Raw genomic sequence first — 72,089 nt, forward strand, 5'->3', positions numbered from 1 at the left:
GTCCTTAACTTGTATACTGGCACTGTAACTAGTTACCAGAGACAGAGGAGGTTTGGGGCATCTGGTGTGGGCACAATATCTCCCAAATAAATAGCCTCTCCCAGCATGACAGAGCTTCTGTTTTCCTGCTAAGCAGTCGTGTAACTGGTTTTAGTAAGAGATATCCATTGCAGAGATTGTTGAGTGAAAATAGACCTAAAGTAGAGAAAAGAGCAATAGCAAAGAGAAAAATATTTTGCAGTTATTTCAGCAAGTACTTCCAACACAAGGAGTAAACTCTAAGCTAATTGTAACAGCTACTGCTTACTGGGCCCTCACTCTGTGCTAGGCACTTTCCATTTATTATCACACTCATGTTTAATTCTCGGAATGAATTGATGAGATTGGAAGTAGGATTGTTCTCATTTTAGAGATGAGGAATTTATGACTCAGAGACACTAAAAGACTTGTAGAGGGCCTTACAGCTCATAAATGAAGCAGTCAAGTTTTAAACATACCTTGGCCTGACAGGGAGCCCTGGTGGTGCAGTGGTTAAGGGCTTGGCTGCAGACTGAAAGGTCAGAGGTTTGAATCCACCGGCCACTTCGTGGGAGAAAGATGTGACAGTCTGCTTCTGTAAAGATTTACAGCCTTGAAAACGTTACAGGGTGGTTCTACTCTGTCCTATAGAGTCGCTATGAGTTGGAGTTGACATGATGGCAATGGTTTTGGCCTGACTACTAGGCCAAAAGCCCTTAACCAAGGTATTTTACTGCCTCTCAAAAGTGGAGAGGAAAGCTCAGCTTTACTGCAGAAGAAAGGGCTGAGCCAGCAAGGACAGTTTGGGACTTAAGAACATTGTAGACACTACTGGAGGAGACAATGCAGAAGCAAAGACAGGCAATACAGAAGCAGGTGGTGGCTCCAAGCAATTATCTGAGAATAAAAAGATACTACCCAGAAAAGAAGAGTGGATGATCAAAATCAGACCGTATTTTTAGTTAAATGCATATGCTCTGATAAAATCTTTATGTGTACTTACTGATGTGATGATCTGTCATTTTCAAATACACTCCCTATTTTTTTTCTGAAGTCCCAATTAGAGAGTGTTCTTACAAAAAAAAAAAAAACTTGAGTTTACTAACCCCTACTAATCATAATTATTAAACTTTTCCTGGGACTCGTTTTCCCCTCTGTCACACTTGCTACACCCAGTTAGTTTCATTTAGAGTAATTTCTATAATTTATACTCATATAAAGCATTTATTTATCTAATTACTTATATATTGTTTCTCTCTCACCCAGTAGAGTATAGATGACAGAAAATGCCTTGTAGAGGACATGGCACGTAGTAGGGGCTTAGAAGTATTTTTATTGATTGAATGAGTGCTCAGTCAAGGATTCTATTTCTTATTGATTAGTAAATACTCTTTATATTTTGTAAACTTTGTCTAGAAAATGCCTAGAATTTATTTTTAATATCTGGTGGAATTTGGAATTTAAATGATATTATTTTTCCAAATAATCTATTTTCTCTACTCTTAATCTCAAACAATATATATATATCTTCTCTATTTCTTTATTGTTTTCCATTTATAAGGTTAATTTTATTTATTCAATCTAGGTACTTCTTTACATATTAATAACATCTGTTCCATTTATCTACCTGTCAATCCTTTTGTTAGTACTTCCCTGTTTTAATTATTATTGTTTTATTAAAATCTCACTTTCTATTGTGTCTGAGTATCCGCTAAGGTAAAGTGTGTTGGTCATTTTTCTTTTTCCAGAATTTCTTACCATTCTGGCCTGCCTGATTTTTATGTCAGTGGAATATTTTATTAGTTATAAATACACTGTGATCCATAGCAGGTTAAGCAGTCTTCCTCTACACCCCTCAGTGATTTTCTGACACTCTGAACCCACCACATTGCCTTTTGATGATTCCTGTCTTCCTCCAACTCTGCACTTGACTTATTGGGGTTATACTCCATGAGTGCATAGCAACATCGCCATTCCCCATCCACACTTTCTGCCCTATGTTTTTGGAAATTGCATCAAGAATACACTCATTCAGGGGAATGAGAATTACCAGTACTATTTAAATTCTTATTTTCTGCCTCCCTCTCCTGATCCTGTGTATTTTAATTTACATAAATTTAATGCATTAATAAGTTTAATGCACCAGTCTATCTGCGTAGCTTCTTGGGCTATTCTGTTTCTAGGTCTGATTTAGTAGGCAAACAATGTGAATTTTAAAACAAAACAAAACAAAAAGCTTTAAACCGCCTTTCAGGTTATGCATGGATCTGGTCATTTACAAACAGCAAACCACATGTCGGACAGAGCTTTTGATTCTCAATTTGGTTCCATGGGTCTTCTTTAATTTTGTTCCAGATTTTGGCAAACCAGTTACTATCAGCTTTGAATTTTAGTGTTATAAGTTTTTATATCTTTGTGTGTGTGTGTGTGTGTGTGTTTGCCTTTATCATTATATGGAGAGAAATTGGGAGATGCTGCTAGATAAATGATATTTAACTAGATGTCTCTAAACCACTATTTAAGTAAATATTTGTTTGAAGAATCAGGCCCTTTAAGTCTGTGAACGGACTGACTTCAACATCTGCAATTCCTCAATAGAGTTGTTTTTAGGGACTGGTGTGAGTCTATGGATTAATCATTATCCATTAGCAGAATCCACATTTCACACCCATGTCTCTCTCTTGTGTCAAATACATTTGTTCCTCTGTCTGGTGCTAAATGCTTAATCTGAGTAGCTTAATTTCAGTCCTCTGTTCAGGAAGTAGAGAACATTCCCACCCCTGCCTTCATTACAGCTTGTTTCTCACACGCTGATTTAGTGAGTCCCTCTGGAGGTAGTTGTTGGATGGGTCTTTGTGCCAACTGAGGGTACACTATGTGTCTTAAAGCTCTGCTAGAAATGGCTTTCTTCCCAGTCTTTGAGTTTACTTACAAGACTTGTGGTAAGCAAAAGAGAAATCCAACTTGACAAATACTATCTCCGGTTAGCTATGAACTGCACTAAAGAGATGGTTGAGATATGTCCTTGTCCTAAGGAAGTTTCCAGTCTAGTGTGGAAGATAAACACTTAACCAAATAGTTACACTGTAGTGTGGAGTTCTTTAATAGACGGATGAACAAAGTGCCACCATGACACAGATAAGAGACGATGAATTCTGCCTGGTCAGCACTCAGAGGAACTAAATGCAGTAAACAAAAATCCAGTTCACCATTGTGGGAAATCAACAGGGCAAAAATGTTTCGAGAAAAGGAAAAGATCAGCAGCAGAAACATTAGTAAACACTACAAAAAAAAAAAGTTTCTGGAAATTTGCATAAGAAAGCTGAGTTTTGAAGCTCTTGAATATGAATGCAGGCAAATCCTTTCCCTCATGCAGAGTGATCAGCATAGTCAGACTAGTCAGATTTGTCTAGGTGTGAAAAGGTGTGCCTCTAATATGGGAAAGAGCCCTGGTGGCACAGTGGTTAAGAGCTCGGCTGCTAACTAAAAGGTCAGCAGTTCGAATCCACCAGCTGCTCCTTGGAAGTCTTATGGGGCAGTTCTACTCTGTCCTGTAGAGTCACTGTGAGTTGGAATCGACTTGATGGCAATGGGTTTGTTTTTTTTGGTTTTAATATGGGAAAAACAAATTATTCAGTGTGACTTGTCTTGGTGTGTTTGGAAGTGCTGGAGGTGAATCTGGAAACTAGGAATGGCTTTCTAAACCATACTATTGATTTTGAGATTTGTCCTATTGGTGATTCAGAGGTTATGGTACAGAAGAATGACAGTCATATTTGTGTTTTAGAAAGAAAACTGGCAGCAGAATAGGGAGCTGAGGCCAAGAAAACAGTTGGGAATAATTTGTTCCTTCCAGCTAAATGTATAGCTTGCCTTACATTGCTCTTTGCTTTGGGAAGCGGGTTAAGGCAGAGACGGAAATAAAAAGGAAGGAGGAAAGGAAGGAAGCTAAAAGAGGAAGACAGAAGGAACTTTCTGGAACAAATTATGTAAATCAAAAGTAGGAGCAAGGAAGTGAAGCCACCAAACCTCTCACCTAAAGAGCTTATCTGGAAACCAGGAGCTACTTCCTGGCGACTGTCTCCTGGCTTTTGACCCCTCCCTCTCTTTTGCCTCCCACATTCAATCTTGTCACTAAATCTTTTTTAATTAAAAAAAAAAAAAAAAGATTTTGAGCTTTCAGCTCAAACCCTTAGCCCCTAATCTAGATACTAAAAGGCTTTTTTCCCTCTCCCTGATGAATGCTGCCCACAGATAATCCTCTAAAATCCCTGCTAAAAAGCTTAATTTGGAAGGACAGTAGTCAAACTCTCAGAATAAAGTTTTAGACTCTGTCTTACGGACCACCATAATTGCTCTCGTTTCCTGTCTTTGACCATAGTTTCCCTCCTGTAAACCCCCTTGGAATGCTCATTCCTTGTTCTCATATCAAAACCCTTTCAATCCTTCAAAAGAGTTCAAAGCTCAGCTCAAATCCTATCTCTTGCTACGCATTTTTTGGGGGTAGGGAGAGTCCACTCTCCATTCCTTTTGTACAAGGACATTAAACCTGACTTTGAAAGGCCTCTCTCTTTATTTACACATATTATCCACCTAAATGCTGGGTGAATTCTCACAAACGGCCTAATGGAAAAATTTTTAGTTCAATTTAATCAATATTTATTGTGCATCTAAGATATGTAAGGCATTGTGCTAAACATTCTCAGGATGCTCATGTTATAAATGAATATATTAAAGGTGTGCCCTCAGGGAGAAAAATTAAATTTATTTTATTTAAAGGCTATTTCCACTTCACCTATATGATGAATAATTGTGACTTTTCAAATAAGATACTTTTCCTTCGTTGAGCTGGTGAGTCCCATAAGTAGATGAAATTGTAATGGAAGTTTCATAAATGTATTCAAATGGCACACTTTTCACAGCAAGAATTCAATCTGAGTAGATACAGATACATAATTGAGCCATCGGTATGGGACTAAACACTAACCTTGATTTATATATTGCTAATTATCCCAAGAAAGTGTCTAAAAGAGCCTTCCTTAAGGGGCTAAAAGAGGTTTAGGAAACCATACATCCATTTTCTGTATTGTCCTTACACAAGCACCTGCACTCTGTTAAGATGCCTCTGAGGCTAATTTTGAAAGAAAGCAAAAGTAATTTCTTTCAATTATTCCATCTGAGAGTAAAGCTTAACAAATAAGCTAACAACAGTGATTTAAGAAATGAGGTGCATAAAGGGGTCTGTGAGGAAGTAGACAAGCTTGATAAAAATCTAAGACCAAATGTATGATTGTGTCATCCCAGACATTTATATCAAGAACCGTCTGCCTTCTAGTACTCTGAGCAGAAACTACCAGGGAATCAGTTATAAGGACTCAGCAGTCCCATCAGACAAGGAGAATGGTTTTCTCAATGATGGGAATTTGTATACTGCAGGGAAAAAAAAAAAAGTTAAGTTGTGTAAGAAATAAAAAATGCCCTCTGTTAATAGTCTTTGGCCAATGCTTTCTAATTCTTCTTTTTCATATCTTTAAACACAGAATCCCCTTCACCTACAACTGAGTTTAGAAAATTCATTAAGTTCTGATGCTGATGTCACTGTCTCAATCCTGACCATGAACAACTGGTACAATTTTAGCTTGTTGCTGTGCCAGGAAGACTGGAACATCACCGACTTCCTCCTCCTTACCCAGAATAATTCCAAGTTTCACCTTGGCTCTGTCATCACCATCACCGCCAACCTCTCCTCCACCGAGGACCTCTTGAGCTTCCTGCAGGTGCAGCTTGAAAGCATTAAGAACAGCACACCCACAATGGTGATGTTTGGCTGCCACATGGAAAGTATCCGGCGGATTTTCCAAATCACCACCCACTTTGGGGTAACACTCCCTGAGCTCCACTGGGTGCTGGGGGATTCCCAGAATGTGGAGGAACTGAGGACAGAAGGTCTGCCCGTAGGACTCATTGCTCATGGAAGAACAACACAGTTTGTCTTTGAGTACTACGTACAGGATGCCATGGAGCTGGTTGCAAGAGCTGTAGCCACAGCCACAATGATCCAGCCAGAGCTTGCTCTCATTCCCAGCACGATGAACTGCATGGACGTGGAAACTGCAAATCTCACGTCAGGACAATATTTATCAAGGTAGGATGCCAGACCTAGTCTGCCTTCCTATTTATAGGGCCGTGACAGAAAGTAAAATTGGTGCTTGAGGCGGTATAGTGTTTAAAGGCATGGACTCTTGACCATCTGACCTTGAATTTCAGCTGTACCACTTACTACTTGTGTGACTTGGTCAAGGTACTTAACTTTTCGGAGTCTTAGTTTCCTTTATATAAAACGGGTATAACAGTAGATCCTATTGCTCATGGAGTTGTTGTGCTAGATTAGATGTATAGATAGGTAGGTAGGTGGGTAGATAGACAAACAGATAATGTACTAAGAATACCACAAGAGATATTATTATTGTTATTATTATCACCATCATGATCATCATTACTATTTTGAATTAAGTCTCTTTCTTCTCCAGTTCTTCAAACTGTCTCAGAGCTAGAATGAAAAAAAACCCATTTAAATTAAAGAATAACTTATTGTGTGGAAATGATTTTCATGATCTCTGGGAAAAAAGGAATATTCTTAAAGGATATTTTATAGGGGCCTAGACTTTCTTCTGGAAAGGGCCACTTCTGGCTAGAGAGGCTGAGTCAGAGAATTATTGCTCTCTCAGAAGTGAAGGCTTAGTTCTGGGCTGTGCCTCATTTTTAGGCAGTCCTCCCAAATCAGGGCCAGCTGACTGTATTGAATGAAGGAGCCCAAGGCAGCCTCACAGTGTCCAGCCTTTAGGGAAGACATGACCGTTTCCCAAGGATTCAGGATGCCCTAAGCATTTTCCATTTAATTATATATATGTATGGATATATATTTACATATACCATGTGCAAGGAAAGACTTATAAACTCCCTAAGAATTTTTAATAAAACAAAATCAAAATTTATTTATTAGGGATCTGTTAATGATAAAATTAGATGTTCTCTCATCATCTGAACTTTCAGTTATTCCCCTTATTATATTTAAATTTCCACAAAATTAAAATCTATCCTTTTATTTTATAGCAACTATCCAGACTTAATCCACTATTTCCTTAGTAGCACATAATTGAGGCTCAGAATTTTATATAGGATAAGAAACATTCTCCTTCTCCACAAACATATGGACGAACCTTGATTTATAATTTCTTGTCATTATTTTGGAAAGGACAGTTAGAAACAGCAGACATAGGAAAAATTTCCTTGAAAACTACATTTAGCTACTTAGCTTCTTTCTGTCTCATGTGAAATGGAGACTATAAGAAAAATAGTTCTCTTTGGATCCTGGTAATGTTTAGAAACTACAGAGAGGAGTATCTGTTGACTTAGGTTGCATACCATGGCCATACCACCCTGAACGCACCTGATCTCATCTGATCTCGGAAGCTTAGCAGGGTCAGGCCTGGTTAGTACTTGGATGGGAGACCGCCTGGGAATACCGGGTGCTGTAGGTTGCATACACCTTAAAAAAAAAAATACCAAACCCTCTGCCATCAGTTGGATTTTGACTCATAGTGGCCGTATTGCACAGAGTAGAGCTGCCGCATGGGGTCTCCAAGGAGTGGCTGATGGATTCGAACTGCTTACCTTTTGGTTAACCACTGCACCCCCAGGGCTCCATATACACTTTAAACCAAAAAAAAAAAAAAAAAAACCCATTGCCGTCGAGTCAATTCCTACTCATAGCGACTCTAAAGGACAGATTAGAACTGCCCTCATAGAGCTTCCAAGAAGTGCCTGGTGATTTGAACTGCCAGCCTTTTGGTTAGCAGAAGTAGTTCTTAACCACTGTGCCACCAGGGTTTCCATAATACACCTTAGGGGGGTTCATTTTATAAAGATCAAACTGTTCAGTCTGGCACCTCAAGATATAATTTATATAGAATGATATGCCTCCTTCCACAAGGTCCCATGGCACTTTGCACTTGAAATTATATGATGATACTCAGCCCTTTTCATCATCATTATGTGTCTGACTCCTCAGCTAGAATATAGACTCCATTAAGCAGAAAAAAAAAATTTTAGTTATTCAGCCTAGTCTGATAAAAAAAAAAAATTTTTTTTTTCAGGCACTTAATAGACTGTTAATTAAAATTGGCTTAGGAAGGAAAGGAAGTTTTATATTTTACTGACACCCCGCATCATCTGTCGCTGTAGAAAAAAAATGGGAGGTTGATAGATAAATAAAATATTGTCTAAATTTTAAAATACTATATTTAGATGTTATAAGTGGTTTTTTTTTGGGGGGGTCTGGTTTTCTTCTTTTTTTTTTTTTTTCTTTTGGTGGGATGTTAGGTTAATGAGTAACCTCTGCCCTTGGTGCTGTTTTTGAATGTTATTTATACTACAGACTTTGGAAGTTTTAAAGAAGAAAATGTAAGGGTTGGAGCCTGGCAGCAGTTCACAATATATAAGGGTCAGTGACAATATTTTAGTCCCCTTGGACATGTTTGAGAACTGAACTCAAAGAACTTCAGAAAATATGATTAGAACTTCTCAAACTCCCTGAGGAATAGAGTCAAAGAGAAAGTTTCAGCAAGGGTCAAAGGAAGGGGGCAAAACCCTAGAAGGAATCTTTATAGTGAATAACTGAAAAGCTGCCTTAAGCCATAAAACACTTGTGGGTTTTTCACCATCCTTATTTATTTTGTTTAATGCAATCTTCTAGACAGTTACTCTTAGCACTTAAGTCATATCTGCATACAGTAATTTTCTTAATTATTCCTCAATTTTGTGAGACTGACCTTACGTCTTCACTGCATAATGAAATCCATGAGGAGAATCAGCAGTGAATAGCCGATGTCAGAGTTATGCAAGCTTTCATTTCTCACGCAGTCCTTTTCAGTTTGGGCTGACAGCATTGTTAACATTTTAAAATGTTAACGAAATCACCAAAAACGCAGCATTTTCAGTATAGGCTTTTAGACTACAAAAATCATTTCTCATGACAGGCTACATAGACATAATTACAGGTATAAGGGATTTTATTCTTCCCAGATCCCCATGTGCCAGAGCGAATGTCCGTCGTAACTAAATGGAGACAAAACCAAGTTCATACTGTTATCTGGAACAAGTTATTTGCAAGTGTTTTATTAAATGTTAATGATTTGAGTTTGGAGCAATTATGTTTGGTATTGTTTTGATAGTATCACTGCGTACACATGTGTATAGATATTTTTGCGCAGCCAATGGCCATTTGTTGAACAAGGGCAAGTAGACAAAAATGAACACTTGAATTCTGACATTTAGAAGCTGACGGTCTAGTGCATGAGGCCAAAAAATGACTAAATATGTATAAAACAATGGATAAGTGATTTTTAAGAATAGAGATATGTTCAGATACAAAGAGGAGGAAATTATTAACTCTTCTCAAAGACTCATGATGAGGGTGAAATACTGAAATTGGATTTTGGTGAATGAATAGGAGTTTTCTGGTTTGCAGCAAGGTTGAAAAGTACAGGAAACGGCATATGCAGATTCACCAAGATCTGAAAGAGAAGTTTAGTCCAGTTGGAGCATAAGTTGCACGTAGAGAGGATTTGAGATAATTCTGGAAAGGTAGTTAATTTGCTAGCACAGCACTCAGGGCTTTATGTCAGGCTAAGGAGTTTGCATTTTATATGGATAGTGGATATCAGCTGAATGGCAGAACATTAGCCATGACATTAATAAAATCAAAATCCTGTAACGAATTAACCAAATAAAAGAATGCGGCATAAAAGCCTTGCAAGTAATTAAAACACACACACACCTTCACCAACACACCTTAGGATACAAAAAATGATTTTTGTTTCTCAAATTAGGTGTTAGCTTTGCCCACAGTGACTCTCTTGCTACATTCTGAACACCAGACTCTGGTGAGAGTGAGCAGGAGTTTGAGGACTTAGGGTTAGGATTTGCCCATGCTTTTCTGTTAAAGACCCCAGGCGCTGATGAATCCATTGTTCCTGGAGAATGAACTTCCTGGATTAGTCATAGCCTGGTCAAGGGCAGTTGTCCCATCTTTAAGCATTCCAAGAGTCTAGACTCTGAGAGACACTTTCTGTTCTTTGATCTAATCAATCATAGTCCTGACAGATATTCTTGTTTTCAAGTAGGCTGCAAACCCTGCCTTTTTTGTTTGAACAGTTTCTGTAGTTAGTTCTGTATACTTTGGGAATTGTATCAAGTAGGCAGTGATTAATTCATAGAAAAAATTTGTTGAAGCTTACTAATATTAAGCCGGGCCACTGGCTAAGTGCTAGAGATACAGAGAAGAGAAAACAGTAGCCCTGCCCTTTGGGAACTTATAACCCCCACTAGAAAAGGCTGTGCTGTTTAACTCCCCATTTGCCTTGGCCAGGCGCTTTGGTTATTCATTTTCCTTTGGACAACACCCATTCCACCCATGGTTATCCTCTGGCATTAGCCAGCATTGCTTGATGCCCTCCTGAGTTGCCCCTGAAGCATGATCCAACATGCTAGAGACTCTTTCCCCTCCAAGTCTTGTTCATCTTTGTGTATACATAGCATAGCAATAACCAAGATTCACTAGCCTTTCATTGGTAGTAAATGTTGTTTTTATTCATTCTGGCAGTGCAGTGGTAAAGAGCTCGGCTGCTAACCAAAAGGCTGCAGTTCAAATCCACCAACTACTCCTTGGAAACCCTACGGGGGAGTTTTACTCTGTCCTACAGGGTCACAATGAGTTGGAATCAACTCAACAGCAATGGGTTTTATTATGTGCCACATACTGTGAGGCACTAGGAAAGCTTCAGGGGGAAAAAAAAAAACTGAAGCAAATGTCCGTTCAGATAACTCATGATATAAAATGATGATGGTCCCTGATTCATTCCTGGACATTAGATGAGTTCCAGAAGAACTTGAAGGCTCCATGATATAGTTGTGTTGGATACCCCTGCCCACCACTACTACAGCTTACCGGCTTTGAGATCCTGAAAGAGCTATTTAAACTCTTTGAACTTTAATTTCCTCATTTACAGGTATTACTACCTCAAAAAGTTAAATGCCATACCTAAGGTCATTCAGCTATTACCTTGAAGGAAAAGATTTAAACCAGTTCATCTAAATTCAAGTCCCAGGTTCTTTCAGGATTAATATAAGCCTTCCATAATTGGAGCCCTATTACTCTGTAATTTATATTCTTTGAGCCAAGAGTTATATAAATTAGGAGGCATGATTATTCAAGTATGAGTTTTCGTGTCCTAAGGCCGTCTACTGAGCCTTTGTGTTTCTACACATACTTTAAAAAATGTTGCATTTTTTAAAGTTGCATTGAACGTGGAAGCCAGGATGCTGGTGACACTGGCTCTCTGGAGCCCCAAGGTGAACCTGTTACTTGTGGAATGACCTAGCGTGTTGAGCTATTACTGGTAAGTAGCATTCTCTGCTTGAGTTACTGATAAGTTGGTACTTGCAGAAAACACATGCCTTGATTAAGCTCAAGGATCAATACTTAAGGTACGTGTTTCTAGATGTTCCAACAGGAAACCCTGTCGCTTGACTAATTTGGCTGGTATCCTTTGAGCTTCCTCCTCCTTCTATGTCACTCATAATGACAAGAGCTGAGTCCAAAACTTTCAGTAAGTCATGGGGGCCTCAAATAAGAGATGCTGGAAAATGTATATTCCCTCAGGATCTTATTTTGATGAACACAGCTCAGAGTGACTTAATCTAGGATCCCAGACACATCAGATTTTACACTGGAACCTTTCCAAATTAGGAAAGTCTCCAAGCTTTCATCTGCCTGAGAGGAAATTGTGTTCTTTGTTGACTTTTGTACTTTGTATGCATCTACTGTAAAATTTGGAAATGTCTCAAAAAGGTATGGGGCAATAGAGGGCAATCTGGCAGGTCTACTCTGAATTCTAGATCTGTCTCTCAAGGCCACTTCAGTGTCCAAGCCCTCAACCCTTCAGAGGGATGCCTGACTAACAAATACTGCATAATGCTCCCATTGCCAGGGTTACGCCAAAGTAACACTGTAAAGGATATCAGCCACCTGGGCCAGTAGTGGGACTGGATTCAGAGAGCTAGGGTGAATTAAGTTGGAGCATTACACAGAGTGGAGTCCCTGAGTGGTGGAAAAAATAAATATGCTTAACTGCTAACAAAAAGTTGGAGGTTCAAGTTCACCTACAGGTGCCTCAGAAGAAAGGCCTCGTGGTCTACATCCAAAACACCCACTGAAAACCCCATGGAGCACAACTCTACTCTGAGGCATACGGGGTCAGCATGAGTGAGAGTGAGTTGGAGTCGACTCAACCAGGAGCGGTCCGAGGGATGGGCACAGACCGTAATTGTGGAGAAGAGTCCAAGTCCATAGCAAACAACCAAGGATAAGGATAAGAAGTATGAAACAGAATGACCATGTGGGAGAAGAAAGTGCAGAGAAAAAAAGTACTAGCTTCTTGCCATTTGTGCCACATAGAAACAGGAAGAAGAGGGCGCCATATCTGAGTACATCAATAGAAACACAGCCCAGAATATGTATTAAAATATGACCCAGTCACATAGATTAGTATTTTTCTCCTTTTGAGGAAAGGTTAAGCAGGGCAGAATCTCTCCCTCTGCCCTACAGTTTTACTTGTAAGTAACTAAATATGGCAGATATTGGCAAAACATGGATCCCAGTGATTTATGTGTGTGTACATATATATATGTATTAAATTGCGGTTGTCCATTAACTGATAGAAATCTTTTTAAAAGGTGAGCTGTGTATGTTGTTTTAAAAGGTGATACAATCAGTGATTGAAATGTGTGGGGTCCTCTGCCCTGAGGACTAGAATTCAGCAGTTACCAATTCCTCTTCAATTCTTCATCATCAGAGAGGCTCCCCATTGGATTAATTTCTACTTTTGAAACTCTCCATTTTTCTGGGGAAAGTGTATCGGAATGTTAATACTTCAAACAATCTGTAAATTGCAGGTGCAAACGCTTCCTGGCTGATTGCGCTGCATCCTTCTAGCAGAGTGACGAAGAGCTCTTTAGGAGATACGTGTGGGATCGGAGGAGAAGACGTGTATTTAATTGCATTTACCATACAGTTACTGGGCAGTTACTCTGGCCAAGCACTGTGCTGTGCCTGAGAGTCAGAAGTCCCTTAGTGTGATAGGTGCTTAGATAAATGCTGAAGTCTCTTTCAGCTTGACAGTCTGCAATGTTATGAAGCAGGGCAATGGGGAAGGGACGATTAGCTCATTCCTAATGGTAAAACTTCAGAAGATACGGCACTTAGAATGTGGAGAGAAATGTCAAAACCTATGCCCTGAATGATCTTATCATCTAAAAAGTGAAAGATCGGGTTAACAGCCAAAAACTTACACTTCAGGGTTGTTGTCATTAGATGCCATCGAATTAATGTCAACTTATAATGACCCCTAGTGACAAAGTAGAACTGCCCCATAAGGTTTTCTAGGCTGTAATCTTTACACGAACAGATCACCAGGTCTTTCACCTGCAGAGCTCTGGGTGGATTTGAACTGCCAACCTTTTGGTTAGCAGATGAGTGCTTCACTGTTGCACCACCAGGGCTTCTTAAACTTCAGGGTACTAAAGAGGATTGGAGAGGACAGCCAAGGAGTTGTTTTACACATAGTTCAAGAAAGCATCTACATTTAATGCTTAATTTGTAGAACTGCCCCATGTGTGGAGAATAAAATCAAAGCAATGTTCTACAGACTTGCACCATAGATGGACTCTATGGCTAAGATAAATTCATGTTAACATTAAAGGAAGGCAGATACCACAGGGGTCTGCTTCAGGGAAACAGGCTACAAAGTGAAAGCCAAACTAATAACAACTGGCCAGACTAACAGAGAAAGGTCCCCAGGACTGTAAGAGAAGGGCAAGATGGTAAAAGAGACATTGAAAAAATTAGAAGGAAGTAAGCAAGATGGATTTCAGAAGGTGATGGGATGGGAGCTGAAGCAGCAACAAAATAATAGTTAAATAGGGATAGTCGAGAGCTAACTTAAGATCCTTTACTGACGGGAGAGAATATTAGCACTTCTTTTGTACAAAGTCCACCAAAAGGAAAAGAGGAAGGAAGAAGAATAGAGGAAAGGAGAAAAGCCAGAATAAAAAAATAAGAGAAAAAGTTAAAGGAATAGTGAGATAACTATAGACTAACCCACATGCCAGAAGCTGTGAGAATGCTGGGGAGAGGGGAAATAACTTAGAGTTTGAAGAAAATAAGAAGACACAAAAAGAAAATAATTTAGGAGTAAGAGGGACTGGAAAAAAGCCTTGAAGAATAGGAAAATCACACGTGGATCAAAATACAAACAGAAAATATAAATATGTAATAATTCAGACAGCTGGAGAAGAAGTCTTCTGAGGCTATAAAATACCAGAATTGGGTATAAGATTTCTAAAAGACATTAATGCTATCCAAAAAGAAAATATGTATGAGGGAATCGTTCAGGGGTCTTCAATAATAAAGAGCAGAAGAAAACAACACAAGCGTGAGCATGTGATTATTGCAAAATTGTAGAACTTTGGATGATGTGAGATTTTGATTCAAAGATTCATTACAATTGCAGATATGAATCATACGAAAAAGGGATGGGATTTTGAACTTCTATGGACCTCTTCCCAACTCTTTTCCTTTCCCACTCCTGCCAAAAAGAAAAAAAAACAGCAAGGAAAACTTTTAAGATTATTACTTCATCTCATACTAAAAGGGCTTTAAAAAAATTTTTATTTTATTGTTGTTGAGAATATACAGAGCAAAACATACACCAATTCAACAGTTCCTACATGTACAATTCAGTGACATTGACTACCTTCTTCCAGTTTTGCAACCATTCTCACCCTCCTTTTCCGAGTTGTTCCTCCTGCATTAACTTGCTGCCCCCTAAGGTTCCAACCTAATCTTTCCAGTTGCTGTTGTCAATTTGATCCCATATAGATAGTTCTTAAAAGAGCGTCATGCTTAAGGCAGATATTTTTACAAGCTAAATTATTGCTTGGTTTTAAGAAGACTTCATGGAATATTTTTGGTTTAAGGTTTACAGATTATGTAGGGCAATAATTTCAGGGGTCCGTTCAGCCCCCATGGTTCCAGAAAGTCTGGAGTCCATGAGAATTTGAAATTTTATTCTGCAATTTTCTCTTTTCATCAGGATTCCTCTCTAGAACCCTTGATCAAAATGTCTAAAAGGGCTTTATTGAGATACATGTCCTGATATATATCAATAGTTGATAGATCTGGAGCTAAATTTAAAGTGATCAATAAGCAAATATTTAGATTCAATGCATAAAAGCAAGTAACCCTTAACGGCGAGTCCAGTAAACTGGACAAGAATTAGTTGGTGGTAGGGGGGCAGGGGAGTTTAGAAGAATGTCTCTGCAATTAATATAACCAGAGATTTCTAATAAGGCAAAGGCAAAAACGCCAAGTTAAGTTTTCACAGAATAAAAACTTTGATCGAGCTTTATGGAGGATGAATACATTACTCATTCCTCAGGGGCAAATATTAATATCATAAGAGATGATCATGGGAAAAGAAATTCAGCTCATTTTTCAAGATATAAGAAAATATGGACATAGATTTCTTTTTTTTTTTTAATGATAAAAAGAAAATCCTCAAAGGGGAAAATAAGTTTTAAGGCTTTACACAGCAAGTTAGATATCCCCATCTACAGATATGATCTATGGAAGGCAACAAAAAGGGGGAGGGGAAGCAAAGATAATAGGGCAATTTAAAAAGATGAGAAAAGTAAGATGTACAAAGAAATAAGCTGATGAGTGGAAAAAGATCAAAGTAGAAATAAATGCACAACCTATAAACAGCTGGAGCGTGAAAGAAGAAGACTCATGAGGATGGTGGCGCCATTTAAACAACACAAAGGTAGATTAATATGTTGCAAAATGAAGACTGGGAACAATGGGATTCTTACAAACTGGAAAAGATACAGATTTGTCACAAACATAAACACATAATATTAGTAAAACTTGATATGCTGAATAAAATAGAAGAAAAATCAGGAGGCAACAGGTTTGAAAAAACTTTACGGAAATGTCAGTATTTCCAGTAGATTTGAACTTAACTTTAGTAAATTTTAGAGCAAGTTAACAAAAAGTAAAGATAGTACATGAACAATGTAAATAATCAGATAAGTTTAAGATGAACATTGCAGTTAACATTCCACAGATAATATATACTCACCTCAACTAGTCAATGCAATATTTACCCAAATGACAGTATTTTAACACATAAAACAGGCTATGAGCTTAACAGTCAATTTTAATGTCAAGGTGCAATAAACCCAAGCTCAAACCATTTGAAATTTTCAGAAAACAACCTCCTCTATCACCTTTGGATCAGGTCTAACTCAAAAACACAATTATTAACTATTTAGAAAGCAACCAACACAAACGTCCAACATGGTACTTGGTACCTGGAACAAGTAGCATTAAAATCATTTAATCATATGATCAAAGCAGTAGTCATGGTTAAATTAATAGATGTCAGTGATTAAATTCTGGAAAGAGGAAAATAAACCGATCAGTGAAAAAGATAAAAAACATGAGTAATAGGAGGAAACAAGTTTTATGATCAGGAAAGAAAGAAAAACATCAAAACAATGAAATCGATACATTCAAGGGCTGCTTGTTTTACAGAAATAATTAAAACAGACAATTCTCTTTAAAACCTTATGAAAAATAAAAGCTAAATTGCAAATAAGAAAGTGAACATGGCATATAAAATAGATTTTTGAATTATACGAAAATGGTACCTGTAATTATAGTGAATTTGGAAATGTCAATAAAGTAAGTGATTTTCTACTAAAACACAAGATACTAACATTGACAAGTAGAAAATTTGAATAATCCAAAAAAGTACCTGAAACAGATATGAACAAACTGCCTACCATTGTCACTATGCATAGAGCACACGCACAACAACGTATATCATGAGAATACACCTGAACTGGATGATTCACTGGCGTTGTTTTTCAAATCTTTAAGAAACGGACAATTCCGTAATATATACCCTGACTGGTAGGAAGAAAAAAGATGCTAAGCTACCTGATTGGTTCTATGCCAAAGAGTATTTATTTCATAATTTAAAGGTAGCTATTTAAAAAATAATTTTTGCCACCATTGATTAAATGTTTGCTGTAAACACTGTGCCAAGAAATTTTGTAAATATCATCACAATGAATTTAAGTAATATGACCATCTAAAACAGAGGTCACAAATTAAAATACCAGACATGTAATATTAATGAATGAAACACTACCTGGCACAGGGCATATGCACAGGTTATGTGAGGAAGAGGCAGTCAAAGAGGCAGTCATTACTCAGCTCCAGCTGATGGTTTTCTCTCAGGAATATAGGTCCATTGTCACCAGATTTACTTTTTTTTTTTTTAATTTTTTCAAGAAGTTCTGATTCCGCGATCCTCCAATTTTTAAATAATTGTGTTAGAAAATTATTGACGATCTTGTCATAGACTATAAAAAACACATGGTTGAAATACTGTAGGCTGCCAGTTTTACTGATCTAAAAAACAATAAAGGGGCATTTCTGAAGCTACAGCATCTGTTTATATTAAAATACATCCCAAGAGGAGGAATAGAACAGTATTAATTCAATAAAGACTGAACTAAATATGTGTGCACCAAACAATATGGCAACTAAGATAAAAAGACAAAACAGAACACGGAAATATAGAATATAAACACAAATACACACTCACACAAAGTGAGAGATTTGTATATGCCGTTTGTCAGATCTACAAAAACATAGAAGATCAAGAAAACGAAAAGCAAAAGCAAGACCATCAATAAGCTTCATTTGATGTGTACAACCAAAATAAATTGTTTGCTTTTGTCCATTGAACACTTACAAAAAGTCATTATGGGCTTGGTCACAAAGGAAATCACAGCACATTTTAAAATAAAAAAAGTAAATATTTTATGGGCCACTTCCTCTAGTCATAGCCTAATGCATTTAGAAATAATGAAAAAGATGATAATAATTCTTAATTATTTAGAAATTAAGAATAACTCCAAGATCAAAAAGAAACAGGCTGAAATGATAAACTATCTGAGTATAAATAAAAGCAGAAATCTATTTCTGCTGTATTCAATGTAATATTCATAGCTTTAAATGTGTTTATTCCTAAAGAAGAAACTATGAACATAAATATATTCTCATCCCCAAAAAACTTGGAAGGGAACTAGGAGAAAGAGAGGCTTGAAAGAAGGAATTCATAAAGTATGAACCAAAATCGAAGAGAAACCCTTAAATTGGTGTAAATGACGTGCAGGTCTAAAGCAACAAATTCCTAGAAAAATACTATTTGCAAAATTGACCCAAAGAAGTGGAGAGTTTAATAGAAGAGATTGAAAAAGCCATTAAAGAATTACAATTTTATAAAAATATCAGTTCCAGAGAGTTTTAACTTTGACTCCTGCACATTCAAGTTGGAAGGAAAAAAAAAAAATAAACATTTCAACTGAAAATGACCTGAAACATTTCTTATGAAAGTTTTTGCTTTCTGTACTTTCAAGAATAGCTTCTGCTTCATTTTGAAAATAATACAGAACCTCTCTCATGTGAGTTAGAGCGGGAAAGTATAGTGAGACCTATAATTTACTTTAAAAATGCCCTAAGCATTTTGAAGCACTCTGAAGGGTTCTTCCACAAACTCTCTTGTTCACATCCACTCACCTTCCTTCCTCTGGGCTCCATACTCTCTGCCTTTGTCTTGTGTACACTGTTATCATAGCAAAGAGCATCACCTCCACTTGCGCCTTAGATCACAACCTTTCTTGCCCTTTTAAGGCTGTTCCGGGAATTCTGCCCCGACTCTTCTGCATCATCAATTTTTCTGTCTCTACCAAATCATTCCCATGAGCGTAAAATCCTGTGATTATTATCTCTCCCATCTCACACACACACAACATATGTATATGTGTGTGGGGAGTGGGGTGCTGGCTTAGTTCTCTAGTGCTGCTATAACAAAAATACCACAAGCAGATGACTTTAACAAACAGAAATTTATTTTCTTTCAGTTTGGGAGGCTAGAAGTTCAAATTCAGGGTGCTGGCTCTAGGGGAAGGCTTTATCTCTCTATAGGCTCTGAAGGAAGGTCCTTGTTTCTTCTGAGCTTTTGCTCCTGGGTGACCTTGGCATGGCTTGGCATCTCTCTTCCCCGTCTGCTGCTTTTCACTTGCTTGTTTAATCTCATTTCTGTTTCAAGAGATTGACTCAAGATACACCCTACGCTAATCCTGTCTCATTAACACAACAAAGATAGCGACCTGATAGGACAGAGTAGAACCGCCCTATAGAGTTTCCAAGGAGCACCTGGCAGATTCGAACTGCCGACCCTTTGGTTAGCAGCCGTAGCACTTAACCGCTACGCAGCCAGGGTTTTCTACAACAAAGATAACCATTCCCAAATGCAATTATAACCACGGGCATAGAGGTTAGGATTTACAATACATATTTTGAGGGGACACAATTCATTCCATAACAGGGGTGTATATTTTACTTGTTTTTTTCCCCTCCAGCCACTATTCTAGTTTTCTTCTCTTTACCAAAAAACCCTTTGCCATCAAGCTGATTCCAGTTCACAATGACCCTATAGACAGGGTGGAACTGCCACCATAGGGTTTCCAAGGACTGGCTGATGTATTTGAACTGCCAACCTTTTGGTTAGCGGCTGAGCTCTTAACCACTGCACCACCAGGGCTCTTTACAGCATAAAACTCTAAAGAATTATCTCTCTTTTCTCTCTTCCCCTTCTCCCTTGAATTGCTGCAATCAGGCATTAGGCTCTAACACTTCACAGAATTTACTCTTTTGAAGTCACTAGCAACTTACAAGTTTCTAAGGCCAGTGGTGAGTTCGAAGTCCTCATCTTCTTTGACCTATCAGAAGCACTTGACACAGTTGATCTGCCATCTCCTTGAAGCATATTTTTAACTTGGCCTGTATAGCACAACACAGCCTGCTTTTCTCCTACCTTTCTAGTTACTCCTCTATTTCTTTTGCTATTCCTTCCTCACTTGTGCCACCTCTAAATGTTGGAGGGCCCTACAATTATTCTTCTTATCTACAGTTATTACACTATAATCTTATTTGGTCTCCTTATACCATTTTTTGGAAACCCTGGTGGCATAGTGATTAAGTGCTATGGCTGCTAACCAAAAGGTCAGCAGTTCAAATCCACCAGGCACTCCTTGGAAACTCTATGGGGCAGTTCTACCCTGTTCTGTAGGGTCACTACGAGTTGGAATCGACTCGACGGCAACAGGTTTGGTTTTGTCTTCTGGTCCAGATGTCATTTCTGAACATTAGACAATCCAGCTACCTACTTGACATCTCCATTTGGGTGACTATAAATTATCTCAAGCTTAATATTAGCAGAACTGAATTTTTGGTATTTCTCCTCCACCCTCAACCTGATTCTTCTACAGCTTTCTTTATCTCCACAAATGGCCACTCCATTCTTTCAGTTGCTCAGGCATATACCTCAGTAGTATCCTTTATTCTTCTTTTCCTGGCAACCATATATGAGCCATGAGCAAATTCTGTCAGTTCCAGATTCAAAGTATATTTAGAACCCAACTACTTCATGCTACCACCTGCCCAAACCACGATCACATCTTAGCTGAGTGTTTGAAACCACCTTCTAACTGGTTTTTCTGCTTCTGTCCTTGTCTTGCTTTACTCCATTCTCAACACAGTAGTGTGATGATCCTGTTAATATGTTGTTAGTTGATGACCTCATTCATAATGGAATGAAATGCTGCCCAGTCCTGCAGCATCTTCATGAGTGCCTTCCAACCTAAGGGGCTCATCTTTCAGCACTATATCAGACAATACTCTGTTGTGACCCACAAAATTTTCATTTGCTAATTTTAGGGGTAGATCACCAGTCCTTTCTTCCTAGTCTGTCTTAGCCTGGCCACTGTGGGTGACCCTGCTGGAATTTAACATACCAGTGGCATAGGTTCCAGCATCATAGCACAGTATGACAAACTGGCAGACAGGTGGTGGGTTAAAACATAAGCATGTCATATCATTTCTCTGCTCAAAACCCCCAATGGCATTCCATCTCAGAGAGAAAACGAAGTCCTTACAGTAACCTACAAAATCCTGTTTCCTCAACTCCACTTCCCCTTAAGTTTTTTCTGACCTCATCTTCAACTCTCCCGTCTGGGTATCCCTCCAACACACCAGAAACAATTCCAGTTCAAGGACGTTGGATAAGCTGTTCCCCCTACATGGAATGTTCTTTCCCCAGATACCTTCATGGCTAGCTCCTTTCCTTTCTTCAGCTCTTTACTCAAATATCGCCTCTTCAGAGAGGTATTTCTTGGCCTCTTTAAAATTTCACCCCACTGCCACCAACCCTGACACTTCTTACCCCTTTACCTTGCTTTATTTTTCCTCCTTTGCACTTAGCACTATCGAACATCTCATAAAAACCAAAACCAAACCCATTGCCATCAAGTTGATTCCTACTCATAGTGACCCTATAGGGCAGAGTAGAATTGCCCTATGGGATTTCCAAGGAGTGGCTGGTAGATTCAAACTGCCAACACACATTCCATATTTATCACACTTATTCTGTCTCCTTCAATAGAGTATAAGCTGCATACAAGCTGCAAAGATTTTTGTCTGTTTTGTTCACTTGCTATATGGTTAGCACCTAGAACAGTGCCTGACACATAATGCATATTGTTGAATAAATAAATGATTGAATAGGTGATGTGTTGTTGTCCTGACATCTTTGTTCCTTTGTTTTAATGAATAAGAAAATCCTTTAGTAGTATGTCAAGATTTTGTGTGCAAATACGGATTTTAAAATACACCGTAAATATATTAAACATTGGTCTTGCTTATACTGTGAACTGTCTCAAAAGCATTTTTTGCATAATTTACAAAGTACAAATTTTTTGTCAGCTCCTATACAGATCAACACATATTCTTAGTTAGTGGCATAATTGGGAGCTTTTGCTGAAGTGATAAGATACCTCAATGCAAGTGAACTAATGAGCCTCATCCTTTTGAGCATAGTGGTAACTTGGGAGATTTGCTGATTTAGAAAAAACAGGATGAATACCTGAACTGCTTTGTTAAACACTCACTCTGCAAGGTACAGTACTAAGTGGTACAGTACTAAGTAGGTTCTCCCTCATTGAGTGAAATTGAGACTCTGGACATACCGTGATACAGTGATTGTAATATTCTTCCAAGTGGTCCCCTGGTCCCTATCTTTTCCTTCCTATATCCATATTTTATTTGCTTCCAAATCAATATTATTAATGAAGATCTCTGTTTATATCATTGCTCAGAAATCTTCATGGTTCCTCATTTCCTATTAAATAAAACCCAGTCTTATAAAACAAACGTGTAAGGTCTCTGTAGTCTGGCTCCAACCTGCTTTTCCTACATTATTGTTATTATTATTTTTACTCGGCTCCCCCATCAGATTGTTGTGCTTGCCACCTCCTGATGTAGTTTCCACCTTTTTCATAACATTCCTGAATCTGGAAGATGTATTTAGAGTTCATATCTAGATCAGAGCATTAGTCTGATCAGCACAGAGTATGACAGTACTATTGGAGTCTCTGGGTGAGGCAAAATCTTAAGCATTTGACTACTAACAGAAAGGCTGGTGGTTCACATCCACTCAGAGGCACCTCAGAACAATGGCCTGGTATCTGCTTCCAAAATGTCACTGCCAAGAAAACCCCATGGAGCTTAGTTCTACTTACTCTGCAACACATGGGTCACCATAAGTTGGAAACAACTCCATGGCAACTGTTTTATTTATTGGGGGGGGGGGGGGCGGTTATCATTCCCTATGATCCACGTTCCAAATTTCTATTAAAGAAACTTTTCTTTCTTCTTTCTTATAGCCACATTGCTCTGTGGGCTTACACTGAGCTTATACTCAAGTAATAACTCCAGCAGATCTTGTTTGTATGACCTTTCATAACCCAAGTTTCACACACTCTTAGTAAGATATATAAACTAAATGCAATCCTGTGCATTTGGCCCATTTAAAGTCACTTCTTTTCTCTTTGAAGATTAAATATCTCTTGATTATACCATCTCCTCTCCATTCCTATTGCTATTACCTTAGCCCTTGCCACCTTAAACCTCTTACAAAACAAGCAGAGAGAGGGAAAGAAAAAGAAAGAAAGGGAGAGAAGGAAAGAAGCATTATCCCTCACCTGTGAAACTAGGTTTAGCCTCCCTCCTTCTTCCAAACCATATCCTAAAATCAAATCTGATGAACGTTTCCCTCCCTAGATAGAATCTCCTCAGTGGCTCCACATTGCTTTCATCGTAGCTTCAGACCTTTTGTCATCCATCCCCCACCCTCATCTCCAGCCTTATTTCTCACTACTTTGTATGTAGTGGTTAAGAGCTATGGCTGCTAACCAAAAGGTCAGCAGTTCAAATCTACCAGGTGCTCGTTGGAAACTGTATGCAGCAGTTCTACTCTGTTCTGCAGGGTCGTTATGAGTTGGAATCAACTTGACGGCAACGGGTTTGGTTTTCGTTTTGTTAACCTTCAGGTAGCTGTACTCTGTTGCCTCCAGCTTTTACACATGTATCTTCTTAGGTTTGCAGCATGGTTCTCCAGCTTCTGTTTCCAGCTGACTGTAACTGCTCCCTCAAGACTCAGCTGTGGCGCCTCCTTTTCTAAGAAGCCTTCCTTGGCACCCCTACCATAGACTGGCAGATGCCCTTTATCTCCTTTCCGGTGGCACCTGGGTTGACCTCTATCATGACTCCCATTACACTGGTTTTGAATCATCTGTTCACTTTTCTTTCTCCCCATAACTAGATTTTGAGCTCTGTGAGAGCTCTAAGTGTGTCTTTCATCTCTGTAACCTTAGTGCTAAGAGCAGTGTCCAGTACTTGTATCAGTTTATCTTACCAATAAAATGATTTCAAATTTTTCTTTTTCTTGCTCATCCAAGAAGAGTCCAGAGCAAGAGAAAAGGGAACATGATAGAATTCAATTAGAGCAAAAGCAGCATCTCAATCATTTAGTCTTTTATCTAGTATACTGAGAATTTAAGTGTTGTTACCCATTGTCATTACAAAAAGTAAATAGTTAAAGAGACTATGAATAAAAGCTATCAATGATATTTTGATTTGCCCTCACTGTGAGACTAAAGAAAAAAATAGGTACAAATTATCCATCATAAATGGGGATTCTCTGGGACCCAGTTTTTGTGTGTGTGTCAGTTACATAGTAAAATAAGCACTGGGTTTTCTGGTCTGGGAAAATTGAAGAATTTAGATCCCGATTGATTTGCCTTCCCATGACAGATGACCACCACAGAGACCACTGAGCATTGTCCTTCAGTCACGGCCACCTTAAATGTTATTTACCGCCTTTAATGAGAAATGCGGCAGCTGGATGGCAGAAACAGTTAAGAATGTATGAAACCCTTCTACTCTGCATGCAAGAAGGGTCACCAGAATCAACTCAACAGCAACTAACAACATAATGAGGAGTGGGTTCTACTGGAATGAGGGAGTTTTATAGTCTTTGAAAGATTTCTGAAGACTTCTACTGCCTTCTTCCCTAAGTTGGTTTAAGTATATAGTTAGTCAGATAATCTCTCAGGAGTCCTTCCAGTTAAAGAATCCATGATCATTAAGCCCCAAAGATTCTTAAAATAATGAAGGTTCCTTTTTCTACAAATTTCACTTTACTTTCCTGATCACTAAATCGACCAAATGAAATTAAGCTATTTACTACTAACCATTTTGTTCCCTAGGCTATGTCAGCAAGTGTGGTGTATGTGTGTTTTAACAGATCTAAAAGTAGGGTGCTCATTAGAAACACAATTGCAGCCACCCTTCCCTTAGAGTACCTAGGTGATTATCATTTGATTCATCTGTATACTTTAATGATTTGGCTCCCTGCTTTTTTAGAGAAGAAGAAATTTGTTTTCAAATCTAAGATAACTGAGACTTCATTACTTTTTGCAAAACAAAACTCTTTTTAAGCAGTGGAGTCCCATTGGGGAGTGCTAGCATGAATAATTATCATTATGTCTAGGTTCTAGTCTACCAAAATGAACAGTTTCCCTGCATTTAGTGATAGTAGAATCTTCAGGTGTGATTTACATTTATATCTCTAATGAAAATTAGTACATTCTTTACACTTCCTGATTTTTCTATGTCTCTTCTGTGGCAACACAACTTCTTACTGTTTTTATTTGCATTTGTAAATTACAGTGTAATGTTTTCGACAGGCAATGATGAATGTTTTCTGCTGAGAGCTTAGACTTGTACCCTCTGATTCCTAAAAAAAAGCCTTCTATGTTACATTCTGCATTTCAACGTAGTTTCTTTTCATTTGAAATGTGCCTTGAGTAGCCTTTATGGCTTTATCATAATGCAGTATTTTGTATCTCCAACCAGAAAAGTCCCATAAAAATACTTGGCAGTGTGACCTGGGGATACTTGAATGACATGAAATAATAGCTGCCATAGCTGGAACATTTGCTTCATGTCAGAGGATGTTGCATGTGCTTTACATGCATAATTTCCAACCCTTGTAACAGAGAAAGTATTATTTCCATCGTTTTCCTGATGAAGAAACTGAAGCTTGTTGTTAGTTGCCATCAAGTTGGCTCTGACTCATGGTGACTGTGTATAAGAGAATTAAACATTGTCTGGTCCTGCGCCATCTTCCTGATTATCGGCATGTTTGAGTCTTCATGGATGAAAACAGAACTGAAGCTTCAAGCTAAGTAAATTGTCCAAGGGGCAATGCTGGAAGGTGACTGGGCCAATATTCAAATGCAAGTGTGTCTGATGCCAAAGCCTGGACCTTTGATACAGGCCATAATTAAGGACACACAGGTGCCACAAGCTTACAGGCCACCTTATCTTCCCAGACTCAGAACAGACAGAGGCCATAACCAAGTGTTTTCCTGTTTAGTCCAGATCAAACATACTGCTGGTGCCGTGGTTCACAGGGTTAACACAGGGTTAGGGATGACTATATCATTCAGTCGGTAATTTTTCTTTAGTTGACTTCTGGCAGATGCATTCTCTCAAGCCAGAGCCAATTGTTTTTGTCTAATGACTTAGAGGGCAGATAGCCTAAGGCTATCCTGAGAACTGCGAGTCTATTTATTGCCTTTTTCTTTGCTCCCTGCACAAGCTCCAACAGGCAGGTTTGACTGGCCACACAGTGACAGATTAGTGATTGTTTCCCCTCTACAAGGAGCAATATTTGAAAGAAGATTTTGGCTATTTTCTACTGCTATGAATGCAATTTTTAAGCAATTATAAAAGTTTACATGTATTTATTAAAACTCATTCCCCACAACAAAAATATTTATTGAGCAGATCTAGTTGCAATCAAATGTAGTGAAGGGTAGAAATTAACATGTTAAAGATGCCAAGAATCTCCATAACTCGGGAAATTGTGGGAATAGATAATTGACAGTTCACAACAGAAAACAACGCATCTCTTAACTAGAAATGAGGAGATTTGAAATAAGACCAAGAGTCAAATACCTGGCTCAGGTATTAGAACATGAGGGTGATATCATTCAATCACTCAGTGGAATAGAACTTATCTCCTGGAAGGAGTCCAGCTTATTAATTCCTTAAGAAATTATAGGCAATGCTAGAGTTTCTTTTTATTAATACAAAGAAGCAAGGAATAGCATTTCTTTCTGTCTCTTGCCTCACTTCTCTTCCTGACTTTTTGCCTTTGCTCCTCTTTGCCAGGTTTCTAGCCAACACCACTTTCAGAGGCCTCAGTGGTTCCATCAAAGTAAAAGGTTCCACCATCATCAGCTCAGAAAACAACTTTTTCATCTGGAATCTGCAACATGACCCCATGGGAAAGCCTATGTGGACTCGCTTGGGCAGCTGGCAGGGGGGGAAGATTGTCATGGACTATGGGATATGGCCAGAGCAGGCCAAGAGGCACAAAACCCACTTACAACACCCAAGTAAGCTACACCTGAGAGTGGTTACCCTGATTGAGCACCCATTTGTCTTCACACGGGAGGTAGATGATGAAGGCTTGTGCCCTGCTGGACAACTCTGTCTAAACCCAATGACTAATGACTCATTCGTATTAGACAGCCTTTTTAGTAGCCTCCATAGCAGTAATGATACAGTGCCCACCAGATTCAAGAAGTGCTGTTATGGATATTGCATTGATCTACTGGAAAAGCTAGCAGAAGACATGAACTTTGACTTTGACCTCTATATTGTTGGGGATGGAAAGTATGGAGCCTGGAAAAATGGGCACTGGACTGGGCTGGTGGGTGACCTTCTGAGTGGAACAGCCCACATGGCAGTCACTTCCTTCAGCATCAATACTGCACGAAGCCAGGTGATAGATTTCACCAGCCCTTTCTTCTCCACCAGCTTGGGCATCTTAGTGAGGACCCGAGACACAACAGCTCCCATTGGAGCCTTCATGTGGCCACTACACTGGACAATGTGGCTGGGGATTTTTGTGGCTCTGCACATCACTGCCATCTTCCTCACTCTATATGAATGGAAGAGCCCTTTTGGTATGACTCCCAAGGGACGGAATAGAAGTAAAGTTTTCTCCTTCTCTTCAGCCTTGAATGTCTGTTATGCTCTCTTGTTTGGCAGAACAGTGGCCATCAAACCTCCAAAATGCTGGACTGGAAGGTTTCTAATGAACCTCTGGGCCATTTTCTGTATGTTTTGCCTTTCCACATACACGGCAAACTTGGCTGCTGTCATGGTAGGTGAGAAGATCTATGAAGAGCTTTCTGGAATACATGACCCTAAGGTAATACTTCTTTTACCCTAGCTTTCTCTCTTGTCCATTAAAACTCCATATGTGTGTCTTATTCTATAGTACACCTGTGTTCTGTATAACACAAGAATATTCTCTCAGCCAACTATAGATAAAAAATAGATACTAGTCACAAAATCTATTGTCTGGTTGAACTACATATGTGTTTTATTAGATGGAACAAAAACAGTAAGGGGCTGTAGGAGGTGTTTGTTCTAGAGAAAGTCTTTCTGATAGAATATCCATTAGTGCAGCTTTTCCTTGTGTTATTTGACCACCTGAAAGAATAGTCAGGAAACAATCAGTTCTTACCTCCCTCGCACAAAGCATTTTCACCCAAAGCTAACTTCTTAAAATGATTAATTACTTCTCTTGGGAATTATTGGAAGTAAATAGCAGGCTCCACATTTTAAATAGCAAAGAATCCTTTTTCACCATCAAAAAATAGTAGAGTGGAAAAGACTTACGTTTTATCATAAGCACCCAAAGTCAACTGCTAGGGAACTCAATGGACGTAGAACAAGGAGTATTGAACTAACTGAGGTGGCATGTTTGGTTAGCTAAAGACTTGGTGTTGGTGTCAGAGGTGTTCTCATTAAGTAAGGAAAGCTGTACAGCTGGCCACCTGGGGTTGAGAGGAGGGTGCCAGCAGTCACATTACATTGTCCAAGGAAGCTCAAGAAAATTGTCTCTCTAGGCTGCCTTTGATCCTAGATATCCCGTCTCAAGGTTAGAAGGGAGGGGGAAGATGGATATGCAGGTAAACAGGTAAAGCAATGGTGATACTCAGGTAAGGACAGTCATGTCTCTGTTCTCTCTACATTGCAACAGAGCTCCTTTCAGTGGTCGGGATATAGAAAACATAGTCCAACCCAGTGGAAATGGAGGGAAGAGGGCAATTGGAATAGGACTCAAGGGAGCAGCACAGTCATAGTGGCAGAAGTGTGTATGCATAGGACATACACAGTGAGAATTAAGGAAAGCTGCAATTCAGTGGGTACACCCAGGACACACCATGTTTAAAGCAACTTGAGCTAAGCTGAGCATTTCAAATTGTGAAATACCCATTATGCCTTTTCAAATGCCTGTATCACTCCAGATCTCAAAGTATTGAACCATTTGTTAGGAAACTTCTGTTAAGCACTAAAAAATTAATTTCATAGAGCATCCATAAATAAGATATCTGCAACAGTCTTTAGCAAGTGATGGAGTGACTCGGGGCTGGTGACATCTTTGGAGAATTCTCATAGATGGTTTGAAGTAGGACATAATGTCTGTTTTGTAACCAAAAGAATATGAGAAATTTAACCTGTATACTGCAAACTTCCCAGTAAGTGACGTTAACCTCGTGAAAGGAAGGATTCAGCTAACAATGGCTCACTGACTGGGCGAGGATTTATGTTACTCCTAAATGAACACTCAGGGCTTTATGCTGTGACTCAACATTCAGTGAACACAAATAAGCTCTTTAGCATAAACAAATGTGCCACCCTAAAGAGAGATTTTGATAACACTTCAGCATCCAGACTCTGCACCACTTTTAGAGTAAACCACCATTTATTCTTTGCCCCAGGAAGTCTGCAAATCTCCCTAAGGTTCAGTCTTGCTAGAGGCTTACTCATATTTTTTGCAAGAGTATTGCCAAAGTGACTCTTAAATTGCAAACTCAAGTAGAAACAAATCAGGTGGATATAGTACTAAAAAAAAAATCTGATAAATGCCACATTGTTGTAGAGCTTACAGATTTACCACAATACTGTCTAGAGTTTTATTAAGCAGAAACAAGGTTTGCCATAATTAAGATACAGATGCTATATATGAGAAATCTAAACCAACGATTATTTTAGGGGGTTAAGAAGAACATCATAATGGTAAAGCATAAAGAGCAGTAACAATTTTTTAAGCTAAAACACAACAACCATTCCAACCCCACCTCTACCAGAATAAAGAGGTGAAATTTTTACAAATCTAACCCAGCCCACAAAACAAAGTCAGCTGTATTGGACAAAGTCAACTTTGTGTTAAAATTAGTAAACTGTTAATGAAGAAGGACAAGCCTAAACCTAAGCCATTTTTAATTTGATATAAAAAATGAATTTCTGCCAAGATTCCCAGTAAATTTACAATCTTTACAAGTGTTGTTTCTATGCTAAAAGGCTCTCATTTATAGGTTTTTATTTCTTTGTTTGTTGTTTTTCTAAGTACACCCAGATTATTTAGCTAACTATATTTGACATCTGTACTTTTTGGGAATAAAGTTGATGAATAAATTTTTCGGTTTTCATCCAGATATGCAATATTATATAGACTATATAATGTCCTCACCCTCCCACAGATAGACATGATAAAAATAATTCCGATACCTCTTCTGGCATGTAACCCCTCCAGGCACTTAGTGTTTATTCTTAACTGTACTGGAATTACTCACATACGGGCTTTTTGCTCCTACCAATACTAAATTCCTTGAGGGCTGCTCCTTTTTCGTACACTAACTTACATGGAGAAGTTCAAAGATAAGTATGTCAAATAATATAGCTCAAGTCAAATAGGAGGGAAAAGACATAAATGCAACACAAGGAGAAACAACTTAGAAAGTTATAAACATACCAAAGTTTAGATGCATTTGAAGTACCATGGGAATTTTGGGGACAGTCACTTTTAACTCAGTGCATCAGGAGAAAGCTTAATTAATAAAATCTGTGCTTACTCTTCAAAACCCTGGTGATGTAATGGTTAAGTGCTAAGGCTGCTAACCAAAAGGTTGGCAGTTCAAATCCACCGGGAGCTCCTTGGAAACTCTATGGGGCAGTTCTACTCTGTCCTATAGGGTCACTATGAGTCGGAATCGACTTGACAGCAATGGGTTTGTTTTTTTTTGGGTGCTTATTTCTTGAAGAATACTTAGAATTTGGACATGTGGGACAGAGGGCGAGGAAGGGGCATTCCAAGCAAAGGGACAGAATGAACTGTGTGGAGTTGGAAAGTATAGTATAGCAGGATATCATGAAGAGTTCCATGTAGCCGGAGTCACTGGGTGGTGCAAATGGTTAATGTGCTCAGCTGGATGGTTGCCACCCAGAAGCTCCTTGGAAGAAAGGCCTGGTGATCTACTTCAAAAAATCAGCCATTGAAAATCCTGTGCAGCACGGTTCTACTCTGACACACATGGGGTCACCATGAGTTGGAGTTGGCACCAACTGGTTTGCTGGTCCATTTAGTCACAGCCTATATTACATGAAAGGAAAGAGATGACAGCTAAGTAAAAAAAAGTAAGTTAGGTTCAGACAATGGAGGATCTTTAATATTAGGCTGAGACAAGTGGACTTCATCTGACAATAGAGATCTATTGATACTTTTGAACAGTGGAATAGCAGAATGAAGCAGGGTCCTTTTGGAATGACTGCTTTGGCAACAACATGTAGACAACATTGGAAAATACAGGAAGAGAGTTGAAATTACGGCTTTGATCGCTGATGGAAGGAGGAAAGGCTGCAAGAAATAGTGTAGTCATCATATCAGCAGGACTTGGCAGTTAATGGAGTGTGGGAGGCAACAAGGAGTCAGGCTCTCCAGTTGCAGGCCTGAGTGTCGGAGAAGATGATAGTCCGTTCATGAAAGCAGAAAAGGCAGTTTATGGGCTAGAAAATATGCTGATCAGTTCAGAGTCTTACATGGCCTTTTAAAATCTGTTTTGAATACCCAGGTCCAATCCAGCAGGTATTAGGAAACATGGAGCCAGGGCTCAGGCGTGTGACTGAAGCTAGTGGGAATCCTGGGCAGAGAGGTGATGCTATGTATTGAAGGAGGTAGGCGGAAAAACTGCTGTTGGGAGAAAAACACCCGGCATAAAGAGTCCCAGGGAGTTGCAGTATAGGATTTGTAGAGAGGTGAGGTGGAAGATAAAGAGATAAAGGTGCCCTGAAGCAAAGTCATGCAGGCCTTTGAATGCCATTCTATAGATAGAGTTTTGACTCTTTGAGATGAAGATTGATATGAGTTCACCTGCTGGGTCTAGCTGCTTGCCAGTAGTTATCAGAGAGGGGGACAGAGGCTGATCAGTGCCCAGTCCAAACCATGGGAATTAGCATTTGTCTATGTGTCTGTGTGTTTTAATATCTGGTGAAACTGAATTTATGTAGTTTACTTTTTTCCAGTATTTTTAAAATTTCATTTTCATTTTTCAAGCTCATTTGATAGCATTGCAGTTCTCATCTCCTATCATTTACAGAGACATCCCAAATCTGTGGTTCTTTTGGAGTATTTGTTTCAAAATCTGAATGGGAGGTGATGTGTCATACAGAGTATTGTTTAAATTTTGAGTGTTCTTCCATCCTGGACACATTGTCTATCTCATTTCTCTTCATATTCTTTCATCCCCCTTATCTCCCAGACACCAGAAGGGTTTTGCCTTGTACCATGCTGCAATTTTCATTCCGTTTTCAGTACTCACAGCTCAGTTAATTCACCTGAGGCAACATTTTCCTGTGCCTGCACATGAACGCTCTGCCTCCTTCTCGTCTCTTCTAGCTCTTCTTTAGTTATTCAGGAGAATCTCAACAAGTCTGTGTGTGTGTGTTACAATGGTATACCCCAAAACTTTGAGCACAGCAACTCACAGACTTCCCTAGGAGCATTTTCTTAAGACATGAACTTCAAAGAATTGATGCCTTCAGCCCCTAAAGACCATCTAGTCACTCCAATCTGAAAAAGGGACTCACAGGTCTCTATTCTTTTCTTAAACCTGCTTTTCTGATATATATAATATTTAAAATTATAATAACAGTATTTCCTTACCTTCCTAAATAGTTTATATTTCCAGCCCTAAATTTTGGCTATGGGTTTTTTGTTTTCAGTCTTGGAAGCTAAACACCACTTATAAAATCTTTCTCCAGGAATATGTGTTTGGATGAAAGCCTGTTGACGTCTACAGTAAGATTTGTGGTGTGTATTTATACATGGTCTTTCGGAAAATTGAGTCCTGGCTGCATAAGTATCTGTAACTATGATATCAGATAACTTATAATGAATGTAATAGCTCCATTTTTCTTCTTGATCATAATTGTTTAGCATGTTGACTATACATTTAACACAATTAATAAAACTGTTAAGAATTAAGAGTGCTAACATTTTATCACCATTTCAGAATTGAGTTTAATTGGCTTCAGCCAACTGCTTTGAATCAGAAATAAAATTAAAAGCAAAAAGCTGAACAGGACAGACCAATTTATGATTCACCACATATTGACGCAGCCAAGGGAGACTGGGATTTTTTTTTTTTTTTTCTCTCTAATAGGGGTCGGAGGGAAGGAATAATCTTGTTGCTGACTGGTCCTGCAGATAACTCCAAGGGAGAGGGACTGGCCTGCTGTGCAAATGAAATCCAAAAGAATGGTTCTGTCCTCACTTAACTAAACTATTTTTTGCCAGAATAATTTATTTTATACTAAAAGTAATAGATGTAGCTTCTCACAGCCTCCCACCATCCCTTCCAGGAAGTAAGTGCCATGCTTCAAAGTGGGTGGGCTCTTGAAGCATGAGACCATGAAACCACAAATTTATGAGCAATATATTTAATAGAGCTTATTTGGGTATTTCTCTAACATAAAACTAGCACTATTCATTATAGGCGATACAGAAAATAGAGTAAAGTAGACAGCTGAAAGCAAGCACCCATTGCCTCATCATCCAAAGTCAATTCCTCTTAGCATTTTGGGATGATTGACAGGTGGATGCAGACTGCCCTATTATTTTATTCAACCAGATCTCCATTTGCTCTCTGTGGTCTAAGGAGTAGATCTGAGCATTCATAGAACCTTCCAGTCATTGACATTAATTCTGCTGGGGTATAAGACAGGATGAGAAAATCATTTTGCAAATTACAGAGTACACTGAAAAATAAAGCCCCACCTCCCTCACAGAGTTGGATTGACCCATTTGAGAGGCTACATGAACCCTCAAAACAAGCAATTTGCTGATTTTAAAGTGCTTTTTAGTTCTTTTCCCGCTTCTGTGTCTCTGGTATAAAAAAAACAAAAATTCCAGCTCCTTAGAGGAGGTAAGAGGTTACCATCATTTTTGTACAGGCAAATTACAGTGAAGCTTTTGGAAGAACACTCCTGGTGAACATTCAAGTAAATATCAAAAATTAAATAGACCTGCTGTGAAGGCAAGAGCAAACTGTAACCAGAAATATTGAAGTAAAGGGCACGGGCATGATCCCGGTAGGGAATGAGAAGCAGTTCCCAAAATAATAAAAACCACATTTATTGGTCTTCATATTACAGCACATTGCTGTTCAATAAAAAAAATATATGAATTCATATAATAAAAGCTGGCCACAAACTATGGAGGAGTGCTAGGCACACAAGACACTGAAAAGGGAGCTTGAGGTGAGGGGAAAGAAAACTGAAACACACCAAACCATTCAGTTGCTCATTCATGATTTATCCAATAACTGCAACTTCTTCTCTAGGCACCGTGCTTGGTGGCTGGGAATTTTGTAGTGAGTGAAATAGATACTGTCCTTGCAACAGGGTGCTTAGTGGGAAAGAGACATTAATCAAAAGAGCCCAAGGATGCCCTTTATCACCACTCTTATTCAACACTGTGCTGGAAGTCCTAGCCAGAGCAATTAGGCTAGATAAAGAAATAAAGGGCATCCAGATTGGCAAGGAAGAAGTCAAAGTATCTCTATTTGCAGCTGACATGATCCTATACACAGAAAACCCTAAGAAATCTTCCAGAAAACTACTGAAATTAATAGAAGAGTTCAGCAGAGTATCGGGATACAAGGTAAACATACAAAAATCAGTTGGATTCCTCTACACCAACAAAAAGAACGTAGAAGAGGAAATCGCCAAATCAATGCCATTTACAGTAGCCCCCAAGAAGATAAAATACTTAGGAATAAATCTTACCAGAGATGTAAAAGACTTATACAAAGAAAACTACAGTACACTTCTGCAAGAAACCAAAAGAGACTTACATAAGTGGAAGAACATACCTTGCTCGTGGATAGGAAGACTTAACATTATAAAAATGTCTGTTCTACCAAAAGCAATCTATACATTTAATGCAATTCCAGTCCAAATCCCAAGGACATTCTTTAATGAGATGGAGAAACAAATCACCAATTTCATATGGAAGGGAAAGAGGCCCCAGATAAATAAGGCATTACTGAAAAAGAAGAACAAAGTGGGAGGCCTTCCTTTACCTGATTTTAGAACCTATTATACTGCCATAGTAGTCAAAACAGCCTGGTACTGGTACAACAACAGATACATGGACCAAAGGAACAGAATTGAGAATCCAGACATAAATCCATCCACATATGAGCACTTGATACTTGACAAAGGCCCCAAAACAGGTAAATGGGGAAAAGACAGCCTTTTTAACAAATGGTGCTGGCATAACTGGATATCCATCTGCAAAAAAATGAAACAAGACCCATACCTCACTCCATGCGCAAAAACGAGCTAAAAATGGATCAAAGACCTAAATATAAAATCTAAAACGATAAAGGTCATGGAAGAAAAAATAGGGACAATGTTAGGAGCCCTAATACATGGCATAAACAGTATAGAAAACATTATAAAGAACGTAGAAGAAAAACTAGATAACTGGGAGCTCCTAAAAATCAAACACCTATGCTCATCCAAAGACTTCATCAAAAGAGTACAAAGACTACCTACAGACTGGGAAAAAGTTTTTAGCTATGACATTTCTGATCAGCGCCTGATCTCTAAAATCTACATAATACTGCAAAAACTCAACTGCAAAAACACAAATAACTCAATTAAAAAATGGGCAAAACATATGAATAGACACTTCACTAAAGAAGACATTCAGGTAGCTAACAGATATGTGAAGAAATGTTCACGATCATTAGCCATTAGAGAAATGCAGATCAAAACTACAATGAGATTTCATCTCACTCCAACAAGGCTGGCATTAATCCAAAAAACACAAAATAATAAATTTTGGAGAGGCTGTGGAGAGATTGGAACACTTATACACTGCTGGTGGGAATGTAAAATGGTACAACCACTTTGGAAATTGATTTGGCGCTTCCTTAAAAAGCTAGAAATAGAACTACCATACGATCCAGCAATCCCACTCCTTGGAATATACCCTAGAGAAATAAGAGCCTTTACACAAACAGATATATGCACACCCATGATTATTGCAGCACTGTTTACAATAGCAAAAAGATGGAAACAACTAAGGTGCCCATCAATGGATGAATGGATAAATAAATTATGGTATATTCACACAATGGAATACTACACATCGATAAAGAACAGTGAGGAATCTGTGAAACATTTCATAACATGGAGAAACCTGGAAGGTATTATGCTGAGCGAAATTAGTCAGTTGCAAAAGGACAAATATTGTATAAGACCACTATTATAAGAACTTGAGAAATAGTTTAAACTGAGAAGAAAACGTTCTTTTGTGGTTACGAGAGGGGGGAGGGAGGAAGGGTGGGAGAGGGGTATTCACTAATTAGACAGTAGATAAGAACTACTTTAGGTGAAGGGAAAGACAGCACACAATACAGGGGAGGTCAGCACAATGGGACTAAACCAAAAGCAAAGAAGTTTCCTGAATAAACTGAATGCTTCGAAGGCCAGTGTAGCAGGGGCAGAGGTCTGGGGACCATGGTTTCAGGGGACATCTAAGTCAATTGGCATAATAAAATCTATTAAGGAAACATTCTGCATCCCACTTTGAAGAGTGGCGTCTGGGGTCTTAAATGCTAGCAAGCAGCCATCTAAGATGCATCAATTGGTCTCAACCCACCTGGATCAAAGGAGAATGAAGAACACCAAGGACACAAGGTGATTAAGAGCCCAAGAGACAGAAAGGGCCACATGAACCAGCGACTACATCATCCTGAGACCAGAAGAACTAGATGGTGCCCGGCTACAACGGATGACTGCCCTGACAGGGAACACAACAGAGAATCCCTGAGGGAGAAGGAGAGCAGTGGGATGCAGATCCCAAATTCTCATAAGACCAGACTTAATGGTCTGACAAATGGTTAATGTGCTTGGCTGCTAACTGAAACGTTGGGAGTTCAAGTCCACCCAGAGGCACCTCAGAAGAAAGGCCTGGAGATCTACTCCCAAAAAATCAGCCATCAAAAACCTTATGGAGAGAGGGAGTCCAAGATGACAGAGCAGTCAGGTGCTTTATGTCATACCTCTTAAAAAAAACTCATTGCCATTGAGTCAATTCTGACTTATAGGAACCCTATACAAAGACCCAAAAAAACAAGCAAATCAGATATATGGACAGTCTAGGAAACTTAAGCATCAAAGGCAAGGCCGAAGAATCAGACTGAGCAGCAATGGGAAGGAGAAACAATTCAAAAACAGCAGAAATGAAGAATTACGGATTACCGGCACCCTGCTAGCTGTACTGCAGAAGTCAGACGTGCTGAGACAAGTAGCAGCATCCCCAGCCAAAACCCACCCCACCTGGTGCAGCTCAGCAGAAGCAACTCTGCACACATCCCCAGAGTCAGCCGGGAGTGATTCCAGCCCTGTGAAAGTTAAGTACACCCATCCAACCCACGACACACTCCCCTCTCTGCCAAAGCCCCACTGGCCAAAGAGCACTCCACCCCTCCTCACATATACCCCTCCCAACTCTGACACCAGTCTGGCAGCATTCGTCACCACCATGTCCCCTAAGCCAGGAACTCATGGCTCTGGTCTGTAGGTGCCCATCCCTTAGCCCAACCACCAGTGCTGGGGGTCCACAGATTTCCAGCACCCTCAACACCCTCCAATCACCTGCACCAGTGCCTTCCTGGCTGAGCCAGCACAGTGTGGCCAAATTGGGTCAAGGTGGGAAGTGTTCCCAGCTGAGGCCTACTTTGCTTACAGCAGCAGACCTGTGGCATTTGACACCACTCTGCTCCCTAAGCTGGTAACTCCCCACCTGGCCCAAGGTACCACCACGTCACCAGCCACTGGCACAGAGGGCCTATGAACTTACAGTGCCATGACCCCCTCTGATCACCCATGTCAGTGCTTTGCTGGTCAAGTCAGTGCAACGCAGCCAAATTGGATCAAGGTGGGCTACATTCCCAGCTAAAGCCCACTTCACCTACAGCAGTTAAGCGGAAGCTGCAGACCTGTGGTATTCACCACCACCCCACCCCTTAAGATAGGAGCTCAACCGCTCATGCCAAGGGGCTGAGGGCTAGCAGTACTGCCCACTCCATCTAGCCACCCATGATGTGGACCTGAGGACTGGTGGTACCCCTGAATCCTTCCGGTCGAAGGCACCAGGTGCCCAAAGACCAGCTGCACAACTTCCCCCATGGTGCACTCTAGGAGACAGGGGCATACTCTCCAACCAAGCACCTGTGGGAAACCAGCATCCCCCTGCCTCTCTCCCATATTGTCCCCCACTGCAGCCAGAGGCTTGTGTCTGCTCCCAACACCCACACAGAGATCTGTTGGTGAGAGTCTCCACACCAGCCACCTGGCAGCTGACAACCTGAACCCCTTTGCTCTCACCATCCAGCAAATAGCAGAATGTACACATGACACCTGACCCAACAACCAGGGAGAATACCCCCTGCACCCACAGTCAGGTGATCAGCAGGACAGATACATTACCTCACCAGAAACACCACCTACATCATCAGCACTGCAATAACAGTGAACAGGGACCCATGCTCACACAACTAGTCACTGCTCTGCCCACCTGGAGACAGGAGGTAAGAACTTTAGATTAGTGACCAGAGTAGCACACACACCCAGCCTACTTGAATACCTCAAAAAAAAAAAAAAAAAAATTCAGGATGCAAGAAACAAGCATACAATAAATAAATATACTAACTTCTTGATGTCTCAGAGACAATAGACAGTACCAAATCACATAAAGAAGCAGGACAAGATGGCTATAGCAAGACAACAAAATAACCAGAAAACCTTCCCAACGAAGATAAGGCAATGGAACTACCTGACAAAGAATTCAAAAGACTAATACACAGAGCTCTCCAAGAGATTAAGAAAGAGATCAGGAAAAACACAGACAAAACAAAGGAAAACACAGACAAAGCAATAGAAGAATTCAAGAACAAAATGACAGAATAAATAGGCTACTAGAAACCATACTAAACAGCAACAAGAAATCCAAAAGATTAACAATAGAATTTCAGAATTAGACAACTCAAAGAAGGACATAGGAGCAGAATTCAGACAATGGAAGACAGAATTGGTGAGATTGAAGACAAATCCCTTGACACCAATTTGAGGAAAAATAAGAAAAAAAAGAAGAAAGCTTAAGAATTATGTAGGACACTATCAAGAGGAAAAACTTACATGTGATTGGAATTCCAGAACAGATGGGATTAATGGAAAACACAGAATTGTTGAAGATTTACTGGCAGAAAACTTCCCTAATGTCATGAAAGATGAGAAAATATCTGTCCAAGAAGCTCAACAAAGCCCATACAGGATAGACCCCAAAAGAAAGTCACCAAGACTTATCATAATCAAACTTGCCAAAATCAAGGACAAAGAAAGAAACTTGAGAGCAGTTAGGGGAAAACAAAAAGTCATCTTCAAAGGAGAACCAATTAGACTAAACTTTGAATACTCAGCAGAAACCATGCAGGCAAGAAGGCAATGGGATGACATATACAAAACCTTGAAGGAAAAAAACTGCCATTCAAGAATTACATGTCCAGCAAAATTGTCTCTCAAATATGATGGTGAAATTAGGACATTTCCAGATAAACAGAAATTAAGAGAATATGTAAAAACCATACCAAAATTACAAGAAATATTAAAGGGAGTCTTCCAGTTAGAGAACCAACAACGGCAGACAAGAATTCAAGATTAGGACACAGCACAGATCAACCAGATACCAACCGAGGTAGGGAATTCTCAAAAATAAATCACCTAGAAGACTGAAAATGGGGAACAAGAGATGTTGATTATATAAACAATGATGTCAAAAAAATAAAAAGGGGGAATAAACTGTGTAGTTATAGAACTTCCATATTGACAGGAAGACTGATTTTTTTGTTTTGTTTTGTTTAGAATTTTAGATGTTCATTTTAAAATAAGATTGCTGCAGGCAAGAATGAAACAGAACTTCTGGTAAATTATATATCTCAGGAAAATATTGGATAGATTCGAGAAAAAAGCAAACTTAGAGGTCCATGGGCTTCATTTCACTCTTGTGAAGGCTAAATAGGTGGTAGGATAACACCACTTTTCTTCCACAAAAGAGCAATCTCTTCCTTCAAGGCTGAAATCCTTTCTGCCTGGACTTGGATCAACTCAGTGACTTTCTCTTTTGCCACAATATCCACTCTCCGAGGGCCCTGGAAGACATTGCCCTGCTGGTTCTGTAGTGTATTCAATCGAGAATCAAGCTGTTGCTTCTCAATACATAAATCATCCATTTGATGAAGTTTTCTGATGTGTTCTTTTGTCTTCATCATCAGTTCTCATCACATTTGAACAATCCTTGCCTACCAGTTTGGGGAGATGTAAAATGTATTAAATGAATAAGAAAAGAAATAGAGAAAAATGAGCATCGAAATTTGGTCAAAACCATAAGGCAAATGGAGGAATATGCACATATGACGATGCAATCAGAGGTCAATGTAGTTAAACATATAAATGTAAGCATGCTGAAGAAAAAAAGACTGGTTTAAACTTAGGAAAATAAAGGTAAATTTCAAGGTAACCACAAAGGAAGCTAACAAACCTACCCATAAAAAAAAGAAGAAAAAGACTCAACAAACACAAAATCAACAATAATGAAAGAAGGGATAAGAAAACCCATAAACAAAAAGAATTCAGCACAGAAAATTAACTGGAACAAAGAAACTTTCAACACCACTTAAAAAACAGCAGCAACAACAACAAAATGACAGCAGTAAATTCATACTTTCCAATAATTGCACTCAATCTAAATGGCTTAAGTGCACCAGTAAAGAGACAGAGAGTGGCAGAATGGATTAAAAAACACAATCCATCTATATGCTGTCTACAAGAGTCACACATAAGACACAGACATAAACAAACTAAAACTCAAAAGAATAGAAAAAAATATATCAACCAAATAATAACCTAAAAAAGAGCAAGAGTAACAATAAAGCAAAATCTACCATAATGGATAATGAAGAACACTATATGAAGAAGGAAAAGGGTCAATACACCAGAAGGATATAACCATAATAAATATACACATGCCCACTGACAGGGCTCCAAAATACATAAAACAAACCCTAATAGCACTGAAAAGAAAAATAGTTCCACAATAATAGTAGGAGATTTCAACACACTACTTTTGATGAAAGACAGAACATCTAGAAAGAAACTCAGTAAAGATACAGAAAGTCTAAATGCCACAATCAACCATCTTGACCTCATAGATACACACAGGACACTCCACCCAACAGCAGCAAAGTATGCATTATTTTCTAGCGTGCATAGAACATTCTCCAGAATAGACCAAATTTTCAGCAACAAAGCAAGTCTTAATAAAATCCAAAATGTCGAAATAACACAAAGCATCTTCTCTGATCACAACACCATAAAAGTTGACATCAATAACAATAATAGCAAGGAAAAAAAATCAAATACACTGAAACTGAACAACACCTTGCTTCAAAACTATTGGGCAATACGAGAAATCAAGGATGGAATTAAAAAAAAAATCTTAAATGAGAACGAAAACACTTCTTACCAAAACCTTTGAGACAGAGCAAAAGCTGTGCTTAGAAGTCAATTTAGAGCAATAAACACACCCATCAAAAAAGAAGAAATGGCCGAAATTGAAACATTAACCCTACAACTCGAACTATTAGAAAAAGCAGCAAAAGTCACCAGAAGAAATGAAATAATATTACAGAAGAAATAAATGAAACAGCAGACAGAAAAACAATACAAAGAACAAAAAAGAACAGAAGTTTGTTCTTTGAAAGGATCAACAAAATCAACTAACCATTGGCCAAATTGACAAAAGAGAAACAAGAGAGGAAACAAATAAACCAAACAAGAAATGAGATGGGTGATATCACAACAGAATCAACTGAAATAAAAAGGATCATAACAGAATACTATAAACAATTGTACTCCAACAAATTTGAAAACAGAAAATGGATAAATTTCTAGAAACGCACTACATACCTAAGCTAACACAAACTGAGGAAGAAAAACTAAACAGACCCATAACAAAAGAAGAGATTTGAAGATGTAATTAAAAAAAAAAAAACTCCCACCAAAAAAAAAGCACTGACCCAGACAGCTTCACTGGAGAATTCTACCAAGCTTTCAGAGAAGAACTCTCACCAATACTACTCAAACTATTTCAGAGTGCAGAAAAAGAAGGAATACTCCCAACTCCATTCTGTAATGCCATTATAACCCCAATACCAAAGCTAGGAAAAGACACCACAAACAAAAAACTACAGCCCAATATTTCTTATGAATATAGACGCAAAAACTCAACAAAATTCTAGCCAGTAGAATTCAACAGCATATCAAAAATAGAATACATCATGGCCAAGACAGATTCAAACCAGATATGCAAGGAAGATTCAACACTAGAAAAACAATGTAATCCACAACATAAGTAAAACAAAAGAATCACATGATCATCTCGATCGATACAGAAAAGGCATTTGACAAAGTCCAAGACCTTTTCCTGGCAAAAAAAAACTCTCAGCAAAATAGGAATAGAAGGGAAATTCCTTGACATAATAAAGGACATTTATACAAAATCGACAGCCAACATCATTCTTAATGGAGAAAGGCTGAAAATGTTCCCCTTGGGAGCAGGAACAAGACAAGGATGCCCTTTATCACTACTCTTATTTAACATTGTGCTGGAAGTCCTAGCTAAGAGCAACAAGGCAAGAAAAAGAAAAAAAGGCATCCAAATTGGTAAGGAAGAGGTAAAACAATCCCTATTCACAGATGGTATGATTCCATACATAGAAAACCCCGAAGAATTCACAAGAAAGCTACTGGAACTAAGAGAAGATTTCAGCAAGGTAGCAGGATACAAGATTAACGTACAAAAATCAGTTGGATTCTTCTTCTTCAACAAAGAGAACCTCAAAAAGGAAATCAGGAAATCAATACCTTTCACAGTAGCCCCCAAGAAGGTAAAATACTTAGGAATAAATCTAACCAGGGACATAAAAGACCTATACAAAGAAAACAACAAAACACTACTGCAAGAAACCAAAAGACACCTACATAAATGGAAAAACATACCATGTTCATGAATAGGAAGACTCAACATTTTGAAAATGTCAATACAACCCAAAGCGATCTACAGATATAATGAAACCCCAATTCAAATTCCAACAGCATTCTTTAGCTATATGGAGAAACAAATCACCAACTTTATATGGAAAAGGAAGAGGTCCCAGATAAGTAAAGCATTATTTAAGAAGAATGAAGTGGGAGGCCTCACACTACCTGATCTTAGAACCTACTATACAGCCATGGTAGTCAAAACAGCCTGGTACTGGTACAACGACAGACACATAGACCAGTGGAACGGAATTGAGAACTCAGATGGAAATCCATTCATCTACAAGTAGCTGATATTTGACAAAGGCCCAAAATTCATTAAATGTGGAGAAGACAATCTCTTCAACAAATGGTGCTGGTATAACTGGAAGTCCGTTTGTGAAAAATTAAACAGGATCTGTACCTCACACCATACACAAAAACTAAAAATGTATCAAAGACCTAAATATAAAACCAAAGTGATAGAGATCATGGAAAAAAAATGGAACAATGTTAGGGGCCCTAACACATGGCATAAATAGAATACAAACCATAACTAACAATGAAACTGGGTAACTGGGAACTCCTAGAAATTAAACATTTATGCTCATCAAAAGACTTCACCAAAAGAGTAAAAAGAACCTTCAGACTGGAAGAAACTTGGCTATGACATATCCCACAAGGGTCTTATCTCTAAAATCTACTAAATACTTCAACACTGCAACAACAAAAAAAAAAGCCTAATAATCCAGTTTAAAAATGGGCAAAGGATATGAACAGACACTTCACCAAAAAAGATATTCAGACGGCTAGCAGATACATTAAGGAAAGCTCATGATCATTAACCATTAGAGAAATGCAAATCAAAACTGCAACAAGATACCATCTTACCCCAACAATACAGGCAGTAATTAAAATAAATAAATAAATGTTGGAGAGGTTGCGGGGAGATTGGAACCCTCATGCACTGCTGGTGGGAATGTAAAATGGTACAATCACTATGAAAAAGATATGCCACCCCCTTAAAAAGCTAGAAATAGAAATACCATACGATCCAGCAATCCCACTCCTACTAATGTATACTAGAGAAATAAGAGCTGTTACATGACTAGGAATATGCACACCCATGTTCATTGCAGCAGTATTCACAATAGCAAAAGGATGTAAACAATCAGAGTGGCCATCAACAGATGAATGAATGAACAAATTATGGTACATGCACACAGTGGAATACTACAAAGTGATAAAGAACAATGATGAACCTGTGAAACATCTCACAACGTGGATGAATCTGGAGGTCATTATGCTGACTGAAATAAGTCAATTACGAAAGGACAAATATTGTATGATAACACTATCGTAAAAACTCAAGAAAAGGCTCACACACAGAAAAAAAAATATTTGATGGTTACAAGGATGGGAAAAGGTAGGAGGGCAAGTCACTGGATAGTAGACAAGTGTCAACTTTGGTGACGGGAAAGACAACACACAGAATAGGAGATGTCAGCACAACTTGATCAAGAAAAGCCATAGAAGTTTCCTAGACACATCCAAACACCTTGAGGGACTGAGTTACTGGGACTGAGGGCAGGCGTCCATAGTCTTGGGGGACATCTAGGTCAGTTGGCATAACAGTTCATGAAAAAAATGTTCTTTGTACATCCTACTTTGGTGATCTTAAACACTTGCAAGCAGCCGTCTAAGATATATCTCTTTATTTCATCCTGTCTATTTTTTTAGAGCAAAGGAGAACGAAGAAAATCAAAGACACAAGGAAAATATTAGCCCAAAGTGCTAAAGGACCATATGAACCACAACCTCCCCCAGCCTGACCCCAGAACTAGATGGTGCCCGGCTACTACCACCAACTGCTCTGACAGGGATCAGAATAGAGGGTCTCCTCAGCAGAGTGGGAGAAAAATGTAGAACAAAATTCAGATTCACCAAAAAAGACCAGACTTACTGGTCTGACAGAGCCTGGAGGAACCCCTGAGACCATGGCCTCTGGACACCTTGCTAACTCAGAACTGAAGCCATTCCCGAGTCCCACTTTTCAGACAAAGATTAGACAGGCCTAGGAAACAAACAACAACATACAGGAGGAATATGCTTCTAAGTTCAATCAAATATATGAGACCAAATGCCCCACTCCTGCCCAAAAGCAAAACAAGGCAGGAAGGGACAGGAAAACTGGACAAATGGACTTGGGGGTCCTGGGGTGGAAAGGGCAAGAGTGCTGTAACATTTTGGGAATTGCAACCAATATCACAAAACAATATGAGTATAGAGTTTTGAATGAGAAAGTATCGAGCTGTAAATTTTCACCTAAAACACAATAAAATTAAGAGACAGAGAGAGAACCCTATGGAGCACAGTTCTACTCTGACACACAAGGGTTGTCAAGAGTCAGAATTGACTCAATAGCAACTGGGCTAAATTACAGTCAAGGAAAATACCACATAATCTGAGAGCCTCGAAGGAGACCTGATCTGAATGGAGAGGCAAAGCCCTCATGGGAAAAAGGTCTGAGCTGAGATCTGAAGAGGGGAAACTGGCTGACATAGGGCTGTTAGGAAGCATTTCAGGGTGCAGCATGTACAAAGGCCCCAAGACTGGAGGGCGAGGGCTGTAATCCTGACCACTCTGTTATGAACAAATAGATTGGAGAGTCAGGAAAAGGGGAACAAGAATAGGCCATGTAACAAGCGATAGAGGATTTTGTACACAGAAATTCTAAAGAGAAAATTTCTCAAAAAGAGAAGCCAAAGAAATACTATATTCTGGGAAGGGCCACACTTCCCAAAGGCTTCATGTACTTCCAGATGGAAAACATAATGGGAGAAACATCCCATTCACTCTGACAACAAAACATTATAATAACCATAGAAGGATCCTCTATAATTACTGTTAGAAGAAACATGTTTTTTTTTTAATGTACTAAGACATAAAATATGATTTCAGTGAAATACATTGCCATGTTACCAGTTGGAAGACTGAATATTTAAAGATATCAAAATTTCCCTTGGTTAGTTATAGGCTTAAGAAAATTCAATCAAAATCCCAAAGGTTTTTTTGTTTGGTTGTGGCTAAATCTTGAAAATGGATATAATAAAGTTAATCTGAAAAAAAAAAAAAGAAGAAGAAAAATCAAGGATTTGTTCTTCTCGACTTTGAAATACTTAGTATGAGCAGTAATAACATTCATTTACCAATTTACCACTTAGAAATCTAACATTCATTTACCAAGCCCCATGTGCCAGGCACTGTTGTAAATGAAGTTGATATAGGACATTAAGTAGTTACGAAGATGAAATAAAATAATCTACATAAAGTAACCTTTCTAGTGACTGACTACGAGGAATCACAACATAATAATAATATCAATAATTAAAAATCTTGTCCGATTTCAATACCAATATTAATTATATTTATCTTGAATTAATTTCTGTTTTTCACTTTGTCTTTCTCCACCCCATCTTCTCTCTGTCTCTCTCTCCTTGTCAATGTGAACTGGTTAAGGACAAGATTCCTTTTTTGAGCTCACTTCTAGAAAGTTTAGAGACAAATTTCTTGCACATCAATAGCAGATTTATACCAGTAATCGCTGTGAAATGCATTTTAAGCATTATTCCGGGCTTCACTTTGTTTTTCTTAGTTCACCCTATTTTAATTTGTGCTATCTTGTGTTTTATGTGCCTAGTGGCACAATGACTAAGTACTTGGCTGTTAATTGAAAGTTCAGCAGTTCAAATCCACCAGAGCCTCCATGGGAGAAAAGACCTGTTGATCTACACCCATGAAGATTTAAAATAATAAAAAATCAAACCCATTGCTGTGAGTCAATTCTGACTCATAGCGATCCTGTAGAAAACACTATGGGGCAGTTCTACTCTGTCATGTAAGGTTGCTCCATGAGTCAGAATTGACTTGACAACACACAACAACATAAGCTGCCTGAAATCTTCAGGAGCAGAGCCAGGTTACATTGAGGAAATGTTAAAATCAAATAACAAAAAACATAAATAGCAATTCAGAAAAGAAAATTGACCAATAATTATAAAAAATATTAAATCTTATTTGTAACCCCAGAAATGCTAATTTAAATAGTAATGAGGTGGTATTTTTACCTGTCAAATTAATAATCTTTTATTGATAGTTGTCAATCTTGGTGGAAGAGCCTTAAGACTGGCACCAGTATACACTGGTATTGGAAGGGTAAGTTGGTACAAAGTGTTCATAAGTCAATTTGGCCATTTGTATCAAGAGCCTTGATACAAAGGGCTTGTGCCCTTTCACCCTTAACTTCCACTTCTAGGAATCTGTCCAAAAGAAGTAATATGTGAACAACAATTTATTACAAAGATTCACTGCACCCTTACTCAAAATAGCAAAAACTTGGAAACCATGTAAATGTTCAACAATAGCACAACAAATAAATCACAACTTTTCTGTGTGCTATAAAATTGCAACCACTAGAGATGATTTTGAAGAGCTTTTAAGATGTCAAAAAAAAAAAATCAAAATATAATGTTAAGTGAAAAGCCAGGATACAAAACTGTATACCTATATTTCCAATTTTGTGATATACACATGTAGTCCTGTAAAGAGAAGTCACTGGAAGGAAATATAACACAATGTTAACAACACTGATATCTGGACAGGAAATATTCATTTCATTATGTCAACTCCGTATTTTCTACAAGGTTCACGCATTGCTTTTGTAATTCAAGAGTGCGTAATAAGCTAAGTAAAAATGGGAATAATTCAGAATGAGACAACAGTCAACACAGCAGCTTTAGCTCCATGTGTGCTGTTGCTTTCTGCAGCCTTCCAAATCCAGGGAGGATGAGTGTATCAGTGGGTAGCACTCCTAGGGTAAAACAGTTACATCTTAAAAGTACTATACTATCCAGAGACTTTCGGAATTAAATTTTCATTCCCACCCTGTTATTCCCTTTGTAGTACTTAATGCAATCTGTAATTGTCATGTTAATCTAAACTGTCCCAGTTTATCTGTCTTGCCCACCACTGTATCCTCTGAGCCTAGCACAATATTGCGTGAACAGTAAATGTTACTCAGTAAAAGCTGTTCAACTGATAAATGGATGAAAGATGGCAGCATCGTTGGAATAAGGGTACAGCCTTCTGCAGTGATTAATTTGAAAATCAGAGCTTCTGAGATGACAATTCAAAACTGTTCTCACACTATGAGCTATGGACTGAATAGAAGGAAAGTCCAGGAGGGAACAATGTAGCAGGTGCACAGGGCAGAGTCCTGGTATTGGACATATGTAAGTTTGATGACTGACTCAAATCGTGCTAATTGTGTGATATTTGGCAAGTTAGCCTTTGTACCCTCTTTTAAGAAGATTGCAGGAGAAAATGGGTGTGAAATATCTAGCTGAAGTATTGATTCCATTCACCACTAAATTATAAACTTCATGAAAGTAGAGACCAGCTCTCTCTTATACACCTGTATCCCTAAGGCCTAAGCATATGACAACCCCTCAATTAGGTAATAGTTGGGTAAATAAATGGACCTGATTGTTAGGCCAAGGAGGGGTAGTTAACATGAGACCAGAAAGATATAGAGGCGAGGGTGGGCGCACCGCTTATTTGTACCTGCAGGGTAGAGTCAGGTGAATTCCAAATTACATCCAAGAGTGACCCAAAATGTCTGACTCATGAGATATTATAAATCAGATCATCAAAGCAAAGCAAATGGAAGACCACAACACCCATAGTGGAGTCCAAAGTCAGAGATTTAAGATGCTTAAGTGGGAAGGCACTGTGGGGGACTATGAGGCAGATAATGCTGACCTAGCGTCTGTTATTCTGGGTCCTCGGCGGTAGATCGCAGGGTTGGGTCAGAACCATTTAGTGGCCCAGTATGGACCAGACTCACAGTACAAGATAATTAGTAGGAGTTGAAAAATTTGGGTATTCCCTTCCCTTCCTGAATGTTCTCCAATTCAAGGAATTTTAGAATTTGCTAATTCAGGTTGATTAATGGAAAACTAAACAAAGGAGCATGTGATCTGTTTATTTCCTCACCTACTTCCAAAATAATTTTGAGATGGCGTCTTTATAGAATTTTTTAAATAACTGCAGTTTTATTACTTTGAAATAGACACAGTAATTCATACTAACTGCAGTAAAGTGTTTTCAATTAGGCACCATGCTGGGTTTGCTTTAATGAATGTCTAAGATCACTTCCTTCATTTGAATACAAACAAAGAATGTGCCAAATTTTTACACATTTTTCTCTTAAATCAAGGAGAAATTGGTTCATAACCTTGTTTACATTGTTAATCTGTTCAGCAAGCACTATCTCTATACATACAGAATAGATACTTTATAGGCCACCAAAATATGTCAGGGGATATCTATAAATATTCACGTACACGTTGTGTAATTATAAACAATTATTAGTATACAGGAGTCCCTGGGTGGTGCAAAGGGTTACAAGCTCAACTACTAGCATAAATGGTGGTTTCAGCCCACCCAGAGTCTCCTCAGAAGACAGGCCTGCCGATCCGCCTCTGAAAGGCCACAGCCTTGAAAACCCTATGGAGCAGTTCTACTCTGCACACAAGGGGTCACCATGAGTCGAAATGAACTCCGCAGCAACTGACAACAACAAAGTCAGTATACATGTCTATTGACTATGTGTTCACACACATACATTTATGTTATTTAAAAAATTAATGCAGAGAAAATGGATGCACACTTTGAAGTTAGGGAGAACTAGGCTGATGATTATTTGTCCTGGGAAGAATTTCATTTTCATGCTCAGTAAATATCTTCGTGTCTGTGTGTGTGTGTGTGTACAAACTTGCAGGCAGTCCCCCACAGGGTTCATTCTGTGGCTAAAATACATAGTTCAGCTCCACAAACACAATGACAATTACGTTAAACGTTGGATTTTTATGATTCAGCCTCAACTTGACATTTGATCATTTACCAGATCAGGGAGCTAGTGTAGTCCAACCACCCATGGATCTGATGGGAAGTCACAAATCTTAACTGTGAGGTCAGCTCTAATGTGAACTCAGCCTGGGAATTTGGGCCACTTAGGGGCATTTTCCTAACTGCAACTGGACACAAGCTTGCTCCTCCAATTGCACAGACAGGTGTACCATATAGTTGACATTATTCACAGCTTAAGCTCAAAGACATTTTGTCAGAATCTATTAATATTTTTCAAAGAAATGCACTTACTATGACATTTTATCAGGAAGCTGCTGCCTAGAAAATGCCAAATGCCAGAAAATTTTAGCAGCACCAGCCAAAACAGAACCTATCAATGTCTATTTAAATTATATTTGAACTAGGGGCTTTTTTCATGCATAACCTGAAGACATAGAATTAATAGAAATGATTCTATTGGCAAACAAGAATGCAAGTGAGTCTAGTCACATAAATATGTGTATCTCCTGGGGTGCATTTAAAATGATGACAAACCAGCCCCCTTAGCTTCGTAATAAGACAATAAATATAATTTCAGAAACACCAACTAAAAATATCAATGTCAATAAATAATGATAAGAAGGAGAATATTTATTGGATACCTGCTGTGTCCCAGGGACTAGGCTAATTGCTTTGCATGGATTTTTCTCCTGATTTCAAATTTACTGTACCAACTCAGAAGGGAAACTAGGCTTAACGAAGTGAAGTAACCTGTCCAGAGTCATTCAGCTAATAAATATTAAAGGCAGAATTCATATCCAGCAATATCTGGCCATCAAGAAGTGTTCCTATTCAGTATCTAATTTATACATGCAGCAAAAAAGTCTTCCTCAGCTGGATTTTTTCCAATCAACCCTTTCCCCACCCTTGGACTTGGGCTGGGAAAGCTATTCACACCACGACGATGACTCAAGGGCAGAGACTACTGCTGAGGCTGCGACATTTGAAATTGTGCACACACAGTATTCGATTGAGTGTAGGGTAAAGGAGCAGGAGAGACACAAACCCAGGAAGGCCTAACACCCACCCCATCACCACCATCACTATCACTTCCACCCTGCCCAGGGAAGTGCTTCAGCAAGATGGCCTTCTGGATATTTCATAAATCAGAAAAGGGACTTATTTGTCTGCATAGTATCTTCTATCCACCACAGTTTCAGATGGTACCCTACTCCCCTGCCACCACTCTGTGAAATGGCAGTAACCTTTCTCCTTTTCCCCGCCATTGTTATTGTTGGGTGCTGTTGAGTCAATTCCAACTCAGAGTAACCCCCTGTAACAGAGTACAACTGCCCCATGGGGTTTCCTAGCTGTAATCTTTACAGAAGCAGATCACCAGGTCTTTCTGCCATGAAGGCATTGGGTGAGTTCAACCCGCCAACCTTCAGGTTAGTAGCTGAGCACTTAACTGTCATGCCACCAGGACTCCTTTCCTGCTCCACCAGAAATTGCCAAATGAAGCTGGAGTTTTGTAACCAGTTTGAGTGTAAACTCTGGTGCCAGTTTATCTCCCCACTGTTAAGTCCCTCACACTATTAACCTACTCTACCTTCAGCACCACTGATGCTTGACTCACATAAATTTTGCTCAAAGCATTAAATTAGAGCCTCTTCATCAAGATATTGTTTATAATATAGAAAGGCTGAAAACAACCTATAATCACTAAGAGGAGATTGGTTACACAAAACATGGAAATTCACTGGAATATAGTGTTGCCGTTTTAAAAAGAAATGAGCTAAATGTGTATTGTCAGGTAAAAAAGTGGATTATACAAAATATGTGTGAAAAATAAAATAGTATGTAAAAAAATCTACTTTTTTCTTTAATATATATACAAAACTCTACTAAACATTTTTGGTTTTGCAGAATTAGCCCTCATGTAAAAGGGCTGCTCACCACTAGGATATAATGTTATCAGAGGCACTTCGAATCTCTTCCTGCCACAGGTCCTGAAATTTCCCTAACAGCCAATTATCTGTATTAAGAAATTTTCTCCAGAAGGTCCCTATATACTCTACGTACATTTCAAAATAAGATCAATGTTCCTGGAAGGGGCAAGACTTCTGCTGATGCCTATGTGGATTTTTAATTTAAACTAGATGATTCTGCTAACATAGAGAACGAGGAGAATATGCCCCACTGAACAGTGTGATGAATTTTACCGAGAAGACACCAAACTTTAAACTTATGGAAAAAGTGACCAAAGGGCAAGGTAGCCAGTTTGGCTTCATGCCTAGACTCAGTTCCTTAACAATCTCTACCTCTCCTAGCTAAAGCCACTTCTCCTCACATTCAGGCACAGCTCCCTCCCTTACCTTTCTCCCCAGCCAGGTTCCAGAACTAATTCTATTCTCCTTCAGGGAGAATGTGAAATGCTGTATCTAGATCCTTGCTCCTCAGAAGTATGGTCCTAGGACCAACAATTTCAGCATTACTGGGAGCTTGTTGGAGCCCTGGTGGTGCAGTGGTTAAGAGCTCGGCTGCTAACCAAAAGGTTGGCAGTTCGAGTCCACCAGGCGCTTCTTGGAAACCCTATGGGGCAGTTCTACTCTGTCCTATAAGGTCGCTATGAGTCAAAATCTACTCGACGGCAATGGGTTACGGGAGCTTGTTAGAAATGCAGAGTGCTCACTTTCAGCAGTACATATCCTAAAATTGGAATGAGACGGAGAGGATTAGCCTGGGCCCTGTACAAGGAAGACAGGCAAATTCATGAAGTGTTTCATATTTTTTGTCACATTATAGGGATTGCACAGGGTCACATAACAATATGTACATAAATTTTTCTATGATAAATTAACTTGAGCTGTAAACTTTCACCTAAACACAATAACAAGATCCTCAAGTGTTTCATTTGCACAATATAGTTTGAGAAGCACTGCTGTAGGTCAATTCCCACACAACCCAGCTTCAGATCATTTTTGCTGCTGGCTCCACTCTTATATTTACCCTTGAATCAGTGACACATTCAGGAATAAACTTTATCTTTGCTGCCGTTGTGATGTTAACTGCTCTCAGGTCAGCCCTGACTCATCATGGTGACCCCGTGCACAATGGAACAACACACTGTCCGGTCCTGTACCATACCCCCGGTCAGTGGTGGATTAGGCCTTTATGACTTACAGGGTTTTCATTGGCTGGATTTCAGAAGTAGATGTCCAGGCCTTTCTTCTTAGTCCATCTTAGTCAGGAAGTTCTGCTGAAACCTGTTCGCCATCATAGCAACACACAAGCCTCTACTAACAATGCATAAGGTACATTGGTTGGGAATTAAACCCAGATCTCCCACATGAAAGAGCATTCTACCACCACACAGCAAACTTTATCTTACATCTTATAATTGGCTTCATGCTCTATTAACAAGTTCAATGTTCCAGTGACTTCCAGACTGGGATCCTGCTTAGCTCTGGCTTTCTCCCAGCATTCGGAAGATGCTTTGATGCAGAGCCCCAGCCTGCCAGCTGTAATTTTAGTCCAGCTGGTAAACCTTTTGGAAAATGAACCTATACAATTTTCTTCATTGTCCACCCGGAATTCTCTCCACCCCACTGTCAAACTAACCTATATTACTTTCATGCCATCTGGCCAAACCAGCAACACACCAGTCCATGCTCTAAAAAGTTTTAGCAAAGATTTTCCGGCTTCTGCCACTGGTCCCCCTCACTGCAAAGAGGTTCTTCCCTGTGTCACTTTGCAAGCCTTTTTACTCTTGCACTCTCTGTGGAGAGAGTAGCAAGCTTATCAGCTTCTTCATTGAGCCATTATTAACGCATTTCTCACCCTGCTGTTCACATCTTGTAAAGACAGTTGACAAATCACTATTTCCAGCAACTGTAGAGGAATGAAAGGTGCTGCCCCCCATTCACATAATTTTACCATGGCCACTCTCTGACATGGCTCCTCGTCTACCATGGGGTACTGAGGGAGGAAAAAGTGTTAACAGGTAGGAAATACTAGCTTTTATACTGATCCAGTGATTTTCTTTTCATTTTTACATGCTTATAGAAAATGACTATTTTGCTTCAGTAACATGACAAATAGTAATGATGCATACCATTCATAAAGCCTTTCACGGCTTCCCAAACACTTTCATTCCAGGACTTCAGTTTATCCTGCATATCTTCAATGGTAGAAAAGACATTCAGCAGAGGGGGAAAGAGAGGCTCAGAGGGGTTAAGTGATTTTTCCGAAGTTCAAGCTGCTACTTGAACCCAACTATCATAATTCCAAATCATCACAATTTGCATTACAATATGCTGCCTCATATTAAACTATATTCAAAAAGTTAAGCATTCAAGGATAGGAATGCTCCTGGTTCCCAGTGCTTTCCTCGGCATTTCAGGTGTTTAGTTTGAGAAAAATAATCATCAAAACAAATGCATAATACGTTCCTTTAACTACTGCTCGAAACACATCTAGTGCTTGTGATTTATCATAGATTTTTAGATGGCTTAACTTTCACGGAGCTGAATATTTTTCAGGTCAAATATGAAATCAAACAGTCAGTATACTGAGAACCAAACGGAAGTCCAGGAATGCTGAATATATTTTGCTCTGTGTCGTGTACTAAATGACGAATGGGCAGCCAGGGCTTTCAGGGTTATAATTTCAGCCCAAGGTTCTGGTAACTACATAATATCCTTGAGTGGTTTATGATACCATAAGATGAAATTATAGCTCCCAAGGGATAAAAGTTGTTGAATACTTTCAGCCATTGAGTACCATAACTAGCCTGTCCTCTATAGCAATTATAGGAAAAACTATATGAAATGTCTAGTTGTATTGACTAATGACTCTAAATATAGAAATTATTTTTTAAAACAAGAATGACAGGCAAATGATCATTCATTCATTCATTGTTGTTGTTGTTATTGTTGTTAGGTACCGTCAAGTTGGCTCCAACTCATAGCAACCCTGTGTACAATAGAACAAAACATTACCTGTCCTGTGCCTTCCTTACAATCGTTGCTATGTTTGAGCCCATCGTTGCAGCCACTGTGTCAATCCATCTCATTGAGGGTTGTCCTCCCTTGCACTGACCAAGCATGATGTCCTTTTCCTGGGATTGATCCCTCCTAATAACATCTGAAATAAGTGAGATGAAGTCTCCCCATCCTCACTACAAAGGAGCGTTCTGGCTGTACTTATTCCAAAACAGATTTTGTTCATCTTTCTGGCAGTCCATGGTATATTCAATATTCTTCGCTAACACCATAATTCAAAAGCATCAATTCTTCTTCGGTCGTCTTTATTCATCGTCCAGCTTTCACATGCACATGAAAACCTAACCCCAAACCCGCTGCCATCAAGTCAATTCCAACTCATGACGACCCTATATAACAGAGTAGAACTGCCCTACAGTGTTTCCAAGGCTGTAACTGTTTAAGGAAAGCAGACTGGCACATCCTTCTCCCGCTGAGCAGGTGGTGGGTTTGAACTGCCGACCTTTTTTATTAGCAGCTGAGTGCTTTAACCACTTCACCACCAGGGCTCCTCTGCATGCGTATGAGGCAATTGAAAATGGCATGGCTTGGGCCAGGCTCTTCCCAGTCCTAAAAGTAACGTCTTTGCTTTTTAACACTTTAAAGGGTCTTCTGCTGCAGATTTCCCCAATGCAGCAATTCATTTGATTTCTTGACTCGCTGCTTCCATCAGCATTGATTGTGAACCCTCCAAGTAAAATGCAATCCTTGACAACTTCAGTATTTTCCCCATTTATCATGATGTTGCTTATTGATCCAGTTGTGAGGATTTTTTTTCCTTTATATTGAGGTGTAATCCATACTAAAGGCTGTAGTCTTTGATCTTCATCAGTGTTTCAGGTTTGCTTCTCCTTCAGCAAGCAAGATTGTGTGATCTTTGTATCCAAGGTTGTTAATTAGTCTTGAACACAGAGTAGCTAAAGAGAACAGAAGAAATGATAAAGTAAAAGAACTGAACAGAAGATTTCAAAAGACAGCTCGAGAAAACAAAGTAATGTGTTATAATGAAATGTGCAAAGACCTGGAGTTAGAAAATGAAAGGAAGAACATGCACTGCATTTCTCAAGTTGAAACAACCAAAGAAAAAATTCAAGCCCCGAGTTGCAATATTAAAGGATTCTTGTGTGTGTGTGTGTGTGTGTGTGTGTGTTCACAAGCACATGCCCACTTGCTTTAGGTGAAGGTTTACAGAGCAAATCCATTTCCCATTCGATAGCTTATACACAAATTGTTCAGTGACATTAGTTGCAATCCCCACAATGTGTCAGCACTCTCCCCATTACCACCCTGAGTTCTTCATTTCCTTTTGTCCAGTTTTCCTGCCCCTTCCTGCCTTCTCATCTTTGCTTCGGAGCAGATGTTTCCGTTTTGGCCTCATACAGATGATTGTTCTAAGGAGCACTTTCCTCACAGGTGTTATTATTTATCTTATAGGCCTGTCAATTATTTGGCTGAAAGGTGATCTCCAGAAATGGCTTCAGTTCCAAGGTAGAAGGATGTCTAAGGGCCATAGTCTTGGGAGGTCCCTCAAGCTCTCTTAGACCAGTAAATCTGGTCTTTTTTATGAATTTGAATTTTGTTCTACTTTTTTTCCCCCACTCTAACCAGGACCTTCTATTGTGATCCTGGTCAGAGCTGTCGGTAGTGATAGTTGGGCACCATCTAGTTCTTCTGGTCTCAGACTAGTGGAGGCTGTGGTTCCTGTGGTCCATTAGTGTTTGGACTCTTTGTTTCCTTGAGTCTTTAATTTTCTTCACTCTCCTTTGCTCCAGACAGAAAGAGACCAATAGTTGTATCTTAGGTGGCTGCTTGCAAGCTTTTAAGATCCCAAACACTATTCACCAAAGTAGGATGTAGAATGTTGTCTTTATGAACTATGTTATGCCAGTTGACTTAGACGTCACCCAAGACTATGGTCCTTAGCCTTCAGGCCCAGTAACTCAGTCCTGCAAAATGTTTCGTTATGCCTAGGATGTTTCCATGACTGTTACCCCTGTATACTCTATTATATATATAAATACGCATGCAACACATATGAATATATCTGTAGAAATATCCACAGCCAAACCTATATGCGCACATCAGTGTACTCCCATATGCCCCCCACACCTATTCAGCATACATACCTACCTATGTATCCACTCATAAATTATTATTTGTTATTACTGTTGTTGCAGGATAATATATGTTATAGTATTTACTGTCATTGCTTTTATTCTTGCCTATCCCTCAGTGTCTTCCTTTGTCTTGGGTGTGTTGTGATGACTTCCCCACATTGTGTATTTCCTTTCCCTTCACCAAAGTTAACATGTGTCTAACTCTCTAGCTAGTGATTTTTCCTCTGCCCCCTCCCATCCCTGGTAACCATCAAAAAATGTTTCTTCCTTGTGTAAACCCTTTCTTGCTATTCATAATAGTGGTCTCATACAATATTTACCCTTTTGTGACTGACTTATCTCATTCAGTATAATGTCCTCCAGATTCATCCACGTTGTGCAGTGTTTTACAGATTCGTCATTATTCTTTATTGTTACATAGTATTCCATTGTGCGTACGTACCACAGTTCATTTACCCATTCATCCATTGATGGACACTTAGGTTGTTTCCATCTTTTTGCTATTGTGAATAGTGCAGCAGTGAACATGGGTGTGCATATGTCTATTCTTGTCATGGCTTTTATTTCCCTAGGATATATACCTAAGAGTGGGATTGCTGGATCATATGGTATTTCTATTTCCAGCTTTTTGAGGAAGTGCCATACCGTTTTACACTCCTACCAGCAGTGTATAAGAGTTCCAGTTTCCCCACAACCTCACCAGCATTTGTTGTTTTCTGTTTTTTTTGATGAGTGCCATTATTGCTGAGATGAGATCATATCTCATTGTAGTCTTGATTTGCATCTCTCTAATGGGGTCACTATGAGTCAGAATCAACTCAACGGCAACAGGTTTGGTTTGGTTTTTGGCAGTGCCCAATGATCACAAGCATCTCTTCATATTTTTTTTATTTTTTTCATTTTAGGTAAAGGTTTATAAAACAAACAAGCTAGCTTTTCATTAAACAATCGGTACACATGTTGTTTTGTGACATTGTTTACCAACCCAATGACATATTAACACTCTCTCTTCTCGACCTTGGGTTCACTGTTATCATCTTTCTTGTCCCCTCCTGCCTTCTAGTCCTTGCCCCTGGGCTGGTGTGCCCATTTAGTCTCATTTTGTTTTATGGGCCTGTCTAATCTTTGGCTAAACAGTGAACCTCAGGAGTGACTTCATTACTGAGCTAAAAGGGTGTCCAGGGGCCATACTTTTGGGGTTTCTCCAGTCTCTGTCAGGCCAGTAAGTCTGGTCTTTTTTTGTGAGTTAGAATTTTGTTCTCATTTTTCTCCAGCTCTGTCCAGGACCCTCTATTGTGATCCCTGTCAGAGCAGTTGGTGGTGGTAGCCAGGCACCATCTAGTTGTACTGGACTCAGTCTGGTGGATGCTGTGGTAGTTATGGTCCATTTCTTCATATGTTTTTTAACCACCTGAATATCTTCTTTGGTTAAGTGTCTATTCATGTCAATATTGAAGGAATTTATGGGCAAAATGTTGAACAATGCAGGAAGCATCAAAAGAAGATGGAAGGAATACATAGTCACTGTACCGAAAAGAATTGGTGGGTATTCAGTCATTTCAGGAGGTAGCATATGATCAAGCACCTATGGTACTGAAGGAAGAAGTCCAAGCTACACTGAAGGCATTGGTGAAAAACAAGGATCCAGGAACTGATACAATACCAATTGAGATGTTTCAACAAGTGGATACAACACTGGAAGCGCTCATTCATCTATGTCAAGAAATTTGGAACAGCTATTTGGCCAACCAACTGGAAGAGATCCATATACATGCCCTTTCCAAAGAAAGGTGATTCAATGGAATGTGGAAATTATTGAATAATGTCATTAATATCACATACAGATAAAATTTTGCTGAAGATAATTCAAAAATGGTTGCAGCAGTACATCAACAGGGAACTGCCAGAAATTCAAGCTGGATTCAGGAGAGGATGTGAAATGAGGTATATCATTGCTGATGTCAGATGGATCTTGGCTGAAAGTAAGAATACCAGAAAGATGTTTACTTGTGTTTTATTGACTCTGCAAAGGCATTCGACTGTGTGGATCATCACAAATAATGGATAACATTGCAAAGAATGGAAATTCCAGAACACTTAACAGTTATCATGCAGAACCTGTACATAAACCAAGAAGCAATCATTCAAACAGAAAAGGGGATACTGCGTGATTTAAAATCAGAAAAGGTGTGCATCAGGGTTGTTTCCTTTCACTATATTCAATCTGTATGCTGGGCAAATAATCCTAGAAGCTGGACTATGTGAAGAAGAACGAGGCATCAGGATTGGAGGAAGACTCATTAACATCCATAATATGTATAAATCACTATATGTCTGGCACTAATATGAGGGCTGGGGTTTCAACAGCAGATAAGTCAGATCTCTAACCCTGTGCTCAAGAGTTTTCATTGTTGTGGGGGAATCAGGCACTAAATGACTAAATGAATATTCCATGTGATAAGTGCTGTAATGATGAGCAGAATGCTATGCCAATTCATTCACCAGACCCTGACCAACTGGGGAGGGTGTGGGCAGTCAGAGAAGGGCTCCTTGTGTAAGTAAGCATAGAGCAGAGCTCTAAATGATGCATCAGAATTATGAAAGTGAGCAGAATTATGGAAGGGAAGCTCATCCTTAGCAAGCAGCTAAAGAGAGTGAGAGAAAGAGACCTTGAAGAAAGAGCACAAACATCAGCCATCCTCTAAATGATAGGAACAGCTAGAGGAAAAAGTGGAAAAGAGCCAGAAAAGAATGAGTAAAATAATGCAATCTGGACATTAAGAAGATATGTGTATTTCCATGTATGTATTATCTTATACATATAATATATGCTTATACATGTATATGTTATGTATATGTATGTATGTATGTGTGCACCAGAACAAAGTTTGCAATGAGAAAAAAACCAAGCCATATAAAATGTCTCAGCTCCAGTTACAAAAAAGAAGCATAATTTAAGATTCCAAGACTATCAAGATAATATTAAAAGAGTAACTAATTAGAATGACAAGATCAGATAAGATCATAAAATACTATATAGAATGGAACAATAGGCACAGGATTCTAAAAGAGACCAAAAGGTTATTCAATGTGAAACATTTACCTGGTAAAGATGTAATTCATTTTGGAGGAGAATATAAAGATCACCACTGTCTTAATTATCTAGCACTGCTGTAGCAGAAATACCACAGTGGATGGCTTTAACAAAGAGAAGTTTATTTTCTCAAGGTCAAGTAGGCTAAAAGTCCAAATTTAGGGTGTCAGCTCCAGTGGAAGTCTTTCCCTCTCTGTCGGCCTTCTCATCAATCTTCCCCCAGACTAGGAGCTTCTCTGCGTTGAAACCCTGAGCCTAAAGGACGTGCTCTGCTCCCAGCACTTCTTTCTTGGTGGTGTGAGGCCTCCATGTCTCTCTGCTTGCTTCTTTCTTTTATATCTCAGGAGATTGTCTCAAGACACAATCCCGTCTTATAGATTGAGTCCTGCCTCACTAACACAACTGCCACCCATCCTCCCTCATTAACATCATAGAGGCAGGATTTACAACATATAGGAAAATCACACAATACTGGGCCCAGCCAAATTGATACACACATTTTTGGGAGGACATAATTCAATCCATGGCAACCACCAAATGGAAAAAGCCCAAAGTTACTGACCATACAAGTCATCTCTTAATAATATTTCAATATTATTTCAAACTATTAAACAATATTACTTTCAGTGATGACAGCAGCTTACATTTGTATCACATTTTACAGTATACATGTCTTTTCTCAGCTTGGTAGTTATGTACACTGTAAAGTTTTAGCATTAAAAAACCCATTGCCATCGAATTGATTCTGACTCATAGCTAGCAACCTTATATGACAGAGTAGAACTGCCCTATAGCATTTCCAAGGTTGTACTTTTAATCTTTACCGAAGCAGACTGCCACATCTTTCTCCCTCAGACCAGCTAGTGGATCCAAACAGCCAGCCTTTCAGTTAGTAGCCAGGTGCTTAACCACTGCTACACCAGGGCTTCTTCTGAGTTTTACCATAGTTAAATATAATTAAATTAGCTAAAATCATATTTGGAAAATAGACACAAGAAAGATTATGTTTCAGAATATGAAAGCACATCGATAACAGGTGGAAAGAGAAAACAAATTAGAGGCACAAACCAATAGCACAAAACACTTGTTGGAATACATGACACAAGTTCTATATAGAGATCCTTAGATACAGGAATGGTTGGTTTTGATTTTATGATGGTAATTCTTAATAGTTTTGTTCCCAAAAAGTAGGCTTCACTAACAAACAGCATTTTTAGAAAAATTCTCACTAATGTGCCATTTCAAAGAGGCAGTCTTAAACTAAAAGTTTACAAGCTTGCTTTCTCAAAAAGTCAAGAAATAATTTTTTGGATGTTTTTGCCACTGTTGAGTCCATAATAAATTCAAAAATAATACAAGTAACCTAAACATGTATTTCCTCTCTGGAAAGCTGTGTGCTATCCAAACATTACAAAGAAACTATGAAAATAATGAAATATTTTAACGATTTTTGGACTAAATGCCTTAGTATAGTTATAAAAAGAAAAAAATCTAACCTTTGGGAATTATAATTCTTCTAAAATCTTACTCAGATGTCATTCCCAAGACAAGTGGCCTATGATGACTGAAGTTTTAATAGCCATTGTACCTGGAGTCTTTATGTGTTAATAGTACTTGGAATAAAAATGAATAGCATTTTCCAAATACAATAACTCAAAAATAAATGTAGACATTTGTGCAAATGTTTCATTTTTGAAAATCACCTTGGACTGAGTCAAGTCATGGAAATTTTTGGCTCAAAGGAAAATTTCTTCCTTCCCCTGCCCACCCCCCAAAAACTCACAAGGATGGGAAAACAGAGGATTCTAATAGAAGCTGTCTTGCAACATTAACTGCAATGTTCATTCCCCTAAAAGCCATAATTCATGACTACTCTACAGCCTTTTTCTTTCAGCAATTATGCATATTAGAGGAAACTCCGAATACATAAAAACTCAATGCTGATAGGAAATCAAGCTCATAAAAGACATGTCGACTAGTTTGCCCTGAAGGAAAATGTGAGAACTACCCAAGGAGGAGTCCCTGGTCCAAGGAGGTTGGGAACTGTATGGAAATCACCGCCCCTATCAAACCTGCAGCATTGCCAGGGCTTACGTATTGCCTGAGATTCCTGGTCAACGCTTGGAAGGACAGCTCCATCATAGGCGGACAGTGCCTATCATGAAAGGAGAACTTTGGGAATTAATGGCTGTCCTGGTAATTTAATGCAAAAGTTGTTCTTCTAAACAAACTACTACACAGAGTGCCTTGAACCTACTGTTCTTTCCTTTTCTATGTTCTCTCTTCTGCATAGGTTCATGGGGCATCACGGAAAACATCTCATAAGAATGGTCCCATGCTATTTTGATCACCTTTGTATTTTTAGAACCTAGTATAAAGCTTGGCTACTATAGGCACTTGATAAACATTTGCTGAATAAATTAAAGATCTCTAAATCTTAATTTCAAGTCAGAAAACTTGGGTTTGTGTCTTGTCTCTACTGCTTAACTGGGTTGTGTGATCCTGGGAAAGTTACCTAAACTCTCTGAGCGTCAGACTCCTCATCTGAGAAATAGAAATGAATATACCCGCTCAGAGCACTTTCCTGAGACAATAAGGAGATAAAATCACCAAGCACAGTGGCTGACATGTGTCGAAGCTCTGTAATTATTTGTTGAATCTAGATTCCCTACTTGCCCTTAATTGAAGAGTTGTGGATGAGCAAATGAATGAAGAAGAACAGATTATATCAAATATAAGGGCTGAGGACACGCTGTAGTTAACTTTTCTCATACCTCTGGCAATACGCCAAGACAAAACACATTCTTGACTTCTTCAGGAAGAATTATAGCCAAAACTCACGGCATTCAGGATTTATGCTTTGACATACATCCTTAAAATAATGCCTCTGGCCTTTTTTAAATGGGAAATCTCAGAAGAAGCCCAGAAGTATTACCAAGGAATATGAAATTTATTTGGAGAACTTACAGACTTATAATAACCCTCTATGGAAGTAGCATAAATTTTAATACCTGTGGGAAGGAGGTAACACACAAGCACATACACACACACAAATACACATACACACACACACACACACAAAATGAACTTATTGTGTCCCTTGTTCTTCAATAAGTCAACCAGCGAGTTATTCTCTGTGCCTAGAGGCTGTGGAAGATACAAAGGACATTGCATACAATTCTTGTCCTCATAAATGGCATGATGAAGTTAAGATTAAAATACTTCAGTAAAATCAGGAAAGGAAATTTGCTCACCACTGAGTATCCAGTAAGATTAAGGCAGGATGTCAGTATTGGTGACCATCCTACCAAAAGTGGCATCCCATGCCTGGTTTTTATCTCATACCATTTATTTCCTTCTCTTATTTAATTTACCAATATCTATGATAATCTATTTTTCCTTTTACTGTAAGAGTAAGGTTCTTTGTTATTTGTAGGAATTATCTACTGGTACATAATATATATGTAATGATTCATGTATTCTTTGTTCTTGAACCTATCAACCAAAATCCTATGTTGGCAGTTAAACCAAGTCAAAAATATGCTTGAAACCTTTCAGCAAGAAATTATTCTTTTTCCATGTTCTTCTTTCCACCAATTAATATCATTCCAAATACATTAGTGAGCCACTGCAATGGGTTCTGAGAAAGTTCAGAGAAATTCGTGTTCCTTTGAGAAATGCACACAAGTAAATAACTTATCATACTACTCTGTGATTAGTGAAATAATAAAAACATGTAAAAGGGAGATGTGGCAAACAGAAGGATAGTTAACTCTTGGGAAGATCAGAAAAGGCTTCTAAAAGGATAGACTACATATTCTGGTGTTTTAAGGTAGAGTAGTTTTTTCCCCAGGGGACAAAGGGAAATGGAAATTACAGGCAGAGGTGATTGCATGTGCAAATGCGAAATGGCTGGATTGGGCCAAATGACATAAGCACTGGGCTTAGAGACAGAAGATCTTGGTTCAATTTCTGGATCCTTGCTTATAATTGTTATCGTGTATCATTTATACTGTTGCACAGTAATACTACATAATAACCACAAAACTTCAGTTGGCATGCAGCAAGTAGCATTTATGTAGCTAGTGAGTTTGTAGGGCGCACCTAACCTGGACTAGGCTCACTTATATATCTGGGGATCAGCTGGCTGTTGTCTGATCTAGGGTGGCCTTGACAATATGCTGGATGATGTGGCTCTCCTCTACATGTAACCTTGGTCTCACCCTCTTGCAACTAGTCCAGTCGTGTCCTTCTCAGGGTGATGGTAGAGGGCCACAGCACAAGCACTTTTCTAAGACTCTCTTTGCATGATGTCTGCTACCATTCCAGGGACCAAACAAGTCATGTGGCCAGGCCCAGAGGTGGAGAGGGAAGACAAAATGAGATGGCAAAAGTTGTGAATCAAAGAGGGGTGAAGAATTGGAGCCATTAATGTACTCAATCGACTGCACCCATTTAGTCTCTATAGGGTTTGGTTTCCTTTTCTATAAATGGAGAACACAACAATTCATCCCTTCTGATATCTCAGGGCTGTTGGGAGGAAATGTACAGAAGGTGTTTTTGAATTTCTTTAGCTGAAAATAAACAAGTAACAAATGTGGTTTGCACATCAGCCAGCCATACTTTAAAACTTGAATTCATATTTCATGTTTTTTAGGTAATATAATAGCCTCAAACAAGGCTAGTACATTTTCCAGGCTGTAATCAATAAAAGGGTATCTAAATATGAAACTGTCCCCCAAAAATGGAGGGTGTAGGGAGAGAGGGGCTCAAGAATGCTCACGTTAACAGCTAATATATCAACAACAGCTACTTCTGGGGAAGGCAGTAGAGTTAGGAACGATAAAACATAATATTTAATGTTATAAAACTTCTGTTTTATTTTTACAGTGAGGACAGATTCATGTATGTATTACTTGTGGCATTAAATAAGTATGTTTTTGAAAACTTCAAAAAGTTAGACTAGTTGTTTTCCATCATTCCCTTTTCAACAGTTCAAACGTCGATCCAGACACTCAGTGTTATTTCTGTTCAATTTCTATCCCTTAAACATCTATGTATTCACACTTCATTTATATGACTTATGTAATTTCAAAAGTCTAAGAAACTAGGTTCTGGTCCTAATCTTGCCATAGTTCAAGTCTTTGGCCTTGAATGTCATTTAACCTTGGTCAACTCTGGTTTCTTCATCTGTAAATTAGGGATTTTGAACTACATGCTTCAAACATCACTTTAGGCCTAACAGTTTGTAATTCCAGGCAGAAATGGCCTTTTTGCAAATGAGCCAGCCTATCTGCAAATTATTAGTCAGAACATGAATAAAAAAAGAAAAAAAGAGGAGGAGGAGTTGGTTTAGGATTTAATAGATAAGCAAAATTTTTAAATCCATTTTTCTACTTAAAAACATTTGGTTATGTTTCAGTGTATACCAGTTTTAACAGATGGTAATTTTAAAACAATCAAATGAATTGCTAACCACTTACATTTACTTTTTTAAAACCAACAAGATGCATTTAACTTGTTTTAGAACTTGTGGGTTTTAAACTCAATGTAAAGTAATTAAGATTGTGGATTTTCAGGTTCTGAGTCAACTCTTGTTTTTTCTTTATATGATCAGTGAGCCTGATGGCTCAGTGGTTAAGCGCTTGGCTGCTAACTGAAAGATCGGCGATTGGAAGCTACCAGCCACTCTGCCAGAGAAAGATGTGGCAGTCTGCTTCTATAAAGATTTACGCCCTTGGAAACCCACTGGGGCAGTTCTACCCTGCCCTATAGAGTCGCTATGAGTAAGGCTGAGTTTGGTTAACATTAATGGTACATTCATTCATCAGACACTAGGTATCTACTGCTACTAATTAGTCATTAGAGAGTTCATGGAGTCGATCTTCTCTTCCAGTTACACCTAACCAGTTTCTGCTTATGAATTATAAACTCCTAATTTCATGTTCCTAGTTTGTTTACTGTGAGGATTATTTGAGGTACTGGAGTCAGAATTTATATTCAGATTAAGTCCCAGAAGCAGCACACAAGTTCAGTATGTTAAATGTATTTATGACGTAGCTTCACTTACCTGTCTAATCTTGGCTAAGTTGCTTAATCTTACTGATCCTCGTTCTTCTCAACTGCAAATTTTATGAATCACTGCATTGTTTTAATGCTGCGTGAAAATTTTTTCAAATTTGCAAAAGAAGGAGAAAGAAAGTGCCTTTTTTCCTCAGCTGACTGCTGCCCTCTGATGCTTGGCTCACAAAGCAAAATGCTGCTTTAGCTGTGCTACTCCTCTTCATTTACCAGGAGCAAATGTGATGAACAGAAAAGACAGATAAGCAAACATGAGCTCAGTCATCAATTGGGAGATGGTCTCAGGTGCAAAGGCTGGGAGCAATGCTTTAGTCAGGCTTCCCTGGAAAAGAGGGAGAGAGGAGAGGCGTCTCCCTCCTTCACACGCTTATTCAGAATAGGTACCTAAACCTTTAAGATCCCCTCCCTCATGATGGCTGAATCACCCCAGAGCAAAGACGGATTATTCAGCCGTGACAAACGAAATTGTTAGACACAGCTCAGAGCATCCCCAAGGGCTAACCTAAATGAAAAATAAGACGAAAGGGGAGAATTTCTTTCCTTAATGCCATTCGGGCTTTATGCTTGTCTTTCTGTTTTGCCTTCCTAACCACTCTAAGAGGATGGTTTCCTTGGGGTCACCGTCCTCCTAGCTAAACCTCCTACTGGTACTTCTCACCCAACCCACCTTGAATGAAAGCCAAGTTGGACATGCTTGAATACTTAATTCTTCTGAGTTTTGTAATTAAATATAAACTGGCATTAAAACAAGTTCCCATGCCACAAAGATTTGAGTAGAGTTGTGCCAAGAGGCTTACATCCCTGGATGGAAGGTAAATTTATAGCTTCTTTCATTTATCTGCATTTAATCAGCCAGGAATTGCTGACTGTAGGTTCAGCAGGGACCTTACTGCCTGCTCAGCCTGCAGGGTCCAGTACTCTGCTGGTGATGGGCAATGACTCAAGTGAGAAGTTTGAGTTCCACAGTCCACAGGCCATTTTTCACCTTGAAGTTTGGCTGGATAGCAAGTTAATTATATCAACAAAAAGCCAGGTTATTCGGATGCCATGGGCTTAAAGGAATCTCACCTTCTTTCCAAAAGAGGCTCTATAGCATCAGTTCTGGCTTCAGCTGACCTGGTTCAAGCCCCAGTTCTGCCACTTACAGTGGAATCACCTCCTTTTTTTTTTTTTTTGGTGCTATATACATAACAAAACATTTGCCATTTCAACAATTTTTACGTGTATAATTCAGTGACGTTGATTATATTCTTCATGCTATGCTGTTATTATCACTATCCTTTTCTGAATTACGGCATCGCACCTTAAAAGGGATTATGATTCCAAAGTAATTGCATTAGGGTCATAATTACCTTTGAAAATCCCATGTAAGATAATATGTTCCATGGTAGTTGGGTTCTAGAGTTAGCACCTAAGTGTGTACGTATGATCAACTGATTCCACTGCACGGGCTGCTGGGGAAAGTGATTTCATGTCTACAAGCTTCATTTTCCTGATCCATGAACTACAGTTAATAACAGTACCTATCTCATAGGGTTGTACAAGGCTGAAATTAAATGATGAATCTGGAGGGCCGTGCATATAATCAGCACCGTATACGACAGGGACTGGTAGTAACGGATTGTTAGGGATTCATTAAACTCCCACAGTGGGCTGTTGGACTACATGTACTGTAGTGGCTGAACTCTTTCAATTACCCATTTTGGAGATAAGGAAGCTGAGTCTCACAGCAATTAAGGGAATAGCTGGTAAAGCCAAAAACTTTTATACTGTTTAGTGTAGTGGTCAAGAGTATAAGCATTAGAGCCACACTTCCTGCCCAGCTCTGACATTTATTGGCTCCATAAACTTAGACAAGTTAATTGGCTGCTTGCCCTGTCCCTCAGGATTCTCATGTATAAAATTAGTATGATAATAGCACCAGCTTCATAGGTCAAGGATTAGAAAAATTGATATGTCTAAAGCATTTATGTAGTGCATGGCACGTGGTGAGCTATATCATCATCATCATTCCTACCATGATTACTTGTACTAGGTTGAAGAGCATGCCCCTAAAATGCAAATCCTTTCCAGAACCTCAGAATGTGACCTTATTTGAGTCTTTGCAGATATAATTAGTCAAGTTAAGATGAGGTCATACTGGATTAGGGTGGGCCCTCGGTCTAATATGAGTGATGAACTGGTATCCTTACAAGAAGAAGGAAATTTGGACACAGACAGAAGAGCAACATGTCACAATGGAGACAGAGGTGGGAGTTAGGCTGCCACAAGCCAAGGAACACCAAGGATTGCCGGCGACCATCAGAAGCTAGGAAAAGGCAAGGAAAGATTCTTCCCTAGAGTCTTTGGAGGGAGCATGGGCCTACTGAAATCTTGATTTAGGACTTTTAGACTCCAAACTGTGAGACAATAACTCTGTGTTTTAAACCACCCAGCTGATTACAAAAGCCCTAGGATTCTTAATCCATGCTTCCTTGTTTGGAAGTACCAGTAGTGTTGGTAGCACTAGTAATCAGATAATTAATCTGACATGCGAGATGGAAATGGACTTAGCTCCACTCAAGATTGCTCAGCATCAAATGGGACTGGGAGGGGATTTTCAATAACACAGTTGATAGGCACTCAGTGAACAAAAAAATAAATAAATAAAAACAGACTGTTCGGATGAATAGAATAAGAAATTGACACCAGGGTCAGTGAAGAAGCAAAACAAAATGACTTGGATGAAAGAAAGGGAAGAACGAAAAACAAAGAGGTAGAAAACTTGTAGCAGAATAGTAATGATTTCTTTGCAGGAATCCTATAACTCTTTGCTCTGGTCTTTATAGTGTCTAAAGGCCAGATGCTTCCCTTAGAGACTTCACAATAGGCACTACCCTTGTATCACTATAAATGAGACCGAAAAATACCCAGGATTGCCCAAGGCACATTAAAGGAGTACTGCAGTACCATTTCATGGATGTTGATTCACAAGTTTAATTCAGAAATTATACCTTAGAGAAAGAATTAAAGACTGGAACCTTCTGGTATCATTAGTAGTAGATAGAGAAGTGTTGTTCAATGCAGGATTATAAAAAAAGGAATAAAGAATAATTATTTTTACCAGCCATAGCCATTTGGTGATAGGTTATATTTGTTATTATCCCAAGTTAGGGTTTTTTAAACTTACTTTTGCACTATTTGTGTGACGTGGAGCAAGTTCTGAACTCACTTTTCTCATTATGGGTGTAAATCTTATTGTATAGATCAGGAGGTAGTACAGTGTAATGGTTAGATACAAAACCACTGACCAAGTTCAGAATTAAAGTCCACACTGTAAGGGACAGATTACCCAATAAACAAGATATTCAAGGGCTTACTTGTGCTTACTTACTAATCTGTGATGCATAATTTCATCATGTATTTGATCTTTCAAAGCCATGTGAAATTGTGCACTGTATTACAACACAAGTAAATCTAGTGCATAACTTGCTTAATGTAACCGGATATGTACCTTGCTTCCTGGTTAATCTGTCCCTGCTCACTGTACTGCCTATTGGCTGAGTTACCTTAGACAAGTTAGTTAAACTTAAGCCTTAGTTTCTCATGTGAACAATGAAGATGATAATAAGTACTTCATAGCATTATTATAAGAAGCCCTGGTGGTGCAATGGTTAAGCACTCAGCTGCAAACTGAAAGGTCAGTGGTTCAAACCCACCAGCTGCTCTGTGGAAGAATAGACTTGGCGATCTGCTCCTGTAAAGATTGCAGCCTAGGAAACACTACAGGAAATTCAACTTTGTCCTATAGGGTAGCTATGAGTCAGAATCTAATTGATGGCACACAACAACAACAACAAGAGTGTTACGACATTTAAATTATATAATTCACTCTGAGGTTTACATATTACCAGTCCCTTGAGAAGGACATCATCCTTGGTAAAGTAGAGGGTCAGAGAAAGAGAGGAAGACCCTGAATGAGATGGATTCACACGGTGGCTGCAAAGATGAGCTCAAGCATAGCAACAATTGTGAGGATGGCGCAGGACTGGGCAGTGTTTCATTCTGTTATACACAGGGTCACTATGAGTCAGAACCAACTCCACAGCACCTAACAACAACATGCTAAGATTTTATACAACGTTTGACACATGAAGAGTATTTAATACATGGTAACTATTTTCTTAACTATCTGTTTCTCTATAAAAATAAATGAGTGAACTAAATGATCTCTAACACCTCCAGCTACTCATCTTTCCTCTAGCCTGGACTTCCTTTTTATATAGCCTCCCCCTACTCTGACTCCGTCTTCAAGGCAGTCCCCAGCCCTGGCCTGTGATCCAGGAATGGTGGAAAAAAGAAAAATGAAGCTGGCCAGTTTGGGCAGCAGAGACGGGTGTGAAGAGTTGGTAGTGCTGGTAAGGGAGAAAAAGGAGCAGGGCTCAGTCCCTCTGCAACCACTATGGCTGTATATTGAGCACCAGCGTTGACTCCCATGGGAGACAGAATGAACTGGCTTAGTTTAGGGAGTTTAGCTGATCCATCTAGCTTGTTTATTTCCGTTTTATGAATAGAACACAAAAGCCATCAGACTGTTTGTGCCTTATGAATGGAATAACACACATGAATGGTTTTGTAAACAGCATGGTTCAAATGTTGCCGTTGTTGCTGGTATTGCTATAGCTGTGATAAACACGTTGTTTAAAAACCTAAAGGGAATGGGCTGTTTGTCTTTTTTCTGCAAGCTGGCCTAGTTGTTTGGATTAAATTAATCATTGGGCTTAAGGAATGCCTATGTTATCTCTAGTTTCTCCAGGAAGAACCTTTCCTGAAGGCAGTATAAACTAGTAATTAATAGTACAAGTTCTCTAGTTTCTGGATTCAGTTCTTTAATCTGCTTCTTTCTGGTTGCTTGGCCTTGGGCAAGTTGCTTAACTGCTCCAAGCATCAGTTTCCCAATCTTTAAAATGGGAATCATGATAGTACATACCACAAAAGGTTGCTGTGAGGATTTAATGAGGTGATGAACTTAAGATCTTTGTACAGTGCCTGGAATGAAGGAGACACCCAATAGGGGTAAGCTAGGAGTCCCTGGAATCCCTGGGTGGTGCAGATAGTTAATGCACTCAGCAGGCACCCAAAAGGTTGGCAGTTCAAGTCCACCCAGAGACCCCTCAGAAAAATCAGCAACCAAGAACCCTATGGAGCACAGTTGTACTCTGACACACATGGAGTTGTCATGAGTTGGAGCCAACTCAATGGCAGCTTTATTTTTTTTAATTACCATTATTAAAAGAATGAGAGAAATAATAAATAACTCCAGCTTTGATGAGATGCCAGATAGGCAAAGCCTGTATCAGAAGGCTGAAGAATGGAGGAAAGTGACAACGAAGATGAGATGAGGAAATACAATTCAGCTATGGTGAGCAGGCGTGCCTCTGGCCTGTTACCAGCCTACGGTGGCTGCTCCAACAGCATCTGCTCCTGAGACAGGATTTAAAATTAATCCAAGCATCATACTAATGCTTCGATTTGAAATTTTGTGACTAGAGCCTACCTTTCAGTGTTAACTGGAGCCTTCCATTTTTGTAACAGAAATTCTAGAAAGAAACAAAGGATTGTAGTAGTTAGAGCCTCCAGTTGGAGGATTAACACCCAGTGTAGCTTGCAATGGATTATGT

At 39.0% G+C, this 72,089-nt stretch overlaps 1 protein-coding gene, 1 non-coding gene and 1 pseudogene across 2 annotated transcripts; all 3 read left to right on the plus strand.

The window, feature by feature from the left end:
• Positions 1-5,380: 5,380 nt before the first annotated feature.
• On the plus strand, positions 5,381-27,920 carry GRIN3A (glutamate ionotropic receptor NMDA type subunit 3A). The gene is made up of 2 exons (XM_003407827.4): positions 5,381-6,163; positions 26,852-27,920. The coding sequence occupies exons 1-2, from the start codon at positions 5,634-5,636 to the stop codon at positions 27,918-27,920; spliced, it is 1,599 nt and encodes a 532-aa protein (XP_003407875.3). The 5' UTR covers positions 5,381-5,633.
• LOC111749891 (5S ribosomal RNA) lies at positions 7,441-7,559 on the plus strand (annotated as a pseudogene).
• Positions 27,921-52,779: 24,859 nt separating the features above from the next.
• LOC111749901 (U6 spliceosomal RNA) lies at positions 52,780-52,887 on the plus strand. Its single transcript, XR_002785074.1, has one exon. It is a non-coding gene; the product is annotated as a U6 spliceosomal RNA (small nuclear RNA).
• Positions 52,888-72,089: the final 19,202 nt, after the last annotated feature.

This window comes from Loxodonta africana, chromosome 9 (genome assembly GCF_030014295.1).
Source record: "Loxodonta africana isolate mLoxAfr1 chromosome 9, mLoxAfr1.hap2, whole genome shotgun sequence".
NCBI lineage: Eukaryota > Metazoa > Chordata > Mammalia > Proboscidea > Elephantidae > Loxodonta > Loxodonta africana.

What these genes read in the sequence shown, in the direction of transcription:
- GRIN3A (XM_003407827.4), top strand. Translation starts at nt 5,634, where the DNA reads ATGAACAACTGGTACAATTTTAGCTTGTTGCTGTGCCAGGAAGACTGG. An exon ending in TCAGGACAATATTTATCAAG is followed by an intron (nt 6,164 to 26,851) that starts GTAGGATGCCAG and finishes CCTCTTTGCCAG; the next exon opens with GTTTCTAGCCAACACCACTT.